Here is a 60,948-nt window from a genome sequence, read left to right as displayed (position 1 = left end):
TAACTCGCGCTAAAACCTTTTACGTAGGAGTAATTTCTTAAAAGTGATTCACAACGGCTCTGAGACCTACTCATACTAAGGATAATACCAACTCCTAAGCTTAAGATAAAACCACCGTTGCTATGGATGACGTCGACTCTCATGCACGAGTTTAGAAAGGGTGAGGACGGTGATTGGTTGTTGACAGGCTCTCTCATTAAAAACTCATTTGTGACGTCCCTCTAACAATCCCACTATATCAACTGAAAATAAGAGAATAACCTAGGCTTCACATTAAGTCATATTAAATAGTTATGAACAGTGCAGTTACCAGAATGCACACGCATGATGACAAGTTTGTGCATCCAACGGGAATGACACTTTGCACGTTAAGAGAAATAAAAAACGATCAATATAAAATATGGCAATTGCATGTAATCAAGGCAGTAATAATTAAAGCACCCAGCAAACTGTTAGGCTATTATATTTACAGCCCTTGACCACTTCAAATATCAGCACATACGGCCCTTCAAGCGAAACGAACGTGAAACAGCGAAAGCCTACTGGTCCCAGGACCAATAGCCACTGTCACCCCAGCGGCATCCAGCTGGTAAGTTCTTAAAAAACTGCTGCAGACCGCTCTCCGTTGAAATGCACAAGTCGAAAACGTCCTCATCTTTTGATGGGGCAATTATTGTAATGTGTGGACATTCACTGGACATTCCTGCGATCGCCATGGAATTTACTTTGATCTTGTGTAATTGGCGATTGTCCAAAGGGCAAAGGCAACTGGATACACTGTTGGATGATGTGGGGTCTACAGTGCGTTGATAGTTTGATGAATTAAACGGCTGACTGATTCCCAGTGTCGTCATTTGCGTTTTCCGCGAAGCCAAATAGGCTATATTTATGTTTCCAAACATTTCACTTCGGGACACATCGTTGTTTAAAGGCGTCATTGCATCCCGCGCTAATTCTACGACAATATTAATACCTTCACGGTTTAAGCAATGTCTTTTATCAATTCCAAGTCGGCTGCAGCCATCTTACGATTTTTTGTGAATAGGTCTTAGTGACTTAGGAGTCCTCATGAGGAGTTTTAAGCTGTCCTAGACTTTTAGGGATAAAATATTTTGTGAATTGCTCTTAGTAAAAAAAATTAGGAGTCCTACATTTAAGACTGACACGCCCATTATTTTTAGGAGTTTCTCCTAAATTCGCCACTTATGACCTACTTTTAGCCCTAAGATTCTTTGTGAATACGGCCCCATAACTATTTAATATGACTTAATTTGAAGCCTAGCTTATTCTCTTATTTTCAGTTGATATAGTGGGATTGTTAGAGGGACGTCACGAATGAGTTTTTAATGAGAGAGCCTGTCAACAACCAATCACCGTCCTCACCCCTTCTAAACTCGTGCATGAGAATCGACGTCATCCATAGCAACGGTGCTTTTATCTTAAGCTTAGGAGTTTGTATTATCCTTAGTATGAGTAGGTCTCAGAGGCGTTGTGAATCACTTTTAAGAAATTACTCCTACGTAAAATGTTTTAGCGCGAGTTAGGAGCACTCTTAGTGGTAAGATAAAAAGCTTTGTGAATACGGCCCCTGGTTGGCAGGGTTCAAACAAACACAAATCAGTCTAAAAACAAATGTATGCGAATGTGTTAAGACTGAGCATGGATTATGTAGGGAACCTAAGGTCTCCCATCTGGAATTCAGTGTTATGAGGAAAAATTAAAATTAGATGCCTGGCGAAGGTGAAGACCAGGGGCCGTATTCACAAAGAATCTTAGGGCTAAAAGTAGCTCATAAGTGGCGAATTTAGGAGAAACTCCTAAAAATAATGGGCGTGTCAGTCTTAAATTTAGGACTCCTATTTTTTTTTTACTAAGAGCAATTCACAAAGTATTTTATCACTTAAAGTAGCACCTAAGTCTAAGACAGCTTAAAACTCCTCATGAGGACTCCTAAGTCACTAAGACTTATTCACAAAAAATCGTAAGATGGCTGCAGCCGACTTGGAATTGATAAAAGACATTGCTTAAACCGTGAAGGTATTAATATTGTCGTAGAATTAGCGCGGGATGCAATAACGCCTGTAAACAACGATGTGTCCCGAAGTGAAATGTTTGGAAACATAAAGATAGCCTATTTGGCTTAGCGGAAAACGCAAATGACGACACTGGGAATCATCAGTCAGCCGTTTAATTCATCAAACTATCAACGCACTGTAGACCCCACATCATCCAACAGTTTATCCAGTTGCCTTTGGACAATCGCCTATTACACAAGATCAAAGTAAATTCCATGGCGATCGCAGGAATGTCCAGTGACGGGACACACATTACAATAATTGCCCCATCAAAAGATGAGGACGTTTTCGTCCACCGTGGCCTGGATGTAGCCTACCGATGACTCGTGCATTTCAACGGAGAGCGGTCTGCAGCAGGTTTTTGTCCTCATGAGGAGTTTTAAGCTGTCTTAGACTTAGGTGCTACTTTTAGGGATAAAATACTTTGTGAATTGCTCTTAGTAAAAAAAAAATAGGAGTCCTAAATTTAAGACTGACACGCCCATTATTTTTAGGAGTTTCTCCTAAATTCGCCACTTATGAGCTACTTTTAGCCCTAAGATTCTTTGTGAATACGGCCCCAGGTCTCTAGATAATTTGGCTAAGATGACCTTCTCTGTCCCTGTCTCTTACTCATTCAAGTCAGTCCACTGATAGGAACTAATCACATGAACTATTGGCTAATAGCCGCAGCTAGCTATTCAGTTCAGTCACATGATGGGAAGCAAATGCTTGCTTGAACAAGGTTGTGTCAATGTGTGGCACCACTGTACAGAATGACCCACATTGAAACCAAAGAATTGTTTGTTATGACAGAGGCAGTCATGGAGCCTCAGACTTCCCCCAGTTGAGTAGGTTAAAGAAGACACTGTGTGCTGGACACCCTTAAGGGTATTCTCCTCAACCACACTTGAACTCAAGCCCTGATACTAGAGCTCTGTCTGCCTGAGGCACCAATACATTACTGTGTCCTTTTACCCATGCTCAGCTGCACAAACAGAACACTGTTTCCACAGATGAGATGTCAGTGTTACTGACAGACAAAGGAAGTATGACAAACCAATTTATATGCAGATAAAGTAGGGGATTCATTATGGCATTCTGTTGCAGTTTCATCTATTATTTGAAGGCCTAGTAGTGCATATTTAGATGTTTTACAGAAATAAATGCTATTCATACACATGCCTATAATTCTCCTGACAATTTAAGTAGGCTATAATAGTGTTAATGACAGGACATCTTGCAAGTTTTCTTCATTTTATGTATTGTTACGTTACGTAGCTGTTTGAAAGGCCTAATTAGAAAAGTGTCAGTATAAACTAGGATACCCACCTTTGCATGAATTTCCCAGTGGTAAGCTGACAATGAACAAACGATCTCTTCACTGTTTTCTTCACAGTTCCTCAAATCTGTATGTCCTGTGAGTGTGTTGTTTTCTTGGTTGCTATGCTCTGGTTTCTGAAATGGATGCCACTGGGTAATAGGCTACAATAACTTAACATATCAGTAATACAATGCTGTGGAAAAGAGATAGCCTATGTTTGTTACCAAATAAAAACTAGCAAAATATAAAAGCGGAGTAGGCTACCGCCAAATAGGCTAACGGTATTTAATATTTTTGGGGAACTATTGACTTTAGAGGAACAGTCGAAACTAGGCTTCTTAATCAGAAATGTTCAACCCCATTGTGTTATTTAAAGGCACCCAGTGCAACTTTATATAAACATTCAATGAAAAATAAACATTCAATTTCTAGTCTTTTTTACACGTAGTAAGTTTCAATAACTCCATACCATTACATATCAACATTCAAGGAGCAAAGATGAGACGTCGTTGTGTGGTGAGAACTGATAGAAAATCGTAAACAACATCAATCGCAGGTGGGAAGAGGCCATTTTTCCATTGACTGGAATCCTGCTTTATTTATTGTGGGCACCAATAAATAAAGAAAATGGCGGCGAATGTTGTTGTTATCGATTTTCTATCAGTTCTCACCACACAACGACGTCTCATCTTTGCTCCTTGAATGTCGATATGTAATGGTATGGAGTTATTCAAACTTACTAAGTGTAAAAAAGACTAGAAATTGAATGTTTATTTTTAAGCCTCGAAAGTTGCACTGGGTGCCTTTGACCATAATTTATAAAACTAAGAGTTGCTCCTTTTCTTTGAGTCTACTTCAGGTCTTCCTTATTGGTCACATTGGTGCTTCGTCTGACAGCTGGTAGGTGCAGCGCATGCGTCGCATTCTGGGGAGGAAAGGAGGGGAGAGAGAGCATCAAACAACGGAAGAGGCTGCTGCACATCTCTGTATTCAAAGTATGTTTCTCGCCGCTTTCTCTGGCATCTAAGAGTCGCGTTCCTGGACCCTGAATGGCGCTGGTCACAGTACAGCGGTCGCCAACTCCCAGCACTACCTCTAGCCCCTGTGTGTCGGTGAGATTTCTTCCTATCTTCTGATTTAGATGGTGTTGCTGATGTATCGTCGGTTGTAGCCAGCTGACTAGCTTGCCTGCTTGCTATCTTGAACAAATTCGAAGCCGCTTGTCAGAACTTAGCCTGTGCTGTATGTACATGCGCATGCGTGCACTACCAAGGGCTAAGGTTAATTAATTAAATCATATTGTTTCTTAAAGATACACGTTGTTATACTGACTTATTTGGAGCATACTAGAAATGTAAAGCTATTTCGGCCCCAACTTTTGTTTGCATATTTTTCAAAACATTCATATCATATGGCTAGCTTGCCTCAACTGTTAGCAATGCCTAACTAGCTATAGTGCACTTGGATAGCATAAATGTTCACGATAGAAATCTAGTAAGCTAACGTTAGCGTTACTTTCATTTTGTGGGGGGCTAACGTAACCAGCTGGCAGCAAAAGTTTCTGATGTATGGGTATTGCAGTCAGAAATGAAAGTATGCCTAAGTGCCTAATACTTGGATGACAATTTGTAACTATTATGTATGTAGCCATACAGTGACACCTTGCTAGCTAGCTAGCTTGGAAACATTAGCTAACCTCAGGGTTGATGCACCGTTACTTGGTAAGTGTCATCAAGCTTAGTCAAAACCAGTTCAAGGGTTCGTTAGATGGTATCCAGAAACAACAATAAATTAGTGCCTTTACTGTCGTCATCGCTTGTATCATCATCGCTCAAACATGCCCTAGGTTCTGTCCATATGTCACACTGATGAATCTCGTTATCCTGCTAGCTGAAAAGCCTGAAGAAGCATAGCAAGCCCTGGCTGTGTCAGTATGGTTACTTTGCAACCGTCAAATCCTAGCAGATGTTGTATTCAACCACCAGTTTAGGATTAGTGTAAAACAAATCTGACCTGAATAAATAGCTTGTATAGTTTGATGTGATGGCTCAAATGTGTTCGTTAACTGCATTCGGGTGTTAGTATCAGGGATTGAGTAAGGTTAGTAATTAACGGAATTCCCATTCCGATTAGTGATTCCAATTCCCTTTATCACCATTAGTAAAATTACATTACATTACATCACATGCAACATTACAGGAGCATGGTACATTCCGTACCATGCTCCTGTAATGTTGCATGTTTGACTTCCCATTGTGTAGCCTGTTTGAAGCATGAATTACCACGTTATTTTGGTTATCGATAACATGTGTAAGTCTAACCCATTCATACGGAATTTAACACGAAATCTTAGATACGAATGTGTGAACGTTTGTGATGTGGCAGAATGGTGTACATACCATGTGAATTGAAATATAACCTGTATGGCTCGAAAAAGGACTACTCTGAAGTTAAATGCAATTGGCCTATTATTGTACAAATTAGACCACATACAAGTTGAATGATCTTATCCTATTAAAATTTTGCCATGCACTTTTAACCGAAGCCATGCCTAATGGACGAAAATGTGTAACGATGTCAGGATATCATGTCATGTCAGTGGTAGTTTGTGTTGAGGCCAGTTTTGAAGACGGATAGGCTATATGTCACAGTACTTCATGGCCTTGCGTTGTGTAATGCTATCAGTGAATATACAATAGTATGTCTTGAGATCTGCCTTTTATTTGTGATATTCCCTGTGGCGCCATGCAGAGAAATCAGGTTATGTGTAATGGGCTGATTTGGCCCTGTGGTGTCAATGGTACCAGCTGCCCATCATGTGACCCCAGTGAGGCACCCATGTGAGTCATCTTGTGAGATGCCAGGAGCTTTTCCCCTGAGAAACCCCACATCCTCAGTCCTGTTGGCCTGATTTCTCCAGAATATGCACGCTCTCTGTGTATCCCCTTGACTGTATGTCCTGGAATGGGCTGACATTTCATGAGGCTGTGTTTGTGTGTACAGGAGCATCTCACATCACTGTCAGTAGACTGGAAGGACAGTTGCTAATTGCTGTCAAAGGCTGTTGAACATGGGTGTGATTGACTGCATCACTGTGAGAACACTACACTACTCTACTGGAGTGAACTGAATAAACCTATTCCACAAATCAGCCTTAGCCTATTGCTCTTTAAAAGGTTTCTGTTAGATAAGATCAAGATTGTTGGCTAATATTCAAATTCTTTGATGTGAAAATGTGCCACACTTATTGGTTTCTCCTGACCATGGCTAGTAGAGAAATCTGCCTGGTAGCACTGTGAATCCTCCCTTCTCATTGGTGCATGGAGCAATCTATATGACTCTCCCCTCCTCCCCTGTCATAGTATGGTGGTAGCCATGGCAACTAAGTCCACATAGGTATTGCATGCATTGACTGCAGGCTTTTTTCCAAATTGGACCCTCCCCACTCCATCACGAAGTGAAGTCTGATTTGTAGTCACACTGGCGGCTGCAGAAGGCAGGGGTTCCGGGGTGATGTACTGATATACTCAGAGTGAAGGGGTAGGGTAGGCCATGGCAGTAAACTTATGGATGCCCTTAACGGGAAAAAGAGGTTGATGCCCGAGTCGTTTTCATTTAAATAATTAACAATAAATATTTAAACACCATAAAATATACCTTTTGGATACCCTGAAAGACAGGATTCTCTTTAATGTCTTCATTATGTGTGTGGAGCTGAATTGCATGTGTTATATAGATAGATAGATAGACAGACAGACTTTTATTAAACCCCTTAGGGAAATTCAGGTGTAGTAGCAGCAAGGCAATAGGAATACAAATACAAATTTGAGTACAAAATTCAAATAAATGAAACAATATAAAATAAATAAGATAAATACAACTCTGCTGGCGTAAATTAGATAACCGCTATGTTTGGTTGTGGAGTCTGATGGCTACCGGCACAAAGGACTGAACATAAACTTTTCCATATGCTGTGATATGTAGAGTACAACAACCAAATGTTGTATTAAGTTTATAAGGTCTTTTTCCATCTTCCTCCTCTCGCTGAAATCATATGTTGTAAAATTATGTTCTTTATAACAAATATGGTTATGTGAAAAACACCTGGTGGGTAGAGTTATGGTGCTCCCAAAACCAACTTCCCTCTAACTGGCCTTTATCACGGTGGAATTTATTGGGATGGCACTTAATGTGGCGGATCCTCCACGTCTACGGTCAGAACTGAGTGAGTAGGTAGAGGGTGTTGGGTCTAGTTAAGGGCAGGGAGGATTCTCATTCTCCTCACTGTGGTTTGATGGGGTTGTATGTTATTTGCTACCGGCTTGTCTGCAAGAAACATGTTTTGAAGAGTGACTCATTCTAACCATGTGCCTAACTGCATTTCTCAAATTGCATTAGTCTCGCAGAGGAATGTCATCATCTAATTGTGAGCAGAATCTCTGTCCTGTGGTCCAGTCCGCACAACTTGAGGCTAGCTACGGATATACGCAACCATCATTGACACAGGTCTGAGTTGCATATCTCTATGTTGGTAAACTCTCCAAGTAATTAGGCATAGTCTTACACTTGTAAACTGAGATGCCTGTACATTGTCCGTTTTGGGATCCTGATACCCCTCTGTCTTTTGTAAAATACAAGAGAGATTTTGTGGGCGAGAGAGAGAGTGGGATCACTGACTTAATTAGAATTGGAAGGACGATTCCAATTCTATAGACTGGTGATGGTTGACCCAATAGAATATGAAATCCATATTTTTGGTTAACCCAATTCAGTGTTGGTGCAGAGGGGTGCTGCTTTAGTTTGAGTGCTGTGGACCACAGCTGGATAGCCATAGGCGGGCTGATCTCTGGGAGAGTGCTCTGATTTGGGGATTAGTTAGCGCAGGCTGGGATTAAGCTGTCTATGCTCTATTGTGTGTGGGGGCTGCGGACCGCTAGAGTTGGTGATGAGGGTAGGGAAGGGCATACAGACACTCCCAAACATAGGCATCTTCATCTCTGATGCTTTCATTTAGGATGAGTCCAGTGACGACGTGTTCGGATTTAAGCTTTTGGCCACAACGTAATATGGTTGGAAATGTTTAGATGAATCAGCTAAGCACACAAGTCCTTGAAGCTAATTCTAGATGAACTGGATTTGGTGTGTTATTGTCTGGATCATGTTAGGCTATAGTGCATACTGTTAAAATGACCAATTAAAGGTACACTCCAACCATGCGTAGTTTACCAGGGGAAATCTGCCTCATGAAGATATGTTTTATTATTTGCCTGGATGTAGTGAGATGTGCTTGTGAAGCAGTACACACAGACAGCAAAAGGTAGGCTGGTGTCAGTGAGTGAAAGTAAGGGGTGAGGGGTTAACTTGTACATACCTGTGCAACAACTGTGTGGTTTTAAAATTTTAAATAATTGTGCTGTACCATCAGCAGGTTTGGGCAACACCAAAAAGGTCATAAAAAGATTTTGGCTGCAGTGTATTTATTGGATGTGTGTAAAGATATTTTAGTTACATCTGTTTAAAAGTATTTGACACTGTACAAGTGCATCATCACATTGCTGTCCAGTATAATGTTTATTTCCCCCCCCAGCATATTTTTTCCTGTTCTGTTCACACTCAGTATGATGGCGTATGTTGTGTCAGTGCTTGTGTGTCGGTAGCTATGGTGTGTGTGTGTGTGTGTGTGTGTGTGTGTGTGTGTGTGTGTGTGTGTGTGTGTGTGTGTGTGTGTGTGTGTGTGTGTGTGTGTGTGTGTGTGTGTGTGTGTGTGTGTGTGTGTGTGTGTGTGTGTGTGTGTGTGTGTGTGTGTGTTAGGGGTGTAAAAAAGAATCGTTTTGCATCGATCCAACAGCCGACGATATGATGCATCGACACGTCCGCAAGAGTATTGGTTAAAAAAAAAAAAAATAAAAATTTGATGAGTATTTTTATTTTATAGTGAATGAAGTAGGCCTACAGGGGTATTTTTTGTTACCATTTGCTGCTACTAGTGCACATTTGCACTCATTGCACTGATTTTGTGGAGCATTGTGATTTTAAATTGAATAACTACAGGCCTATTTTTTGTTACCGTTTGCTGCTAGTGCACTTTTGCACTGATTTTGTTGAGTATTGTTATTCTATAGTGAATGTGGTATAGGCCTATTTTTGTTACTTAACACTTTGTACTTTGTACAGTACTTTTTGATGCAAGGCCTTTCAGAATCTATAACAGGGGAATTATTATTTTTCAGTGAATGAGGTTGTCATAGGCCTAGGTGGAGTACAACTTTTCTACTTCTGTTATTGGCTGTTGTTTCTCAAATAAAATGCATAACGATATAACAGCTTTAATTGATTTATTTCAAATCTGAAACATTGTCTAGCCTGTAAGGTAAAAAAAAGAACAAATTAATCGAATCGAATCGATTCGAATCGTATCGTGGTGTATTCATGAGTATCGAAAATAATCGAATCGTTGGCTCAGGAAATCGATACTGAATCGAATCGCCATGTTGGGTGTGATTTACACCCCTAGTGTGTGTGTGTGTGTGTGTGTGTGTGTGAGACAGACAGACAGAGATTCCTCTGTGTATGGGTGGGTCTGATTGGCTGTCTGTCTTCTCTCTGTGCAGGAAGCAGGCAGTGGAGAGGATGACCGGCGTGCTCAGCCTAGAAGGTAAGCCAACAGGAGCTGTGACCTAATAGTCCACCAGTCTAAGGCACATTCAGTCACACTGCCACGTCCAATGGTCAACCATCTCCCTGGGGAAAACTGTGTGTCTGTGGCTCTTCACCTCTCATATCCTTCACACTTAATAGCCTGTAGTCGGAAAAATGCACTGACTGAGAGATTCTTAGTGCTTTGGCCAGAGTCTGGGTCAATTCTAGGCCTGTCTGCTATAGAGTGTGTCAGTCAGTGATGGAAGATAGGGTGCTGTGCCGTCAGTGACCACTAAGGGGAGTCTGCCACTGCTGAGAGAAGGGCTGCCATGCTTTTGTATGGGAATCATGGATTTCTTTCTTTCTTTCTTTCTCAAGACTAAGTCAGCTCACAACTTAATTGTTTTCTGATGACGGCAGAAATTGCACTGTGTACTTTTTAAATGTGGCATGTCCAATTGGTTATTGCTAAAGCAACACTGCAGGAACTTCTCACTTTTAGTTGTATTTTTATTAGTGCTGTCAAACGATTTAAATATTTAATCGTGATTAATCGCATTTTTGTCATAGTTAACTCAAAATAAATCGCGATTAATCGCACATTTTTATCTATTCTAAATGTCCCTTCAATCATTTTTTTTTTTTTTAATGCTCTTATTAACATGGAAAAGTGGATTGGCTTGCATTGCAAAACAGGGCGGTACAGAATAAAATTATAAAAAAAATGCACATTTCAGATAAACAAGCCTATAGTGTAGTTAAACCATGGCTTAATATTTTCTTTTTTTCAAGTTTGCTGTGAACATAGAAGTCAGGCCTCTTATTTCAAAAACAATGAACCGTAACAGTTAGGTTACCAATAAAAGGTAAGCCTACTACTTCTGTGCTTTCAGCCAGCTGCCTGTTGACATTTTCAGACAACAGTGAAGCTCGCTTTTTTTGCACAACACAACTTTTAAAGGTAAACTTTCTATTCAGAAGATTTTTATCATCCATTTCGCCGTAACGCTCTCACCATTCACTCAAACGTAACGTTAGTCTACTACACAGTTTGGGAGAGCAAAAAGAACGTTAATGTAATAAAAAGTTTTTGCGTTAATCGCGCGAAAAAAAAATTAACGCCGTTAAAATGGGCTTGCGTTAACGTCGTTAATAACGCGTTAAACTGACAGCACTCATTTTTATAGTTAATTAGTTATGGTATCATTTCCATATTGATTTTGATGGTATGTGGCGATGTGAAGTACTGATAAAGACAACGGTCATTCCACCAGCAGCCCAGGCTATGCATTATGTATTTCTGTGGTCTCGGCGAGCCACCTTGCGGAAAATATTAAAACCGCTTTCACAGCAGGAAAACACATCAGTAAACATGCTATAGCGAGGTTTTGCAGTCAACTGTAGTAATACATGATTATGTTTTGGGGGACACACTGTACCGCTATTTTAAATATTAATTCTATTTATGTAAATTGAAAAGAAACTCATTTGCAACCTGAACAGGAGGTACAGTTGTGTACAGGACCCTGTTTGCGTCACGTTGCCTGCTTAGTTTGCCACAGGGTATTTGCATGATTCTCCTGATAGCTACTGTGTTTGATGTGGGCAGGCTTGTTTGTGTGTCTGTTCAAGTGACGTGCACTCCTCTAGACACAGTCTTTGTTGTTGTTGTTGCTGTTTTGGCAAACGCCTCTTTGCATCTTAGCTAAATCTCATTACAATGTCCCTACAGTCACACAGTATGGTTCTTGTCAGAACAGCATTGAATGAAGTAGAACAGTACTCTCCACAAAGTGTGTCAATGTAAGTAACTTGTAACAGTGTTTACCTTTAGCAGCATGTTGCTGAATGTTTATCAAGGCGTGTGTCTATAGGCACAAGTCAGGGAAGCATATGGGAGTTTTTCTCAAGGCAGAGAAGCTTATACACTCGCTCACTCACTCACCTACCTATTCACTCGCTCGCTCACTCACCTACCTATTCGCTCACTCGCTTGCTTGCTCGCTCACTCACTAACTCACTTGCTCGCTTACTCACTCGCTCACTTGCTCGCTCGCTCGCTTGCTCACTCACTCACTCACTCACTCGCTCGCTCACACACTCACTCACTCAGTCACCAGTTGAACCATTATGCAACACTACCCTTTGGCTGGCCTGAGAATGACTTGCATGACATGAGTGTTTGCAGTGTGCGACACATTACATTACAGCCTCCCCAAGTCCCATTACACTCCCCTCAGAACTTAAACTTCAATGGCTGCCACACATGTGGGCTCAATTATGGATTAGGTCATTCTCTGGTGAGCATGGTGTCATGTTGTATTGACCCCCATGCTATCGGAGTACACTCACATCCTTATTCTCATCTGGCGTGCCCACGCCAGGACCCCACCCCATACAACCACCTGACCTTATTTGACTCTGTTACATAACATTTGGCCATAATTAACTCTGTATTAAATCGTGTTACATTCCACATATGGTTTCAAGTAAAAAACAAGCTTTTGGAAAACGTCATGCAACTTGACATGCTCTGGTAAATCACTCTAGCGAGCCCCTTTTGTGGAGGGTGCAGCCAGCCAAGCCCTGCGCCTCACAGCATAATGTACAGAGCAGGTGAAGGCTGCAGCTTAGCTGTTTTCTCTCACAGACAGGGGTGAAGGGATCAGCCCTCAAGTGTAAACCTAGAACTCTGACTGTTCCCATGCAAACAGGGGCTTAAAGTGTGTGTGTGTGTGTGTGTGTGTGTGTGTGTGTGTGTGTGTGTGTGTGTGTGTGTGTGTGTGTGTGTGTGTGTGTGTGCATGTGTATTCATAGGCCCTTGGTCTGTGCGGATGAGCCTCAGCACGCAGAATACTCAAGGCTCTCATCTTGCGTCTGAAACTCAGTGCAGATGTGTGAAGTGTCACGGTTAAACCTGTGCGACCCTTATGATGCCTCAAGTAGCTGAGCTCCATGCAGATGGGGTCCAAATAGAGCAAGCATACTGTGGACCTCATTAAAAGTAGTGCTGGAATTGGCACGGATGCCCCAGTTTGATTCAACTACTATTTACAAGCTAAAGATTTAAATAAATACAATTTGATTCCAATTTGATAACAATAGGAATGAGGTATTAAATACTATATAGCAGCTTTCAATATTTAGAGAGTTGTTTAAAAACATCTGAAGTAGGATGACCAGTTCCAGATCATCTCATGGGGAGGACTGGTATTATTCGATTTTCTTAAATATGACCGGCTATGTTTAACCATTGTGTAAATTAACCTTGAAAACCCCCAGAAATGCATAGCAGCCAAAAGTTTGATCCAGAAATTCTACAGATCAATGTGAAATCGGAGGAATTTTGAGAAGCAATTTAAACAATACTCTTTGCATACCCATAATTATCATGTGGGTTACTGTATTGGGTAACCCAGACCTAGTAGGCTGAATCCTAAACCACCACTCCCTTTCTCTCGCACACCACTTCCAGTTCTGTCGAGGGTTTCTGGCTTCTTCCTTCTCTTTGCTTTGGTCTTTCAGGCTTCTCCTGTTACATTGGACATGAAGTCTATTAATGAGTTCCTTTCTTGAGTTTGAGTTGTGTACAGAACCAGCCAGCATATTAGACATGTTACAGCACTTGGTGTACATCTGAATAGAAAGGCCAAATTGGAAGCCAAATAGCCTGTTCATCCACGCAGGAGCATTTTCCCTTGGTCCTGTTTTAGAAATGCCGGTGTATTTGTGCTTGGTCCCTGCGTGTAAGTGACTTCTGGAGCTCTGTCATTGCTGTACTCCTCAGCTGCTAACACATGGGGGTTCGGCTCAGAAGCATAGGGAGCAGCTGGCCTGCCTCTCTAGTAGAGCTATAAAAGGGCTAGGGGTAACCAAAGGGGTTCTCAGAATCTGGAGCAAGCACCCATGAGTGACCTTTCCCAGAGAATAGCATGCAATAGGGTGACCATTGCACAACTATACTTTGATGAAGTTGTAAACACAACATGACAAACATTCAGTGTTCATCACAGCCTGCCAACACACTCGTGTACCAGTTTCCATGTGTTTGGAGGTAGTAGTGTCTGTCTCATTTTTTATGTCACTGTAAGTTGATCTGTGTTTATTTACGTGGCTTGGAGATGGTGACTGAGTACACAGCAGCATGTGACGAGCTGTAACTAAAGCAGTCAGGTGTGTTGACACCTCTTGTTATTGTGATGTTATCTAAAGTCCAGCCCGAGTAGCAGTCTCTAGTAACCCCATTGGTCAAGATAGGCCAGCCCAAAGTGTCGTTTGATCTGCCTTTCCGTAGATTTAAGGGTTTGTTTATGTCTGGTTGCTTGTTTTCATGATGGGCCATCCAGTGAAGAGGCAGTTGTTTATTATGCCGGTCGGGGGGATGATTTGGATCAAAACAAATCATCTGACCTGCTGAGTAAGAACCATCTTATTGATCCCCCACTTTCAGGTTGTAGTGACCTTTTAACATGTTAATACCTACATCAGCCATCACCAGCCCTGGCTCATCACCATGTAGGACCGACGACAGCCCTGTCAATACAAGCAAGGGCTAAACTAGCCGAACACTCTATGAACAATCCGTCATTAATTGCTTGGCTTGACTGGACCCGAATGGCAGGCAGACTGTGACTGTGACTTCTGTGAATGAAAGGCTACAGAAGACAAACCTGTGAAGTTCATCTGAAATGGCTAAGCCAACATGTATCCCATTTCAAAATCTTAACAGGCATTTTGCAATTGTGTAGCGTAAGTTACCAGAAAACAGGGGGAAGTACAGTGCCTTGCATAAGTATTCACCCCCTTGGATGTTTTACCTTTTTATTGCTTTTATAAATCAGTCATGGTCAATATAAGTTGGCTTTATGGACAAGAAAAATCACAAAAAAGCCCCCTTTAATTTCAAAGTGAAAACTGATTTCTACACAGTTATGTAAATTAAATAAAAATATGTAATGGAAATAAGTGATTGCATAAGTATTCACCCCCTTTAAATAGACTGACCTAATTCAACAGAGGTCCAGCCCATTGGTGATAGAAGTCTCACAATTAGTGAAATGGGGATCAGTGTGCAGTGAATGTGTCTCAAGTGATTGTAGTATAACGACACCTGTGTCTGTAAGGTCCATTCACTGGCAGTATTCAATAATCAGTATTCCTGGCTATTGTTACACCATGAAGACCCAAGATCACTCTAAGCAACTCAGAGAAAAGGTTGTGAGGACGGCCTGATCTAGGCAGATTAACACATGTGCCATAATCCATCCATTTCTTGATGATGGATTGAACAGAATTTCAGGGGATGTTAAGTGCCATACATTTTTTTGTATCCTTCCCCTGACCTATATTTTCCAATAACCTTTTCTCTGAGTTTCCTAGAGTGATCTTTGATCTTCATGGTGTAACAGTAGCCAGGAATACTGATTACTGAATACTGACCAATGAATGGACTCTCTCTTGAACCTTATTTCCTTTGAACACTTGAAGGTTAACGTTTTTTTTTTATTTCCTCAAGGTGTAAAATGTCGCAAGTCATACATTAATGTTTAGTTTTTTTACTTAAAAGTTATGAAGGAAATTATCCTGGATATTGTATCTTATGGATGTGTAGTATTGCCATCACATTATTACCCAAGCGGAGAGCAGAGCCCGATGGCTTTATTCTGCTAGCAAAACAGAACCATAGAGCTCTTCTCTTAGCAGTTTTCCACTTACTCTGAGTTAACTGACAGAAGCTGTTGCTAAACCAGTACTTGGAATACTCCCCTGAGGACAGGTGTTACCTCCTAATTTACATATGATTCTCCAACAGCAATGCCACCTACCAACCACGTCTTTCTAATGTGATTATCTGTACCAACATGACCTGGAGATTAGGGAGTGCATCTCACCAACTCAGACGCAACATACTGCCGATTGAATGTGTTGCCAGCCAGGCCACAGTTCGGGATGGAATTATGTCTTTGTGAAGGGGCCACCGATTGAAGATGAGCACCTTCGTGGACGGCCAACACGCTGGGGGACTAGTTTGATTGCGCTCTTTTTATCTGCTGTTGTCTTGACGTTTTAAAAAAAGCTATTTATAGAATTTGAATACGATGACCGCGAGCCATCCATACAAAAACAACCATTGGTCCAAAATTGTGTGTAAAGAACGGTGATTGTTTTCCTCTTCACTCCCCGTCGTTGCTTTAGGAACAGCCTCGTGTCGTATGTCTCGGGGGCCCTCCCCTTCGTCGTTTACCCCTACCAAAGCACATGTCAGCAACTCCTCCCTCATCAGATTTACCGCTGCAGTCCAAGTTTACAAAAGCTCTTGGTTATTTCAGAATGGGAATGAACGCAGGAGGTACAACCGGCTGTATCAGCACCCGGTGTCTCGTTTGGAGATAATCAGCATATGTCGATTAGGACTACCTTGTCAGATTAAACCGAAAATATGCCAGCCTCGTTCTCTCTACTACACTGCTACCTCGATGGACACTCTATATGAACTTTAGAAGTACAGATAACAACAATACGTGAGCGTTTGGAGCTAGCGTTTGCTAACTCGTGATAGCACAAGTGCTCTCGTCACTCCTTTTTGATAACGGTTATCTCGGTTTTAGTTTTACCTCGTTTTGATTTATGTCGGTAACGTGGAAGCGACAATGAGGTCTTGACATTAACAGTACATGATAACTGCTGGCAAAATGACTGCTGCTTTCCTATGGAGTAAGGAGAGATTCGAATAAAAGGATATCCTGCACCCGGTCCTAAATCACCCCTGCTGTGGCTGCGTCGTACAGCCATGACCCTGGGCACTGTAGCTTCCACAAGGAGCTCAGCTCCAGGCTGCTTCTGCTCGTGTTGTGGGGCAAAAATGGTGCCATACTTCTCGGACAACGCTGTTGTGTCTCAGAACCAGATCAACCAAATGTGAGTTTTGTTTTTAGAGGGATGACATTATTAACATGTTGGTGGTTAACAACCTGATAATTTGGTGTTAATAATTTGAGGTTTACATAGTATTATTTTAATTTGGTTACTGGTTGGGTTAGGCGGCCTGATTTGGGTACATTTTTAGAACCCGTTGACAGGCGTTACAGTGTTGCCATAGTGGGTAGGCTAACATTTGCTAGCCTACGTGAGATTACACAAAGTAATTGCGAAAGTTTTTCTACTCAGTGTTCCATCAATTTCCTTAAAGTGATGTAACCGGATGTATCAGGGTTCCTTTCTTTGTTGTGAAATACGTTAAACTACAGCTCTGATTCATCCACCTGTCTTATCTGATGAGTCCATGCTCTGTCCCTTGGTGGATCTTGTCTGATGTCCTTATAAAGTTAACACAGGACGCCATCACTGCAGTGTCACTGGGAAACATTTTTAAAATCCAAACTGGTCAACCTATACCATCCCAAGAAGGTGTTTTTAGTTTCACCGTTGTTTCTTCAACATCTTCTTTTGCTTTAGAGTCTAGTCAAGTCATTTCCCTTGACATTGACTCAAGTACAGGACCTGTATTTCACAACAATGTGGCTTTTGTTAAGAGAAACCTGGCTAGCTCAGAAAAACCTTGCTATTCATCAGTAAGCACAGGCTTTGTACCGCCAAATCCCAACATCTAATCCCAGTCAGCCCAACTCGAATGGGTGATTTGAGACACTGCTTTTTAGAGTGGAATGCAGATATGATTCTTTTTCAACCATGACAATTATGTACAGAATTCAGCATTCCATACTCTGTCTCTGTGTGTGTGTGTGTGTGTGTGTGTGTGTGTGTGTGTGTGTGCATTCAGCAGCTCTCGCATCCCACAGTTATGATGAGCATTCATCCACTTAAATGAATGCCCCAGTGTACTCCGTTGGACCCTTGTGTGAGTGAGTGGAGGGATGGATTGTACATGACAAGACTACAGGGATTGAGAACACACTGGGTTTATTTATGCTGAGAGACAGAGAGCACTTGACTGAAACGTCTTTGAATATTCTGCGTGAAATAGTTTTGCCCTCATCAGCAGATTTGATGAGATAAGGAGCCACAAGAGGGTTCTGTGAGAAGCAGTGCTTCTGCATGATCTGACAGTGATGCAGTTTGCCTCAGCGGTCAGTAGAGTGACTCATACCTTTTAACTTTACCATTCAATCCTGCGTTAGCTTAATGGATTGCACTGCTGCAGTGTGTGTTTATGGTGTGTGTGTGGGGGGGGGGGGGGGGGGAATTAGCATTGAGAAAAGGCCTTAGCTACGCTGTAATCAATGTCCTCCTGTGCCCTTGCGCTGCTGCAACATCATGGGAATTTAGCAGAAAGTGTATATGAGTGCACTCACCTGCCAGGACCTAGCGCAGTAACGTGACACCTGTTTGCCTTTTGAGGAAATAAATATCAATGTTGGTTTAGTTATCAGCCACCCATCATTCTCAGTGGATGGTGTGAATGTTCTTTTTTTATTATTTTGATTTGTCTTATTTATATAATTTTCCACCACGTTGTTGGTGGTGTTATCTTGTGATTTGATAAGTAGTTTGGTCTGGTCAGATTGTATGAAGGCATAATGATGCCCCTTATAATTTTATGGCCCAGACAAATAACCCACCCACACTCTGTCTCCATTATAACGCTTGCTGTCAGGAGGAAAACACACACAAGGGCACGTGTATCGCTGTAACCAGCACCAGATGCAAGAAACACTGATTGCGCTCTCTCCCTCTCTCTCTCTCCCTTGCTCTTTTGCAGTAAACTTTCCTTAGGTGCTCTGGTTCGGTTCCAAGACCTGTCCGACAGTATAAACAATGAGTCATGAGGAATCCCAATATTAAATCCCCATGTATTTATTTAACAATGTGTTTGACCAGCATCTAATACACTATCGTCCGGGTCTGATATGTTTTATTTTTTTTATTTTTTTTTAATCAAGCTAAACATAGCCCAGCGGGATGTTTGTGCGTCAGACTGTAATGTTTAACCGCAGCTGGGGCGTAATTGCAGGTTTTTTATGGTTCCTACAAGGAAGTGTGATTGGGAAGCCTAGGAGGCGGCGCACACTGCTATTGTTCTCCAGACCTGGGACCTCACTTAATGATACTCTGACCCAAACACACGTGCAGCCTGCTGTTATTCCAGTAAAACGTGGCTAGATAAGAGTGTAAATGTGGCACAAGCTTAAAAGGGGGTGTTGGTGCTTTCATTCCCCCAAAAAAGACGGGAGATTTAGGTCAGTCAGTACTGTATGGTGCAACATGGGGAACGAGTAACTGTGTGTGTGAGGGGGATGTTGATTCACTGTGCAGTATTCAGCAGCAGCACAAACACACACACACTTGGGACTGATTGAAAGGCAGTTGGTTCACAGCTGAGATGCTGCTGGTCTGGTTTATCTAGGCTACTGGCACCATTGATTATGTTCCACCCATCATTTAACCCACATAAGTGCAAGACATACCGGTTTAGAGTAAAATAACAACGGCTAGCTCGCTCAAAGGTGTTTTCCATGTGTTAAGTCATCGGTGAGCTGTCCGGACATCCAGACTGCAGGTCCATTGAAGTCCTCAGGCCTCCACCATCCTGACTTCCTGCTCTTGTTTGACTCTGCTGCAGGCCCATGGGAAATTCCCACCCCTATTCCAAGAATAGTCAGGATGTCTTTATATGCACTGGGGGGTTGGCCAATCGCCACACAGGGGAATTTTTTTTATCAACACCAGGCCTGGCCTTGATTTGAAATCCAATGGTCTGTTGGCTCCTTGTCCAGTCAAATGTGTTGTGATCAAGTTGTTTTTGCTTGGTGGCTTCCTTTAAAGTTACCTCCCTGCTCCTTTTAATCTGTCCGCGTGACTCTGCACTGGTCTATATTTACCCACGGCTCTTAATTCGTGTGTGTGTGTGTGTGTGTGTGTGTGTGTGTGTGTGTGTGTGTGTGTGTGTGTGTGTGTGTGTGTGTGTGTGTGTGTGTGTGTGTGTGTGTGTGTCTTAATCTGTATCTCAGGAGGTGACGGAATGCAGTGTTCAACACTACCACCCGCCCGGAGCGCCTCTGCCGCTCCTGAACTCATAAGGCCTTCAGCCTGGGCCTATATTTATCTTGTCCCCGCCAGAGACTGACTTAAATGGGCAGGGACAGTTGGGGGGTCAAGCGGCTCTCCGCTGGTTGGAGGGCGAGCAGGCCTTCTCCGTCATTCTCGAGAATCGAGAATATCAGAAGGACCCCCTTACATAGTGATGATTATGTCTGTGTCCTAACAAGTATCGCCTGGCACTGGATGCCAAAAGATGACCCTGCCTCTATCTTTCTCTCGTCCCATGCCTCCCTCCCTCCCTCCCTCCCTTCTGTGTGTGTGTGTCTCTCTCTCTCTCTCTCTCTCTCTCTCTCTCTCTCTCTCTCCCTTTTGAACCGACTGTGTTGAGGCGTTCAGCAACAGGCCGTATTACCTGTCCAAGATGCCACATTCCTCAGGGCCTGGCTGTGCCAGAGAGTATGCCCTTACAAATCCAATCCTGCGGGGTGGGGATGCCTGAGTGTGGCCTCAGTGCCCCCGGAGCTCACAGCCAGCTGGCCGCACACAAAGCAGCTTTGAGCCGCCATGCTGTGGTGTCACGGCGCAGTCCCCCTGTCCAGCAGTAGCCCAGAGGCAGAGGGAGAGTGCTGACTGTCAGACTTGTTCTGTGGAAGCAGTGAGTCTGCATCAGTATGGAAAACTGGGACGTTTGTTCTCCTCTAAGTGTGCTGGAAGTCCATGCCAGTTTGGTGACCTGTTTAAATTTCAGCAGTGCCCGTCATCAGAGTGCTGTCCTTATTCTGTTGAACAGGAACTGAAAATACAGTCTGGAGACGCACTGCCTGGCACCTTCACATTCTCATCCCTCTCTCGCTCACCCTCTTGCTCTCTCACCCTCTTGCTCTCTCACCCTCTTGCTCTCTCACCCTCTTGCTCTCTCACCCTCTCGCTCTCTCACCCTCTCGCTCTCTCACCCTCTCGCTCTCTCACCCTCTCGCTCTCTCACCCTCTCGCTCTCTCATCCTCTCTCCCTCACCCTCTCTTTCTCCCTCCCTCTCTCTGTCTCTCTCTCCACTCCACGCCCTTCCTGTGTGATGTGCTGACATTCCTGCCTCAGTGATCATGCTGGTGCGGGTCTCATTGAAGCCAGCTGTTGAGCAAGAGAGAGAGAGAATGAGGACACAACAGACAGAGGAAATGACAGAGAATCGGAGTGAGGCAAGAGCCGGCACGAGAGCGAGGGAGGAAACAGCTGGGTCAGGGGTGAGCGGGTTGTGGGAAATGAGCTCAAAGTAGTCGGCCCAGGCTCTTTTTTTAAAAGAAATGTTTTCCTCCTCATTTCTTTTTTCTGTGGTGCCGGAGCTTCAAATTGCACTGCCTCTCCCTCCCAGCCGCCATGTTCTACCGGCGTCTGCACAATCCTCCCCCTCACTGTTCCTGCACATGGGGCCGCACGCTGGAACCCTCAACCCTCCAGGGCGGAGGGATTATAGCAATGCTCTCTGCCTAGTTGTGTTCAGGTGACCGAGCCAGAGATGATTTCCATGCTCCTAGACAGCACTCTTCCAGCACTGGTGTATTTTGAGAGCCGGTGGCCCTGACAGAGAGCAGGCAAGCGAGAGTATCTTTTAACACAAATGTCACTGGACACAGCTTCTGGGGAAGGTCTACTGCTGTCCTTTTTTGTGATTGGTGTGCAAAACTGCTATCTTTAAAACATGGAACAAAGTGTCTCTCTCTCTCTCTCTCTCTCTCTCCCTCTTTTTTATATTCCCTTTCTTTTTTTGTGTTGATGTGGTTTCCAGGAGAATGGGAGCAAGCATGCTTTCTCTCCCCAGCGTCCCATGATCTCAGCACTGGCCTGATCGTTAATTAGATTTAGATCAGATTAACTTGATGTTTGTTCATTCCTCACACATTCACACACACACACACACACACACACACACACACACACACACACACACACACACACACACGCTTAAACATCCTAGTTTGTGGTCTGGCCTACGGAGAGACCAGACTCACACCTCCAGCTGCAGGAGAGCAGAACACCATGTCCTGTTCTTGTGTGTGTGTGTGTCTAGGCAGGAGTGTGGTACTGTGTACTTGAGGTCTTTAACACAGGCCCTGCGCTTAGGGAGAGATTAGACTGATAAACATGAGGTCTGATCTGGTTGTAGTCTTGGCTGGCTAACTCTCCCCTCCCTCTCTCCCTCCCTCCCTCCTTTCCTGTCTTCTCTCTCCTGTCCAGCATCAGTGAAAACTTCCTGACTGTGAAAGGTGCTGCCCTCTTCCTGCCCCGGGGAAATGGCTCCTCACCATCATCAGTGCCCCGCATTGCTCAGCGGCAGAACAAACACACAGGTAAGTGCTCTCTCACTCAACTCTCTCTCTCACACACACACACACACACACACTAGTGCTGTGGCGATGCGTCGATGATAATAATAATAAATAATAATTCATTTTATTTGTAGTGCACTCTTCATTCCAGCAGAATCTCAGAGTGCTAAAAACAGCTCTCAGCAAAAGCACAGTTTAATACAATTAAAACTTTAAATAAAAAGTTTTTTTAAAAAGTAGGAAATACCTTTCTAAATAAAAACGTTTTTAGGCCAGTCTTAAAACAGCCCAGTGTCTGTGTTGCCCTTAAGTGGTCCGGGAGGCTGTTCCACAGTCGCGGGGCTGCAGCGGAGAAGGCCCGGTCGCCCATGGTGCGTAGCCTGGTGTTTGGGACCTGCAGGAACAAACTGTTATTGGATCTGAGGGGGCGATTTGATGTTTGGGGAGTGATGAGTTCTTGCAGGTAAGGGGGGGCACGATGATGTCGACGCGTCGATTTCAAAATGGCGATTTCAAAATGGCGTCGACGCTTCGCCACATACACGTGGTTGACCCAAACAGAAACAAACATTGCGCAAGGACTGAGAGAGCAGAAACCCAGGGAATTGCTTGGCGCCATTAGTTGATATTGGCGATCTAACGTAGTGAATCACATACTATAAGCTGGCCAACACCATGACTTAGCTCTCTGTGCCGTTTGTTCATGCTTAGTTGCCGTGTTCTGCAGCCGTAAGTTAACGTTACCTAAACTGACACACTAGTAGCTAGCTAACGTTAACTACTAGTAACCAAGCACGAACAAACTGCACGGAGAGCTAAGAAGATAGTTTGCTAGCACCACCGAAGTGCGCAGAGCTCAAGCTACACAACACACTGAACAAACGTAAAATTAATGTAACCAACGTCACTTATTGTCCCCTTCACGAGAGACAATGGGGCTGTTCTATCTCCATTCTCAAACGCACCCCATTGTCTCTCGTATTTAACGTTTGTTCAGTGTGTTGTGTAGCTTGAGCTCTGCGCACTTTGGTGGTGCTAGCTAACTATCTTCTTAGCTCTCCGTGCAGTTCGTTCATGCTTGGTTGCTAGTAGTTACGTTAGCTAGCTACTATAGCGGCTAGACAGCTGTGTCAGTTTAGTTAACGTTAACTTACGGCTGCAGAACATGGCAACCAAGCACGAACAAACGGCACAGAGAGCTAACTCATGCTGTGGTCATTTACGAGTCAAACACATAACATTAGACTAACGTTGGCCAGCTTATAGTATGTATCATGATTCACTACCACGTTAGATCGCCAATGTCAACTAATGCAGCCAAGCAATGTCCAGGGCTGCACATAAGGTGGTGTGCAGTGCTCATCAATGAATGAATGCTTTTATAAGCACTGAAAACATTTAAATTAATGAGCACCACATCCAAAAAAATGTGATGGGGCTCATTTGAGTACCAAACATTTTTACTGTGCCTCTAGATAAACATGAAATGCATTGTTGGACTTTTGCTGTGCAAAACGGTGCTCATTAAAGTATAATATTAAGATTTTTTGGGGTATTTATTTGAGATACATTATGGTTTTAATCGAGCAACAGAAAATGAATCGTTAGACTAATCGTCCAATTAGTCGTTAGATTAGTCGACTATTCGATAAAATAATCCCAGATTAATCGTTTTGAAAATAATCGTTTACCCCCAGCCCTAACACACACACACACACAAATAAATAAGTGCTCTCTCACTCAACTCACACTCACACACACACAAACAGGTTAATGCTCGCTCACTCACACACACACACACACACACACACATACAGTCATGCAGATACAAGCTGACAGAGCCAGACATGCCACAGATTCACTGTTCACTATGGACACACACGCACACACAGAGTGATCCTGTCACAGTTATGCAGTTCCAGACTCTTAACAGAGCCAGACATCTAACAGATTCAGACAGCGCAAGCATATGTTCAGCATACCAAGAGACATGCGCTGTCATGACGTTTAAAAATCATGTTGATAGAATCAGCCCCGGCGCTCTCGTTGCGTAACAGTGCCTTCAGTAGACTGGAGCCTGGCTTGTCCAGCGTGCTGCAGCTGGTCAGTCCTCTATTTATACCGCTGCTATTCAGGTGGCTTTTTCCATCCACTTGCCCTGCGGCTCAAGGGCTTTGGTATGGTTTCGAGTATGGAGGAGGTGGGATGGCCTGGTTCACAGATGGGCCCCCAGCGCTGAGGCCTGCCCTCATGTGACTGCACCCTGATCAGGTCGGGTGGGTGCAGCGTAAGCGTTAGCATTAGCGTGTGTATGAATGTGTCGGCGCTCAAGTACACTGCCTGCTTTTTTGGTTGTTGAAAGAACCTGCAGGTTGGGTTCCAACTGGTGTGCTGGTGACCCATAGAGGCTGAGATAGGGGACGGGAAAGGGTGTGGCAGGAGGTTCCCATGTGAAGAGCTGCCTCTGTCTAGCTCTCATGCCAGCCCACTTGGTTGGCCTTAACTGTGCGGGCGAGGGGGCAGTGTGGGAGTGGAGCACACAAGCGTCTGAGTTGTTATTCTGTGTCTCTCAAGGTGACCTCCAGCAGCACCTCCAGACAATGTTCACCCTGCTGCGGCCAGAGGACACCATCCGGCTGGTGAGTCTCCCACTCCTCCCCCCCCATCTTCCTTCAGCAGAACTGTGAAGCACTGACCTAATAACCTCCTTAACACCTATTCCCCTCTACAGGCGGTGCGACTGGAGAGTGCCTACCCCCAGTGCACGCGCTACATGGTGGTGGTGTCCACCAACGGCCGGCAGGACACGGAGGAGAGTCTGGTGCTGGGCATGGACTTCAGCTCCTCCGACCGGTCAGTCTCACCTCCCTTCACCTCCCCCTCATCCCTACACTGCACAGAGCTGTCCAGATAGACCTACCTCTGAGGCATGAGGCTCTGGGTGTAACACTGCTGTCTTTATGTGTGTGTTTCTCTAGTGTATGCACGGTTGGGCTGGTGCTGCCCCTATGGAGTGACACTCTGATACACTTGGATGGCGATGGGTAAGATCACACTCACACCCAGCCACACACACACACACACCCACACACACCCACACACACACGGACTCACCCACACCCAGAGATACGCACGTTCGCACGCACCTGCTGCATTTCCTCCTCATTTTGTTTTGATTTTTTCCCCCTGAAACTCTGAGCTAAGCTACTCTCTTTCTGCGTTTGTCTTTTCACAGTGGTTTCAGTGTGTCCACCGTCAACAGGGTCCATGTCTTCAAACCAGTCTCTGTCCAGGCCATGTGGTGAGTGTCCTCAGTCCTCTCTCTCGCTCTCTCTCTCTCTTTCTCTCTCTTCCATTCCTCCTCTGAATGGCCTCTTCCTCCTTGCCTTCCTCCCCAGGGCAGCGCTGCAGTCCTTACACAAGGCCTGTGACGTGGCTCGCTGCCACAACTACTACCCCGGCAGCCTCTTCCTGACCTGGTTGAGCTACTACCAGAGCCGCGTGGCCTCAGACCAGACCTGCATCAACGAGTGGAACGCCATGCAGGACGTGCAGTCGCACCGCGCCGACTCCCCCGTGCTCTTCACCGACGTGTGAGTGACGCAGGCAGTAACACACACACACACACACACACACACCAAGCGATCGCGTGCACACAGACTGAAGCGGTGTGCTGAAACATTGTGACTGGTTCCGCTGCAGTGCCTGTGCATGGGGGCTGAGGAAAGGGAAGGTTCAGTAAAAGTGCCCAAACTGCTGGCACTGTAAATAGGGGTGTGCTGGTCCTTTGCGTGATGGAAATCTCTGCCTTATCCTGCCACACCCTCCCCTTTCTGACCTAAAGTAAGTCAATCAGTGCGGTTACATGATGGCATAACCCCGATTTTGACCAAAGCCCGACTTCTCTATTCATGGGGGGGTTAACTGCGTTATCTCACGGTACATGGTAGTGACAAATCCAGATCTTTCAAAGTGAATGAGAGCACAAGAACAACGAGCGTCTAGTAGGGGTGGGAATCTCTTGGCACCTCACGATTTGATTCGATTCCGAATCAGAGGTCAACGATTGATTTTAAATCGATTATCGATTTTAAATACATTTTGTAATTAAAAAAAAAACACATCCATTTTATGTTGAAATGCAAGCTGCATCGATTATTGCATTGATCATAGAAAGTCAAAATTGTGACAAGAAAAAGCTTTTTCTCTTATAAAGCAAATAGAGAAGGTAATTCATCTGTTGATTTTCTTTAATTATCGATAATCGTTTTATCGGTTTCGAATTGATAATCGATAATCAATCAATAATTGCATTTCAACATAAAATGGATGTGAAAAAAAAAAAAAAAACGATTATCGATTATCAATTCTAAACCGATAAAACTATTATCAATCCATTTCGACTTTTAAAACATTCGAGTTTGCTACTCAGAGTCTTTGCTTCACTTCCTACTTTGTGTTTGATAATTCAAGAAAATCAACAGATGAATTACCTTCTCTAAGCTTTTCCTTGTCACAATTTTGACTTTCTATGAACAATCCAATAATCGATGCAGCTTGCATTTCAACATAAAATGGATGAGTAAAAAAAAAAAAAAAAACGATTATGAACTTATCTGAATCGAGAGAGAATCGTTTTAGAGAGAATCGAGAAAGATCGAATAATCGATTTTTTTCCCCCACCCCTAGCGTCTAGCAGCGATTATCATATCATAGACATATATGATGCATTTATATATGTCTATGGGCAGGATCTCAAGCATGCGCAAAAGTTGTTGTTGTTGTCCAGTTGTAATCTAGTTTCGAGAGTTACATGCGCGCTTTGTCCGATTTCCAGCGTAATCCGATAATTTATCTGGGGGTGTAAATCGGATTTCAGTCGGACACAGGAAATCTAGATTTGGGGAGTTACATGAAGTGGATCTTCGATTGAACCCCGATTACGCTCACACATGTAACCGCACTGAATGAGCTTCTACCCATCAAACACACACACACACACACACACACACACTGTGTGCAGAGAGCAGGACCAGAGGATTTCACACAACTGTACATTTGTACATTGGGTCAAGCCATGTACTGCCTCCCCCTCCTCCACTGACCCGGTACGCGCCACTCGTCACACGTTCAGACATTTATCTGGTATTTATTTACATTCCTTTTCTCGGGTGAGGGTTGGAAGGGGGAATTCCCACCCGGGATAGGTGGACCACGAGCCTCTGGACTCTGGAAGGGTAGGCCTATCTTTAACCTCCCCCAAGAGGGGGTCTGTCTATATTAAACTCCTGAGAATAGCGCGTGCTCTGAGGCATCTTGATTTACAGATGGAAAAAGTGTGAGACAGAGAGGTAGACAAACACACAGACTGACAGAGGCAGGTGGAGAGATGGATAGACAGACTGAATGGGCATGGAGGATAAGGGGGCAATTTGACAGATCTACAGCTTGGTGACACTGGAGAGAGGGATGGACAAGTGACCCCTGAGGGACAGGAAGGGGGTCAACCAGAGGGAGAGAAGAGGGAGAGAAGAGAGGGAGCACGAGTGTGTGTTGTTTCACAGAGATGAAATCAGGAACAGAGAACAAGCTGTGCACTCATTAAGCTGTCTCATGCAAGGAGAAATGGGAAAACACACACACACACACACACACACACTGCTGTCGTGAGCTCTGCAAACAACTCTTAAGTGCAGCTGACTCTCTCTCTCTGTGTGTGTGTGTGTGTGTGTGTGTGTGTGTGTGTGTGTGTGTGTGTGTTTAGTCCTGCTGGGGACCTGCCAGAAATTGCTTTTTAAAAAGCTTGTTGGCCTGTTGCCCTATCCCTTCTCCAACTGTTTTGACCCATTTAGTAGATCAGGGGGCTATACATGTCCTCTGTCTGTCTGTCTAGTCTGGATTGAGAGCGTGTCAGTATACACACACACACACACACACACACACATACCAGTGCCTTAGCTTGTATGGACATCCACTGATGGTGTAGAACCTTGATGGCCAGCAACATTGTAACCCAAGGCCAGCAACCTCGGCCTCCTTTTTGGGAAAGGTTCAACTCCTTTCACATGCCAGGGTCCCTTTTCCACAGAAGGTCGCCGAGTTCAGCCCGGGCATAAACTAGCTCTCGCTCGCTCACTCTTCCAGCGAAGCGCCCGCCTGATAATAATGTCAGCCTTTCAGATGGACTGGGTCATTTGTTCCCGCTCACGCAGCCAAAGCAAAGGGCAGGCAGGCACCTGGCTTAACAATATTTGCCATCCTGGGATCTGACCTAGATTTGGCGGCGTGCTTTTGTGTGAAGCGGCAGGCGTAGCGTTGAGGGGTGGCTTGGTTCTCTTGGGAGCTTATCGGGGCATGTGTTGCTATCAGCAGAGAGGCACATGGCTCTCCCTCCCCCCCCCCCCTCACTCACATGTAAGCTGGAGACTGAGTCGGGCCTACTGATACACTATCAACTCATACAAAGTGATGTTGAACTGGTTCCATGAACGTAGGCTTTTTCCCCCCCATTGCATCGAGTGCTGGGGCCCTGTTTCTCCTGACACACAAATGACCGCAGCCAGAGGAAGAGATTTGGGGGATTGAAGTTGTCCTTGTGTAAACACGCCCAGTGTGCTAATGTGTGCTTGGTGTTCTCTGTGTGTGTGCAGGCCCACAGAGAGGGAGCGCACCGAGCGCCTGATCAAGATGCGCCTCAGAGAGATCATGATGCAGATGGACCTGGAGAATGTCACCTCCAAACAGGTACAGGATTATTCTCTTAACTCCTTTTTCACAAGCTGGGTTCTTGGAGAACTCTAGCAGTTATTGCAGTAAAAATTCCTTCATGCATTTGAATATTAACTTTGTTTCCACAGTTTAAATTCAATTAAACAACCACTGTGGCGTGGGCACAAATGTGATTGGCCCATTTCTATTTTTGGATTGTGGTTTAGTTTAGTTTCGAGTTTAGTTGTGCTTTCACTGTCTGTCAGTGCTGACTGTCTAGACGAGGTGTCTGAGTGTGTTGGTTTGGCTGTCTGTCAGTGCTGTCTGTCTAGACGAGGTGTCTGAGTGTGTTGGTTTGGCTGTCTGTCAGTGCTGGCTGTCTAGACGAGGTGTCTGAGTGTGTTGGTTTGGCTGTCTGTCAGTGCTGGCTGTCTAGACGAGGTGTCTGAGTGTTGGTTTGACTGTCTGTCAGTGCTGTCTGTCTAGACGAGGTGTCTGAGTGTGTTGGTTTGGCTGTCTGTCAGTGCTGTCTGTCTAGACGAGGTGTCTGAGTGTGTTGGTTTGGCTGTCTGTCAGTGCTGGCTGTCTAGACGAGGTGTCTGAGTGTGTTGCTGTTCCTCTCCTCAGATCCGCACAGAGCTGGAGATGCAGATGACCTGTAACCTCCGAGAGTTCAAGGAGTTCATCGACAACGAGATGATCGTCATCCTGGGCCAGATGGACAGCCCCACTGAGATCTTTGACCACGTCTTCCTGGTGAGCGACCACACAGCGACCTCTGACCTTCCGTTGCTCTCCTATCTGCCTTCTCTTCCTGGAGATATTCAGTGGCTCTGCTGAGTTAAGCTGTTATTAATTTTTATTTGTCCACAGGGCTCCGAGTGGAACGCCTCTAACCTGGAGGAACTGCAGAACAGTGGGTAAGTTAGGACCGAGGACAAGAATAGGAGTTTCTGTGTATGTCTGGCAGACTGTTTGCTTCTGTTCTGAAGTAGCTTGAGTCATCTAATCCGTCTCTGTGCCTTTGGCAGGGTCGGCTACATCCTGAATGTGACACGGGAGATTGATAACTTCTTTCCTGGACTGTTCGAGTACCACAACATCCGCGTGTACGATGAGGAGGCCACCAACCTTCTAGAATACTGGAACGAAACCTACAAGTTCATCTCCAAGGCCAGGTGAGCATGCCTGTTCAGGTTGAACATCTTTACCATATAGTGCTATTGTGGGGATTTTGCAGTACTGTTGCATACATTTTTGTCCTAGACCGTTCAATTGCAAAACCGTCCTACACAGCTGGTATTCAACTGAATGCCTCTTGTGTTTCTAATGATTGTTTAATGAACTAGGAATACAAATGACAAATATATTAGATTTGCAAGCCAGTTTCTCTCCCCCAGTTTCTAGAGTTTCTGGAACATTCTTGTAACCCTCTCCCCCTGTCTTCCCTTCTCAGGAAAGCTGGAGCCAAGTGCCTGGTCCACTGCAAGATGGGCGTGAGCCGCTCAGCCTCCACGGTCATCGCCTACGCCATGAAGGAGTACGGCTGGGACCTGGAGCGCGCCTTCGACTACGTGAAGGAGCGACGCGCCGTCACCAAGCCCAACCCCGCCTTCATGAAGCAGCTGGAGGAATACCAGGGCATCCTCCTGGCCAGGTACCTACCTACCTATCAGCACACACACAAACACACAAGCCCTCACCCCTTCACCCTTGAGCTGGAGGATTAGCAGAGCCATCTACAGCAGGAGCGGTCTGACACAAATGCTTGTTTGCTTTAAGGAAGGTCAACATGAGCTGGAATTAGAATTCCTTTCCAGCAGTCAAGCAGGGTTTATACAGTGGAAAAAAACCAGAGACAATAGGCTCTCGAGTCACGCATCTATTCTTCGTGGTGAATCTATGCTGTGGGAGTTGCTGCTCTCCCACGGTCTAACATTTGTTTTGGCTTTTATTGCTTAGCTTGCGTTTGTTTGCAGTGGTGATGCATGCTTGTCTAATACATCTCTCAGATGTCAGCTCTCACCGGAGTGTTTAGTTTAGGTGTAGGTGTGCTGCTCTGTTTGAAGGATGATGTCCATTAGTAACATGTTTAGTAATGTCCATTAGTAACATGTTTAGTAATGTCCATTAGTAACATTTTTGCCATTCCTTCTTTCTTCAGCAAACAGCGACACAACAAGCTGTGGCGTTCCCACTCGGATGGCGACCTGTCCGAACCCCTGTCCAGAGCCCCCCACCACGCGCTGGACCGCTCTGACCCCCTCAACAACAACAACAACGGCCCCGCGTCTCTGCAGCACTTCCTGGGCATGGCCATGCTGCAGGCTCTTGGCGCCCAGCCCCAGCGCCATGGCGACAGCGACACGCAGCTCCCGCACAGCCCTTCCCCTCCCACCTCCAACGGCCTGTGCGATTCGGAGGAGCTCCTGCCCACCTCCTCCTCCACCTCCATCTCTGTGTCCATCACCTCCTCCTCCTCCCACCTGGTCTCCTCCGAGGACCCCTTCCTCCCGCCCCTCCCCCGGCCGCGGGCGGCCACCGTGGTGCCTAAGGGCCGACTGGATGTCTCCACCCTCACCGTGGCCGAAACGGTCCCGACGGCCAGGCACCACCCCCCTCCTTGCCTCCACATCCTCCCCCCATCGCCCTCCTCTGAGCCCAGGCCCGACGACTCAAGCTCCCCCTCACCCAGCACCCCCACCCCTGACCCTGCGGAGCTGTCGCTGGACGAGGCCGATGGGAGTAGAAGCGGGATGGCCACTCTGTTATCTTATCAGCAGCAGCAGCAGGCCCAGGAGGCCAGCATCACTGACAGCCTGCAGCTGTCTCTGGACACTCTTAGCGAGGGAGGGGGTCCCGCCCTGCCCTCCCCCTCCACAGACACCCCCATGGCCCTCTCCCCCCTCAGCCCCTCGGACTCGGCCCTCTCGCTCCCACTGGAGCCCAAGGACGACGATAACAACAACAACAACAACAGCAGTGACCCGGGCGCTGGCCGTCCCTCTGAAGAGGCTCCGGGGGGCAGCCTGCCTGACATGAGCACCCACAGCACCCACAGCACCCACAGCGGCTCGTCCAGCCTCAGCACTGACAGCATCGACTTCTTCAGCGCCCGCGAGAAGTTCCTGGGGCTGTCTCAGGACGGCACCATAACCCGCCCTGAGCCCTCGTGCCTGCCCAAGGCCGGCCAGTCCCGCTGCCCCAGCCAGGAGGTGCCTCAGGAGCAGGAGCAGGAGCAGGAGCAGGAGCAGGAGCAAGACCCAGCTCCCTCTGAAGACAGCCAGAGAAAGGTGAAGCTTCATTATAATAATGAATTATCTCATGCATTAGTATGGTAAAAATGATGATTTTTAAAATGATGATTTTTAAGAAAACTCAAATCTAGTTTAAGAAGGTACCTTGGCTTGATTTAAATGGTGCTGATTTGCTGAAGAGTGACCAAGTGCGATGACGCCCCCTACTGGAAGTAACCAACAAAAGATGGGGTTGAATGGGAGTAATGCAGTGGACGGTTCCTGTGTGGATGGCACCTTTAACATGTTGTGTTTTTTTTGTGTAGGGTTCTCTTCAGCCCGAATATGACTGCAGCGCTGAGGGTGAACCCCCCCCTGATAACGGCGTGTCTGTACGGCACATGGTCACCGAGCTGGAGTCCATCTCCCACATCCAGCTCCCCCTGCAGCAGACGGCACCACACAGCCCCCGGCATCCCCCCGAGGGTACACCCCAGCTCCCCTCCACGCCCTCTCCTCCTCCTCCTCTTCTCCAACCACCCTCCCCCACCACTCCCATCCGCACCTGCACGTCGGGGTCGGTGCGGCGCGTCCGCAAGCAGCTGGAGCAGAGACTCAGGCAGGAGCTGGAGAGCCCCACTTCAGCCTCCACCCCGACGCCCACCCCCACCCCCTCTCCCCCGGCATCCTGCCCTCCGCAGCCCTCACTCAGCCTGGCCTGCACCGAGCACCGCACCCCCTCCCCCCAGCCAGGAGCCGCCGCCCTGGATGAAGCCTGCACAGAGCCAGAGGAGGCCCGCTGTGAGGCTCCCTCTCTGGAGGCACAGGACCAGAGACTCCCTGCCTCTGACTCTGGAGCTCCCCCTGAGCCTCCCTCACCTCCATCCCCGCGGTCCTCCTCCCCCGTGTGCCCAGAGGGTGGAGCTCAGTCCCCTCTCCCCGCTCTGGAGCGGGGCGCCCGGCCTGGCCTACTGTGGCTGGAGGGCGTGACTGACATGGAGACGGACACGGACACCCCGAGCCCGACCCAGGCCCATGCCCCGGCCCCGCAGCCTTCCAGCCGGCTGGCACGCAGCAGCGAGGACCTGGAGAAGATCCAGGAGACGCTGCGGGAGCTGCAGGCCTTCCTGTACGAGGCTGGAGGGGCACGGGGGCCCCAGGGGGAGAGGGGCGAGGAGGGCCAGGGGCCCAGGATGGAGATATCACGCTCAGAGCCCAGAGGCCCCGCCGTGTGGCAGAGGGCCATGGAGATCGAAGCGCGCATCCGCCAGGCCGGCCTCACCACGCCCTCCCTAATGAAGCGTTCGGCCTCTCTGGCCAAGCTGGACTGCCTGGAGCTGTCCACTCACGACCTCAGCAGCTGGGACTTCCACACTGGCCCCACCTTCACGTTCTTCTCTCCCAGCAGCCCTGCTCCCTCCTGGGACTCTCAGATGCAGCAGCCCCCCCTGGCTCCCCCCCTCTCCCCGTTGCTGGCCCACTCTGTCCCTGACGACGCCTACAAGAAGCAGCGCGTGCTGCACCAAAGCCCCCCCAGCCCCCAGCCTGGACTCTGCCTGGAGGAGGAGGAGGACAGGACTGCTAGCCCCACCCCTCAGGCCCCTCCCTCACCACCTACCTGCTCTCAGCACAGGCCCAAGGGCCGCCCGTCAGGCCCAGACCACTCCCACCAGCAGCCCTCCCAGCATGGGAAGCCACACCCAATGCGGCGCATGCGCAAGGCGGCGGATAAAAAGCGGACAGTGACTGTGCTTTACAACACCATGTGACCCTTAGCTGGGGCCCCAGGGACTGCACTAGGGGCCTAGCTCTGTGTGTGTGTGTGTGTGTGTGTGTGGATGGATGTGTTTGTGTGTGTGCGTGCGTGAACGTGTGTGTGTGTACACTGATGGATGTATGTTGGTGTGTGAGGGTCTGGTGTCAGACTGTTTCAAATTCAATCTCTGGGTCAGTGTGGACTTTAGCTGTTTTTTTATCAATTTTTTATCTGGTTGATCTATTTGTTTTCACTGTGTGTGTGCGTCGAACAGAAGGTGGTGTCTCAGTGAAATGAAAATGAACATGTTTTTATCATGCACTTTATTCTTTCCTTTTTAGTTTTTTTTCTGTCTTTTTGTTGTACATAGAGGATATGAATAAAGTTTTAGTTATTGCCTAAGTTGAAATGCATCATCTCAGTTTTGTATGGTACCTGCCTTGGCTTGAAAGTGTCTTTTGACTTTATGTGGCATTTTGGCAGAAAATGATGCCTATTCAGTTCAGTTCAGTTTATCAAGAGGGACAGTGTACATTATAAACAATAAAATGTAAATGCACCCAATTATAGCCAAAAGGCTAGTTTCCATTGGCAGCCCCCCTGCAAGAGTGAAAAGGCTAAACAATCTTAAAAAAGGCATTAACGTATATATCAAACATAACATTGACAAAAAAAATCTAAAATCAAATCAAATCAAATCCCAATATAAAAGTTCTACTGCTTACCCAATAATGATCATGATACTTATTCAGTATCGCATATGACACTCTGGGGCCTTAAAGGACATTGTTGGTGCATGTACCCAATTTATCACGTCAGGCATTGCACAGGTTGTGGTCTAGAGAAGTTATTTTAGATGTGATTTTAGGGATGATTTCCCTGGAAAGGATTTGTATGTAGGAAATGCTGCTAATACTGAGGTCTCATGTATGTCAATACATGTACAGAACACAATATAGATTGGGAATGAAGCATACTGAAGATCACACCATGAGAGTGAAGTCTTGTTGATGTGGATGTAACTGCAGTATTTCTGTCAGCGTGTTGGCCATCCATATTACACAAATTACTTTCATATCACACAAATATGGCCCTGCACCATTTCAGAGTACGAAGGTATCAGGTTTCTAGTCATCTAAATTAGATACATAATGTTGTGGAGACTATGTTTCTCTGGCAAGAAATGTTTAGAAGCCGCTGTGGTGCATCTGATCAAAATGCCTTAGACGATGTTTAATCCAACCTGATGTTTATTATGGCATTGACATGAATGGAATTAATATAGGGTGTGTCTGTGTGTATATGTGTGTGTGTATATGTGTGTGTGTGTGTGGTTCTGCAAAGAAAGAATACAAACATACTTAATACTATATAATAATAATATAGCAATAATACTATATGAATCTCTCAATATACAGCTAGTCACAACCTAACATTCACAATAGCATTAATCAACAAGTTTGTAATATAACTAAATTCACACTACTACCTACATTAATCACTTACAATTACATTCGATCATCAGTTCGATCATCAGTCCTTTGTAACACATAATGTGGGAAAGATGACTTAAGTCAGGTAGCCCCACCTTATTTGTTGTGTGGTGCTTGTGCGTTCTCTGGTGGAGAGAAGTGGAACTGTAAGGAGTGTTCTTGGTCCCACCCGAGGGGTTGACTGATGTTGTTCATTCATTTAAGAGCCTCACGAGAGGCTGGCATTGCAGTGTTCCCTTCCAAAAATGCATCGCCTCATTTCTAAGCTCATGTATTTAACGTTTGGCATTTTAACTGGCCTTTCTCATCTAGTTAATTAACATTACCCCAGAGCTGGGTCCCTTGCGGTCTTGAATAATTAGTAGGCTACGTTATATATGTTACAAGCTACATTTAGAATTGCTTTCAAATTGATTAACCTATTTGGGGAATTACTGTTATAGATTGAATGCTTCGTAGTCTGACAAGTTTAAAAAGAACACAAGCTCTTGGTGCTAATACAATACGGTTCCCTTAAAAGTAGGCTATAGGCAACGCTGCAAACCAGTTTACCAGCCTGATTACCACTCCTCACTCAAAACACGGCCCCCAATCTGTATATTCTGTGCGACAGCTGCGTAATTAATGTAATGAGTAATCGGTGAGAGCTTTAATGTGTGTTCGGGAAAAAAAGATTACAGGTTTGGTATTGAGCGTTCACCCCCTCTCATCAACTGTATGAACAGAGCCAGGGGTGGGCGTGAAGCTAAGGCCGTGTTGATGGATAATGCTGACATAATATGCTGTGGCGCTGGAACAGGGCGGGCGGGAGTCAGCGGTGCTGCTGCATACTGATGTTCTCTAACGGCTATTTGCGTCTCGGGTTTCTTTAAAGATTCACTTCAGCGGCTCTGCGCCGAGCTCTCTTTTAAAGTCGTAATATTATTCATTGCCGTTGACTCATCCGGTGTGCCAAAGCGACTTCCAAAGACTGCTGATTCATGGTCGGAGAGCCGGGCCGCGGTTCGTTTGAACATTGCAGCACTTTTTCCTCTGTCCATATTCCTCTCAAATAACAGGAGCCAACAGGCAGTTTAGCTCACTAACGGTTGCTGCTGTGCTTCTTAAGGTGACAGACTACTCTATTTTGTAACTAAATGGGGTGTGTGTGCGTGGGGGGGGGGGGGGGGGGGGGGGGAGAGAGAGAGAGGATTAATGCACCGAATCCTATGAATTTTACACACAAAAAACAAGAGGGAAAAGGACATAAGGAATTAAGCACAAAATGTTTAAAATGCTTTATTGACCAGCAGAACTCTACAAAATATGTTATGGTTACATCCCATGATCTTTATCCAACTGCAACAGGTGCTCTCTGGACTTAATGGGCCAAACAAGCGTCCAACCATTATTTCCTATTCATTCCATCGAATACTTTTATAAACATTATTCGAATAAGCTATGCTATAATTATATCAATTCCATTAAGATCGGTTCACGACAGCTTGTGGGGAAAAATATGACCTCAACATTTTCTTACTACGTTACCTTCGGTAAACACTAGTCCAGTAGCCTACATAAATGACACAAAACTGCGCAATGCTGCAAAGTCTCTGATATCCATACCAAATTTGAGAAAGCCCTTTTCTTAGCCAGTGAGCTTAAAATACAGCATTGTATCGCTCCTTTCGGTTTGAGTATGTTGTGCTTAGTTACACTGTCATCTAGTGCTCTCCTTCTTTGCAGGCTAATGCAAACCAATGGGAGGTTCTATGGAAGATACATTAATTAAAGTGTGTGTAAGTGTGGGAGAACACATACCATTCATTTATTTGAGGTCTCATTAACCCCTAAAAATATAACATAAAGAATATAACAACCAGAGAGACCAACATAGCACCATTTGTAGGATACAAGTAGGAACATGTATGAAGTCAGGATACGGTCTGTTTTGAATTTCAGGGGTGAGGAGATGTTTGGACTATGAGCCGACTGTCATTCTAAATATGTTGATATTCTAGATACAAGAAAGGTTCAACTTCCAATTGTCTTTGCTTAGCGGCAAGGAACATCTGCGTCAGATATACAAGGGCCAAAAGAAACTGTCAAAAAGTCATGCTGCCGCCATCTTGAAGATTAGCTGCCAACAGACCAACAAGGTTAATCACCTATCCATTTATTCCTTCAAATGAACAGTCATTACAGTATGCTCATCCATGTACAAGCTAAATACAGTACAATTATAATTTGTGCAAATAATGACAAACAGGATATTACCCATTTATTTAAAAAAAAGGGTGATACATTTACGTCAATATTGTACTTTCGCCACCCTTGCCCATTACTATGTCCTTTAAGTGTCCAATTGTGTCTGTACAGAGTACACCACTGTACACTGGAGGATGGCTTCCAGAGTGATGCTAGACCTAGACCTGATCTAGACCTGAGGCTTCAAACAGAGGCGTGCTATCCGTGTACCAGGTCTGTAAAGAGATTGCTCAGGAGGTTATTCTTCTTCTCTGGTCTTTTCTTTTTTTTCTCTTTTCTCTTTTTTTCCTTCTTCTGGACTCTGCTGAAGAGGCAGACGCCATGAAGAGGTTGTGTGCACCAGATAGCCACTGAGCATGAGCAGCTTCTTCCTCTGAAGGAGGAGGAGGAGGGTGAGGAGATGGGGAAAGGGGGACGGGGTAGGGGCCTGAACACAGGTGATGATGGAGCCGAGGTGGACTCACCTGTAAGCCCAGCCCCCACTCTCTCATTTCCCCGTCGGCGTCCGCCGCTGGCCCAAGCCACGCCCCTCTCACTTCTCCATGAGTGACAGCTGGATGATGCGCTGAAGCTCCTCCTCTTCCTGCCGCTGGCGGAGCCGGGCCTCCTGCTGCTCGTGGGCCGACAGCTCCATGGCCAGCTGCAGCTGCTCGTCATGAGACATGCTGTGGGAGGACGGCTTACAGGGCGTGGTGCAGCGAGGGCTGGCCTGGGCACAGGGATGGTGCTGGGGCGTCCTGCGGACCAGAGAGATACAGACAGAGAGCGAGAGAGAGAGAGAGAGAGAGAGAGAGAGAGAGAGAGAGAGAGAGAGAGAGAGACACACACACACACACACAAATTGAGATGGAAGAAAGAGAGAGTGGGCCAGGGGAAAGGGAGGATAGAGTATGAAGGGACAGAGAGGAAGATATGCAGAGAGGGAAGAGAGAGACAACGAGACATTTCCAACCCAGATCTCACAGCAGAAAGCTGAGATGCGCAGCAGGATTTGAAAGTGACTGCAAAATCATGGACAGGTTTTTGAAGACCAACATCAGGGAATTCCATCCCTCTCTAGAGGCTGAGGCTGAGGGCTAACCGTACTGAAGCTACTGAGAGTGTGTGTGCAGGTTGCAGGAAGAGCACACAGAGAGCGCACAGTGGAAGAGAGAGAGAGACAGAGAGAGCGAGAGAGAGAGAGAGAGAGAGAGAGAGAGAGAGAGCTGGACTGGAGTGCCAGTACAGTGGAAGAGAGAGAGAGACAGTGAGAGCGAGAGAGAGAGAGAGAGAGAGACAGAGAGAGAGAGAGAGACAGTGAGAGCGAGAGAGAGAGAGAGAGAGACAGAGAGAGAGAGAGAGAGAGAGAGACAGAGAGAGCGAGAGAGAGAGAGCTGGACTGGAGTGCCAGTACAGTGGAAGAGAGAGAGAGAGACAGTGAGAGCGAGAGAGAGAGAGAGAGAGAGAGAGAGAGAGAGAGAGAGAGAGAGAGAGAGAGAGAGACAGAGAGAGAGAGAGACAGTGAGAGCGAGAGAGAGAGAGAGAGAGAGAGCTGGACTGGAGTGCCAGTACAGTGGTAAATGTGGAGTTTGCGGTACGGGGAGTGGGCAGAACCAGTACTGGTCCAGGGGGCCCGTCAGTGTCAATAGTTACATCGTGTGGAGTGCATGCAGGATGTGCCCTTCCTGCCGTGTGTGCGGGGGAGTCGGGACCGCAGAGTCAATTCAGGGAGAGAGGTACTGACTGCGGACCTTTCCACACGGCCGGGGTCGCAGGAGAGCTGGTGCGTGCCGGGCTTGCTGTTTGTCAAAGCCTCCCAGATGGTCACCTGAGAGAGGGGAGGGAGGGAGCGAGGGAGAGGCAGAGGGAGGGAGAGGCAGAGGAAGGGCGAGAGGGAGAGAAACGGAGAGATTCATCACTTCACTCTGAGCAGATTTATGGAGCTTTGCCTGAGGCACTCAGATTACACATCGACTGCCATTGATTTTTGTTTGAATAGAACAGAGGCGATCCACTCCGAGCTGCGGACTACTAAACCACACAGCACAACCCTCCAAGGAGTGCTTGCCACAGCACTGCTGGCCATGGTTATCAGGCTTCTCAGTAGGAGCACTTGCCTCTCATCACAGACTGAAGATGGGAGCAACCCAAGGACCATATGCTATAGACCCAGATTGGAGCAATCCGCCCTTACCATATGCTATAGACCCAGATTTGAACCGTACAAGACTGGCAGGCTACTGTGGGTTGTGCACTGGAAGACAACACTCCTAACCCTCCAACCATATGAGCAGGTCACAGTGATGAGTAGAACCCTCACTATGTAAACACATGTACAAACTGAACATAATGTAAAAAACATAATGCATGTGCTGAGGCGGCCTGCTGTGTGCAGAGAGGTGCTGACCTGCTCATATGGTTAGGGTAAGGAGTGTGCTGCTGTGTGCAGAGAGGTGCTGACCTGCTCATATGGTTAGGGTTAGGAGTGTGCTGCTGTGTGCAGAGAGGTGCTGACCTGCTCATATGGTTAGGGTTAGGAGTGTGCTGCTGTGTGCAGAGAGGTGCTGACCTGCTCATATGGTTAGGGTTAGGAGTGTGCTGCTGTGTGCAGAGAGGTGCTGACCTGCTCATATGGTTAGGGTTAGGAGTGTGCTGCTGTGTGCAGAGAGGTGCTGACCTGCTCATATGGTTAGGGTTAGGAGTGTGCTGCTGTGTGCAGAGAGGTGCTGACCTGCTCATATGGTTAGGGTTAGGAGTGTGCTGCTGTGTGCAGAGAGGTGCTGACCTGCTCATATGGTTAGGGTTAGGAGTGTGCTGCTGTGTGCAGAGAGGTGCTGACCTGCTCATATGGTTAGGGTTAGGAGTGTGCTGCTGTGTGCAGAGAGGTGCTGACCTGCTCATATGGTTAGGGTTAGGAGTGTGCTGCTGTGTGCAGAGAGGTGCTGACCTGCTCATATGGTTAGGGTTAGGAGTGTGCTGCTGTGTGAGTGGTGCTGACCTGGTCGAACTCGGATCCGGCCTCGAGCAGGCTCTGCTGGATGGCAAACTGGAGCAGGTCCTCCTCCTCCTCGCGCATGTTCTCCCTCAGGTTCCCTCCCAGCACCGTGTAGCCTGGGGGGGCCTCAAACACACACGGGGAAATCTCTCCGCCACGACACGAGGCTGAGATAAAACACACACATAAACACATACATTCATTACAATGAGGGGCAGCATTGTCAGCTTGTTGTCTTGCCTTCCAGTGATGTGTGACATGAATCATTTGACCACAGGGATGACGGATAGGAAGTTACTGCTGAGCACAGTTTAATGCACTCCACTTTAGTTGTTTTAGTTTCTTGATAACTGGTATTTAACAGATGCACTTTGCCTTTCTTAACAACACAAGAACCAACTGAGGCCATCAGATGGGAGGTCAACACGCTCATTCAGACGATGACATCTGAGAGCATCCGGATTAAGTCTTAAGTATTAAGCACAGCGGTGTTGTTGGTGATAAGTTGTAGTTCTATAGCTCTATGCTCTTGCTAAAGAACTACAACTAATCACCAAAAGCCAGTGATGAGCATGGAGGAGGGCGCTCACTGCTGGAGCTGGAGCTGGAGACGCTGGAGCAGTCACTCCCGGGGGACGGCGTCTCTGTCCTGAGGCCGTCCTTCGGGCTCTCGGCCTCCCCCTCGGCCCCGCCCAACACCGCCGCCTCCTCACAGCCGTTCAGGTTCCCGAAGGTGATGCGCGCGTTCAGGATGTGGTAGATGGGGATCTCTGGAAAGAGGAGATGGAGAGAGAAAGACGTTTCTTTGCAACATCCTCTAAAACACACACACACACCCACGTTCACACAACACACTCGAAAAACATCAGTAGACGCAATCAAGGGCCATGGTGTGAACACACAGACACAAATACAGAAAGAACACACACACACACACACACACAGAAGTTCACACTTCTCATACTCTGACTAGATTCTCACCAATCTTTACGGGGAAGCCAGGAGGCAGGCGGAGGGTGATGAAGTCCCTCAGCTTGGCGAAGAGGGTGTTAGAGATGGCCATCAGGTCGATGATGGGCGCCACCTGGTCATCCAGGGACAGAGGATGGGACTCACAGAGCCACAGCTTGGCTTTAAACCTGGAGGCAAATGTACAGATCACACACACACACACACAAACACACACACACACACACACACACACAAACACCGACACCGACACCGACACCGACAAACACAAACAGTTGCTGTTGTCTCCTTGCAAAGCACAGTTCATGGATGCCCGTGAAGTAGTAATGGACGGATGTGGTGACGGCTGCCACATGTCCAGCCTCTCACCTCTGTGTCTTAGTGGTGAGATGGCAGGGGTGTCCGATGTCCCTCTGGCCCAGGGGCAGGCTGGGACTGAAGTACTCCTCCGCCGTCAGCGCCGTGGGGTTGGTCATGGAGCAGGACATCTGGGTCACCAGCGTCTGCTGCGGGGACAGTACAAACAATTCACATAAAAGCACCCATCAATACTTTAAATGGACGCCGGCCAAAGAGAGTGGTGGTGACGGGGGCGGCTGGGGTATTTGTTTGTTCTGTCTAGTCTGAATCACATAAGTATTGACAGTGGGGAGAACGAGCGGTGATTCACTGGCTTTAACGAGCACATTAAGCAGCGGTGAAACGAGGCTGGAGGCAAAATGGGACGAGACGGGTCGGGACGGGTCCGCTCACCCCGTTGTTGGGACCCACGTGCTGCTCCGCGATGCCCAGGAACGACTGCAGAGGCGTCTTACTGCCTGGGGGGCGGAGAGAAGACGTCACTGGAGGGGAAACACACACACACACACACCCACACACACGGTTCAGTTTTGACCAGACCCGCAGGCACTAGGCTGTTCCCTCAGCCTCTAATAATCCTCTGCCTCTAGACAGGGAGGGACTGGCTTTATGTGGATCTAACAAAAAGCAAACAGGGCTTTGAGGGGACAATCCATGAGGGACTGACTACAACAGAAAGAAAACTGCCTGGCAAGCCAAGACAGAGAGAGAGATGGAAACTGAGAGAGTGACACTAGAAGAGACAGAGAGAGAGAGAGAGAGAGAGAGAGAGAGAGAGAGAGAGTTAGTGACTGAGAGAAATGGAAATAGAGAGAGAGAGACTTCACAAATGACTGCAATGTTTGCCTGGGGCCATTGGTTGGTGCTGCTGGGAAGCTATCCGACAGAGTCGGAGAGAAAGCATTTGGCTCGCCAGCTAAGGCAGAGCCTTCAAGGGGGCAGCCATTTATGCGCATATGGTCCCACCGTTCTTTTACCACTGCTGAAACAGCCTCAGCAAACGAGGGCACACTGAGAAGGCAGTCCAGCCTGTTCCTAATTGCCCATAAACTGGACATAGAGCAGCAAATGCTCACAAAACAATCATATCATTACATCAGGCAGTGTACAGTGAGAGGGGAGCAGGAGGGAAATTAGACTTAATTTTGTTTTTGTGTTTAGAATGGAAATGTGTGTGTGTGTGTTTGTAGGAGGACTGCAGTGTGTACCTTTGGGTTTGGCTTTGTGCTGTTCGCTGAGGTGGTCTGTTCGGGTCCGGGTGATCAGCTCCACATTGGAAGCTGCATAGACCTGACACACACACGCACACACACACACACACACACACACACACACACACACACACACACGCGAAAGGCCAGCATCTCCTCTGAGTAAATGAGATGAGATCATGGCACTGCTGTGTCTGAATAATGCAGCAGTCTCTCATGACAGCGCACTACTTCTTTAAGAGTAGGTGATGTCACCATGCAGGAGAGAAAAGCTATTATTCCACCTGTCAGTCACTCCTCCCCCTCTCCTCCTGTGTGAGTGATGGGTGTTAGGAGCGATGGCACTGGGAGCCAAAGCTAAGGTTCCCTTCAGGGTTCTGGCCAGCTGCTCAGGTCAGGCTACAGAGCTATTAAAGTGAAATGTAGAACCATACTATGACAGCTCAAATCTCTTATATTTCTACCTGTCTCACTTAAAGAACAAGGATGTCACAAATTGCATATGTATCAGCCACTGACTGAGTTGTTTGTTGTTTTTTAGTCCTACTTAACAATATTTGATTTATTTCACGTATATAGGAGATCCTTTGATCTACAGAACTGGTATTTGATCACGACTACACGTTGTGCTGCTTTTATCACTTGCACTGCACCATCCACTCCCTGCTCATGGCAGTCACATCAAAGGGAGAGTGTGAGAGCACACACACACACACACACACACACACACACACACACACACACACACACACACACACACACACACACACACACACACACACACACACACACACACACACACACACACACACACATCTGGGTGGATGTCCCATACCTTCGACTCGTACCCGCTCACCAACTCAGTCTTGTCTGTGCGCCAGCCCAGGATGCCCGCCTTGTTCCTGAGGAGGGTGCCACACACACAGGGGAAGGTGTTGGCACAGCAGGGTTTGAGATTGGCACTACCTACACCTCAGCCAAGAGGGAGATGTCTATTACTGGCACCTAACCCTGGCACCGCTTGGATGTATGCAAATAATACAATCATTTGCAAGGGATGTTTGGCGTCGGCTAAAACGATTTAATATCCGTAGCCGGCATCTCTCCTCATCAGTGCCCCTCCCTCTCACGACCGGCTCACGACCCTCATCAGATCTCTACCCTCTCACATCCCTCATCAGATCTCTACCCTCTCACGCCCCTCATCAGATCTATACCCTCTCACATCCCTCATCAGATCTCTACCCTCTCACGACCCTCATCAGATCTCTACCCTCTCACATCCCTCATCAGATCTATACCCTCTCACATCCCTCATCAGATCTCTACCCTCTCACATCCCTCATCAGATCTCTACCCTCTCACGACCCTCATCAGATCTATACCCTCTCACATCCCTCATCAGATCTATACCCTCTCACATCCCTCATCAGATCTATACCCTCTCACATCCCTCATCAGATCTATACCCTCTCACATCCCTCATCAGATCTATACCCTCTCACATCCCTCATCAGATCTATACCCTCTCACATCCCTCATCAGATCTATACCCTCTCACATCCCTCATCAGATCTATACCCTCTCACATCCCTCATCAGATCTATACCCTCTCACATCCCTCATCAGATCTATACCCTCTCACATCCCTCATCAGATCTATACCCTCTCACATCCCTCATCAGATCTATACCCTCTCACATCCCTCATCAGTTCTATACCCTCTCACATCCCTCATCAGTTCTATACCCTCTCACATCCCTCATCAGATCTATACCCTCTCACGACCCTCATCAGATCTATACCCTCTCACATCCCTCATCAGATCTATACCCTCTCACATCCCTCATCAGATCTATACCCTCTCACATCCCTCATCAGATCTATACCCTCTCACATCCCTCATCAGATCTATACCCTCTCACATCCCTCATCAGATCTCTACCCTCTCACATCCCTCATCAGTTCTATACCCTCTCACATCCCTCATCAGATCTATACCCTCTCACATCCCTCATCAGATCTATACCCTCTCACATCCCTCATCAGATCTATACCCTCTCACATCCCTCATCAGTTCTATACCCTCTCACATCCCTCATCAGTTCTATACCCTCTCACATCCCTCATCAGATCTATACCCTCTCACGACCCTCATCAGATCTATACCCTCTCACATCCCTCATCAGATCTCTACCCTCTCACATCCCTCATCAGTTCTATACCCTCTCACATCCCTCATCAGATCTATACCCTCTCACATCCCTCATCAGATCTATACCCTCTCACATCCCTCATCAGATCTATACCCTCTCACATCCCTCATCAGTTCTATACCCTCTCACATCCCTCATCAGATCTATACCCTCTCACGCCCCTCATCAGATCTCTACCCTCTCACGACCCTCATCAGATCTCTACCCTCTCACATCCCTCATCAGATCTATACCCTCTCACATCCCTCATCAGATCTATACCCTCTCACATCCCTCATCAGATCTCTACCCTCTCACATCCCTCATCAGATCTATACCCTCTCACATCCCTCATCAGATCTCTACCCTCTCACAGCCCTCATCAGATCTATACCCTCTCACATCCCTCATCAGATCTATACCCTCTCACGACCGGCTCTTGCCCTCATCAGTTCTCAGATGCTGAATCTCAGACAGCTCCAAACTGACTGTGATTACAAAAATAAATCAAAAGCATTTGACTGAAATTCAAAACAGAATAAAAACAGCACCCACACTAACACCCAGTGGAATTGCTCTGCTCATCTTCACAGAACTAAAGGTTCTACTTAAAACCCCTTAATGGAAGGATCTTTTTTTGTTTACAATTTTATGTAATTTTATGTACCCAGCTTCCATCTGTGAGAGACCCTTCAGAGCTACAAATAATCTTTTGTCAATACTTTTTGACCATCTTTCTCTCTTTAAAGAACAATCGCTGTTCCCTCTCTTTACCAGGAGACTACATTTGACATAAATAAGCACATGAATATCCTCCAGATGCTTCTGACCTCTCGAAGGAGACGTTGCGTGCGTCCAGCTGGGTGGTGACCACGGGGGCGGAGAGGCGGGCGGCCACTTGCTCCTCGGTGGGCTGGAGCGGGCCCAGTCCCATCAGCCCCAGGGCTCCGCTGGCCCGCCGTGAGGACGGCGACGCCAGCGACTCCATGGACAGCGTCTCGCAGAACACCAGCTGCCGGTCGTGGTCCACTTCCATCACCATGGCACTGGAGTCTGAGGGATGACAGCAGAGATAAGGAGGGAGGAAGGGAAAGAGTAGAGGAGGAGGAGGAGGAGGAGGAGGAGGAGGCATCTCAAGGGCGTTCATCAATCACAGCAAGTTTGTCGGTGTTTAATCAACTCGGACAGCGTCAAGTGCACTCAGTGTTAATCAAACTCCATCTCTAGTCTAGTTTTTCCCATCCCTGCGTGTGGCAAGCCACCCCAATTTTGTTTAGTTGGCAACTATCATCTTCTCCACAGCTACTGGCATTTTTCCCTTTCTATTTTCTCCACTCTCTTCTTGCTGTGTGTGCTATGTTTTTCCATAAATGCAGTATTTGAGTAAGCAGTGATGCTAGAGTCGAGGGTGTTAGGGGTTCGAGGATGAGGATGAGGACTACACCTTGGCCACGGAAGATGAAGCTGCGGTTTCCCCTTTGCCAGGTCATCTGCTCGAAGCCCATGAGGGTGGTGTCCACCCGCAGACACTGACCACTCTTCCACACACGGTATGTGTCGCTCGGGCAGATACGAGACACCAGAGGAACTGAGAGAGGAAAAGTGGGGAAAAGATGGGGAGAGAGGGAGGGAGAGAGAGAAAAATCACTCCTACCAATCTCATAAAGAGTTAGAAATGTCCCATGAAATTTAATACAGAGGAGGGTTCTCATTGTTTTTTACGTACCCCAGCTTGTAAACTCCCATTTCATTTCGACATAAAAATCCTGAGCCTGAGAGTATTCCAGAGAGAAAGACAGAGAGAGAGAAGAGGAAGAGGAAGAGGAGGAGGAGGAGAAGAGGGAGGGAAGAGGGAGGCCAGAAGATAAGGGCAAACAGGAAAGAGTGGGAGTTAATGGGGAATTATGGGGGCCGAGGCCATTTGAATGGGAGACGCAGAGGAACTGGTGGACAGTGATGGATGGACGGCAGGCCAGAGGGGACATTAATAATACAGCCACAGCGTGGCCAGAGAGGGAGACAGAGACAGAGTGAGAGAGAAAGAGAGAGAGAGAGGGTGTGAGAGAGAGGATGTGAGAGACAGAGTAAGAGGCTGAAAGAGCGAGAGAGAGAGAGAGGTGAGAGAGATGGAGAGAGAGGGGGGAGAGGGTGTGAGAGGCTAAAAGAGATAAAGAGAGAGGGAGAGAGAGAGTGAGAGAGATAGAAAGAGAGCGGGAGAGAGAGAGACACAGGTGGACACAGACAGCACAGGTGGAGACAGACAGCACAGGTGGAGACAGACAGCACAGGTGGAGACAGACAGCACAGGTGGACACAGACAGCACAGGTGGAGACAGACAGCACAGGTGGACACAGATAGCACAGGTGGAGACAGACAGCACAGGTGAAGACAGACAGCACAGGTGAAGACAGACAGCACAGGTGGACACAGACAGCACAGGTGGAGACAGACAGCACAGGTGGACACAGACAGCACAGGTGGAGACAGACAGCACAGGTGGACACAGACAGCACAGGTGGACACAGACAGCACAGGTGAAGACAGACAGCACAGGTGGACACAGACAGCACAGGTGGACACAGACAGCACAGGTGGAGACAGACAGCACAGGTGGACACAGATAGCACAGGTGGAGACAGACAGCACAGGTGAAGACAGACAGCACAGGTGAAGACAGACAGCACAGGTGGACACAGACAGCACAGGTGAAGACAGACAGCACAGGTGGACACAGACAGCACAGGTGGAGACAGACAGCACAGGTGGACACAGATAGCACAGGTGGACACAGACAGCACAGGTGAAGACAGACAGCACAGGTGGACACAGACAGCACAGGTGGACACAGACAGCACAGGGGGGGGACCAGGACCAAACTCAATCAGTTTGGCTCCAGCCATTATGGTAATATGGCTGAACATTTCTAAAGTCACACACTCCTAACGGGATATTCATTCAGGAGAGAGACACTTCATCACGAGTAGCTCCACACAGCAGCAGATATGTCGCCCCAGAGGGCCCTCCTTTCTCACAGGTACAGCACAACCTGCTCTTTTAACACAGTGCAATTTCTTTCATATTTCATGAGATGGCTCACTACCTGACGGAGTCTCTCTAGCAGGAGGGGGATCCCGGCCAGCCGCTTGGCCGTGCGCTGGAAGTCACGGTAACACAGGACCAAACGCACCAGCTCTTGGTCTCTCGTGCTGATAGCCTCCTGGAGCACTGCAGAGGAGAGGGGAAACGAGAGGAGAGGAGAGAGGGGAGGAGAGGGGAAGAGAGGAGAAGAGAGGATAGGAGAGGATAGGAGAGGAGAGGAGAGGAGAGGAGAGGAGAGGGGAGGAGAGGAGAGGTGAGGGGAAGAGAGGAGAGGTGAGGGGAAGAGAGGAGAGGTGAGGGGAAGAGAGGAGAGGAGAAGAGAGGAGAGGTCCTTCGTTTGCTCTTCTACCCTTTAAGCATCCAGCATCCAGCACTAGGGTGGCCACATGACCTTCATACATGGAGTAATGGGATTGGGTTTCAAGACTATACCACCAATTTGTTTTGCTGTTACAGTTTCCATATAGATTGCCATATAGACAGACGATTAATGTATGACTGTTTCTGCACAGTCCAAGTCTCCAATATCAACAGGCTCAGCTAACTACAACACAGCTAACTACAACACAGCACAATAACAAAACAAAACTGGGCCAATCAACACTAGAGCTGAATTCCACATAAACTCCTTTGCATTGTGTAACAGGTTGATGTTCCATTAAATAGCAGCTCATATAAACCCGTGGCTGTTTCTGGGCGTCTGTGTCTCAACACCATGGCCATGGTTACCTGTCCAGCCGTTTCTGTTCTCTTTGCTGACGTCGGCTCCGCGCAGCAGGAGGGCCCGGGCGCACTCCAGGTGTCCCAGCGTGACGGCCAGGTGCAGGGGAGTCCGCCCCCGAGGGTCCAGAGTTTCCACATCCACCTGGAGTCACACGAGGAGGACAGGAGAAACAATGGGAATATTTCACATTCACCGCACATGTAGAGCACAGCTGGCATTCGGAGCATGCGTGCTAGTTTGTGTGTCTGTGTCTGTGTCTGTGTCTGTGTCTGTGTCTGTGTCTGTGTCTGTGTCTGTGTCTGTGTCTGTGTCTGTGTCTGTGTCTGTGTCTGTGTCTGTGTCTGTGTCTGTGTCTGTGTCTGTGTCTGTGTCTGTGTCTGTGTCTGTGTGTGTGAGAGAGAGAGAGAGAGAAAGAGAAGAGAGAAATGATAGGCGCTAATTAAACCTTCACACTCACATGACTGACAGCCAGAGAATGCAGGCACAATAAGCAGCACACTCTGTATCTCTGCATACTGTGGGTGATACAGTGCAGTGTACCACACCATGGACCAACCCTCGTATGCCAGGGAGAAGCTGGTTGAGTTGTTGGAGTTATGGAGCAGAGTTTTTTATCCTCTCCATTCCATCCTCTCACACTCCCTCAACCTAGTTCTGCCTCAGAGTGACAGTTACAGTGGAAATAGATACCATATAGTTCAGATGTGCATCTAAAAATCCATCTGCTGCTTATAACTTCAGACACAGCAAGGGCTTTAATGTTTTTATTCAGGGCCTTGTGTTTTGGAGGTTTGCCAATAACCTATTTTTCAAACACCACTCAATTCTAATGCCAAAGAAACCATAACAAAAGGATTTGGTCTGCTTCTAAATAAAGACCTTTTCTCTCTTACCCAATTTAAATTATATTAGAATTTACACCCACATACACCTATATTTGTTTTCTAAGCTGACGCAGTTATGTAATGTAAAATTTGTACGAGGGATTATTAGTGATTGTAATCAGTCCAGTATCAAATTAGAAGGCTAAAACTAGCAAAAATGGCTATACAATGGAATCCTAAGGAGCAAGCATCCGAGTCAAAGTAAACTGCTTGTTTTTGCCACTAACAGGCTATTCAGGTTATTGAGGGTCTGGCAACATAGAAAGGATCCCTTCAGAGACACACCTGCTGTGTCTGTTTACTTCAATAACTGCAAAGAAACTGTAGAAAATGACTGTTTGTACAGTCTCTTTCTTCCTCTGGTCTCTGACATTGTACCCAATTGAGTGCCTGAGGTCAATCATCGAAAGGGCGGTGCTCTCCTTTGAGTGCCCACCCCAGCACCACACGGTATGCCAATTGACTACAGGCACTGAATTGGGTGCTACGTCAGAGAACTAACTCAATACTAGACCAATTTCAATCCTTACTTGTGCCTGGTCAAATCTGGACCAAAGAAAAGTTGTAAAATAATATAAAAAAATCCTGAAGTTTGAGTCAACAGAAGTGTGAGGGTCCTCTTGTATTTGCTAGCACAGACACTCAGGGATGTATGCTATAAATGAATTATTTCACTGAATGGGTGTGAATTTTAGTGAGTACCTGATTGCAGTCGACATTTGTTTTCCAGGTATATAAACAAATTATGGATTTTTGGATATTTTTAGATAATATTTCAGAAACCATTAACACGTAAAATGGAGCAAAACACATGACTGACAAGTGTATAAGCGGTAAGCTGTCACATAACATGCCGCATGTTGTTTTTCCCAGCACATACTTAGAAAGACATATTGTTTCATTGCATACTGTATCACTGTGAGGAACTGATTCAAAGACAAATTTAGTGTTCAAAAATCTTTCAAATCCCCCAATGACATCAATAACAACAGGTGATTTACATATGAAAAAATATCTAACTAAACAACTGCAAAAAATTGCATCCCAAGAAAACAGAAACATTTTGGGTCCGTGGCCTACCACACTCAACTCAGAGCCTGGAGCTGGCATGAGATGTGCCTCTGTAATAGCCACTGACCTGTATGTGGGCGGCTAATGGCTGATCTACAGTCAGTCTGCGAGGTCTGTGGTGCACTAAAAGCTGCCTGTGGCTGGCTTATTGTAAGATAACAATTCCTGTTCTCTTTGGACATCCTCAGATGGCATTAAAGTCTTTCTATTAATAACAAATCAAACACTAATTCTATTTTGTTTACTCTAGATGGCCAATGGCTCAATATACAGCTTACAGGGAAAAGCTTGCAATGTTCTTCATTAAGTTTGTCCCCTTGTGGTGACTGGTGACCTGGGTACGGAGAGACTATGCACTCATCAGCTGGCATCATATCTGCGGCTCTCAGGGTTTCACACATCTCTTTCAGGTGACTGTGATTCCAGGTCATTCACTTCCTCACAGGAGTCCCCACTGGCAGCAGTCCACTTGCTAGGCTTGGCTAGGTTGTTATAGCGAGTTATGGCAAGTTTTCCCTGTGACAAGCCTACTGTTTTGTGTGGTATCCCTAACTCATGACATGGGGTGAACATAGAGAGTTATAAAGTTGGTTTGTTTTGTTCCCTACCCACTTCTAAGGTGGCGGCTGTTGTGTGTTTATTCTCCTGACATCATTCTAATTTGGCACATCTCTGACTAGCATGCTATTTACTCTAGCCGACACCTCTATAGTGCCAAGCATCCTTTTGCCAAGCTTTTCACATTAATGGTTTGCAAAGCTATAAAACAGGTTCATTTACATTTATAATGCCCTACCTGAATAAATGAGTACCACTGTGTAATGCTTTGTACATACTTTGATTCAGTCAGTGAATTTTCCCAGCAGTCACTCTAAAAACTAAAACGGTCCAAACCAACCTACGAACATGACTGATACCTGTTGTCAAGGGTCGTAACATATACATCATTTTTACATCTCACACTAATGCTTACACAACTCACTTTGTGACTGTACTGCATAGAGTAGAAAGATAATCATTCATGGTCCACACACATACACACTCATCCCCCCTCCCTCTCCCTCCCTCTCTCCCTCATATCAGTAAATATATTACATTGTACAGAGAGGGCCTTCTGTCATTGACTGATCTCCCTGTTTATAATATCTGACAGGAACCAAGGTCATTATTGTTAATAAGGCCACGGCGTCCATTATAATGACAACGCGTAGCTGAGAGAACAGCAGCAGACTTAATCAGCATGGGAACAGCAGATGTTTATTTACAGAGAGCAACTCGAAGGGACAAAGTTGACAGTGGAATGTTTTTTTAGAGGAAAGAAGCGGCTCTTTGAAAACATTTCGGAGTGAATCTACTAGTCACTGTAGACTGAATTTAACCTTTTTCAGAAAGCCTTTTTTGCCCAACTTTCCAATGGTTGATAAGTCTTCGTCGGAGGCCAAAGCTAGCCTTCAGGGCTGTTGTAAGTGACTTTAGCAATTTTGCCAACCTCCATTCCCTCCTGTCTGTGTGCTTTGCATATACAGAATTACTGCCATTCAATGGCACCCACCCTTTCACTAGTTTCCTCATTAGTTAAAACAACAGCACCTTATTAAAACGTTCCATGCTCGCAACAGACCAAAGGACAGTCCCAGAGGCATGTCTCTCCTAGGAGTCTTTCCTTTTTCCAGCTTTGTAAAACTTAGATGAAATACTCCATTAAGTAATGCTTTGAGCAGCATTCAAAAAGAAATTGAGTCTTGTGGAGTGTTCTGGACAAATTCATTGTCAGTTATTATTATTGAATAAAAGGAAACAGAATTAAGTTCTAAACATCTAAACTTCTAAACATCCAACTGCTAGTGTTCTCATAGCAACCGCTATAATTGTAACAATAGGTACAATGAAATGTGTCAAACGTACCAGTTTACATTCCTGACTATGGCTCTGATGATAACTTGATGCACATCTGATCTAAGCAACAGTAAACCAAAATTGCTCTCTGTAATAAACAGACCACTAGCAGCTGTGTGATCTTTCCTGCCACTGCATGTAGGACAGTGCTCTACTGACCCTGTAAAAAGTGATGTGGCAATTGTACTTAGTCACCCACAGCGACTTGTAGTTGAGAGGTGTGACAGCTTCTGCTACTGAAGTTGGCAAGGCCTCAGCCACAGGCTTCAAGTCTGACATCCTCTCAGACAAGAACTCAATAGGAGTCAGTCACAATTTTCAAGCTGGTTAATCTGATAAAAAAAACGAAAACAAATATTGCTTCTTGTTTGGTTTGTTGTGGTTGTTTGATTTTTACATATCGGCAATGATACCAGTGATGCATATACGCATGTCCGACACACATGAACATAATGTACCATGAACAGAATTGCATTACTGGTGTTCTTACCTACTACCACCATCCCCAGATAGCAACACACAACACAGATACAAACACACAAATGCACACGGACACTCACATGCACACACTCACACGGCAAACAAACAAACGCACACACACACACACACACACACACACACACACACACACACACACACACGCACACAATTTAAAACAGGGCATCTCAAACACAGTGCAAATGCAGGCTAAGTTCTAACAGCAGCTGGAGTGTTGTTGTGCACTGGAACAAGCCACCCTCCCACGTGGAGCCTCTGCTCTCCTCCCCGCTCTCCCCCCCCACCTCCTGGCCCCAGCCACGCTAATGAAGCAGCCTCGTTAGCCACGCCAGCAGCCTGGAGCCCGCCCGGCCGCCCGCAACTGGGGCTCTCGCTCCCAGCGGCCAAACAGCGCCAGAAAAACATCGCAATTCTCAGAGGGAGGTAAGAGGAGGTGAGGAAAAGGTGAGGGTGGGAGGGGTGGGGGGTGTGGAGCTGGTGGGTGTGAGTGGAGGAAGATTACTATAGCAACGGACGAGGAAGAGAGAGGAGGAGGAGGGCTGGGCGCCTGCCGTGGTTGAGGGGGCAGAGCGACAGCTTCAGCCTGAACAGCAGCAGCAGAAGTAGTCTGCCCTGAGTGATGGCCCTCGTGGCTGCCCTGTGGGGCTCTCAGCCTGGCTGCGGGCTGACTCTGGAGAAAGAAAACAGTCTGGCACACACGCACAGCCAAAGAGGAGGCTGGGGGCGGACTGGAACATCCAGAAAGCAAGCAGGGCACGAGTGGAGTGTCAAAAGAGAGATGAGAGCTGAGGGACGCTGACAGGGTACAGGACGGCTAAACATGCCACCCAGTAAGCCCCACAGGTACTGAGAAACTGGACAGTTGTCATGAGTTAGGGGGGTGGCATGATGAGTGGGAAGAGCTGCTCAGGGGATTGGGGAGACAGAAGCCTGAGACGGGAGGAGGACCAGTAGTCCAGGAAGCATCAAACTGACACAAGCTGCCCTTCCAGTGACCCAAATAACTCCTATTCATATACCAGTGACAAACTCAGACAGGGTCCCTTGTCCCTGGGTCTCATGAACAGACAGCGACGCATCTATGTACTATACTCCAGCATGAGGTTTGCTGGATAAAAGGTCCAAAATGCAGACATGGACAAAAGCCACAGGCAAATCAATACACTGTATGCACATTAGGCAAAATATAATACCATCCCCAAAATGAAATGCTGAAAATGCGCAGAGACCGTGCCCAATGTCAAGGAAGGCATTTTAAGGATGTTACTGAAATATGAGGGGCTTGCTGCAACCATAAATAATAAGGGCTGGTTACAAGACTGTCAAAACAAGTGACATACATGTACAGTCATGTGAAAAAGGCTATTCTTACCAACACGTGCCATGACCAATGTACACAACCCATAAGCATGTTCCAGCCCACTAGGGGTCTCTCCTCTTCAGACACCTTGGGGGTCTTTATGTCGCCCCTCTTCCCGCCTCCACAGTCCTTCCCCGCCTTGGTTTCCAGTCTCAGTGGCTTTCTTAGTTGGAAGCTGCATTATTGATAGTCATCCCTGTCTGTAGCATCTGGGCAGGCCTGCACTCTCTGTGCCTCAGCTAATGTGCTTTGGCAGCTACTTAAGCCAGCATCAATCTTTCATTGAGAGCCAAAACTGTGCGTGTGTGGGGGCGAAGGAAGATTATCCGTGCACATATGTGTATGTATGTGTGTGTGTGTGTGGTGTGTGAGCAACCTCTTAGGACAAAGCATGGCGTTAAATAACAGGTATATACTGCCTTCTGAGCTAAAAACATGTTCATAAGAGTGTCTTTTATAGTGCGGCAAGAATAAATAACAAACACTTCGTCCAAAGCCTTGCAGAAAATGATTTCGACACACCCATAAATAATTCTCAGACTCAGATTGACTTGGAATATATATATATTCTTACGGACTAACAGAGTCTTGGGATTGGAGCGGCTTGCCATGTTCTGAGTGGTGGCATGACAAGGTGTGAGCTCAGGGGAGCCACAGGAGAGAGGACACCTTTCTAAAAGTTTCAATGTGCAAGGCCTGCTAACCAAGCTAGCTCTACCCAAAAACACCAGTGCTCCATCATCCCCGCCCTCCTCGAGCTCTACCAGCCCATTGGTTGTGCTGTGGTGACTGACTGGTGTCCAGAAAGCCCAGTTCCAAACGTTTAGGGGAACACTTCTGTAAGGCTGTCCAGGTTGTTTCATAAGCATGGCTATCTAAAGCCTCTGGGCCCGCATTTATATACAGCCGCGGAAAAAATTAAGAGACCACTTCAAAATGATCAGTTTCTCTGGTTTTACTATTTATTGTTATGTGTTAAAGTAAAATGTACATTTTTGTTTTATTCTATAACCTACTGGCAACATTCCTACCAAATTTCAAATAAAAATATTGTCATTTAGATCATTTATTTGCAGAAAAATGACAATTGGTCAAAATAGCAAAAAAGATGCAGTGTCTTCAGATCTCGAATAATGCAAAGAAAACAAGCTCATATTAATTTTTAAACTACACAATACTACTGCTTTAACTTAGGAAGAGTTCAGAAATCAATATTTGGTGGAATAACCTTGATTTAAAATCACAACTTTCATGTGTCTTGGCATGCTCTCCACCAGTCTTTCACATTGCCGTTGGGTGACTTTATGCTACTCCTGGCGCGGGAATTCAAGCAGCTCGGCTTCTTTTCATGGCTTGTGACCATCCATCTTCCTCTTGATCACATTTCAGAGGTTTTTTATGGGATTCAGGTCTCGAAATTGGGCTGGCCATGACAGGGTCCTGATCTGGTGGTACTCCATCCACACCTTTACTGGCCTGGCTGTGTGGCATGGAGCATTGCCCTGCTGGAAAAAACACTTCTACCCTAGTACCCTAAAAAATCCACACAAAAAATAGTAATAAAAAGCTATGAAAATTCTGTTCTGCAGCAATCAAGACGTTGAGGGGCTCATTATGACAATATGGTTTAATACAGCAACATACATCCTTTGAAAACTAGACTGCATCACTATCCATCTGACTTGCTGTCCATGCTGTTGATACAGTATTCTATGACAGTATCAGTGTTCTAAGTCTCTGACCAATAACATTCCATTACAGCTGCTGCGAGAAGATAAGACAGTTCCTACGGAAGTTACCCTACGAATGAGCCAACAACGAATTCCATCAAACCACACGACATGGGTCAACCCAGAGCATTGTCCAGACTTCTTAGCTCCATACATGAGGCCAGAGAGGGTTTGCATAAACAAATTTAAATGGGGGAACCTAGTGAGACCTATGAAACAGATACTCATGCAAAGTACAGGAACTGAAGCTCTGAGGAAGTTGTACTCCTCAGCTGCCTATTCCCGATTATTGTTAATGCATGATGCTTTTGTGCCGTGTGTTCCATGAAGCATTAAACAGAACCCATTTCCCACAGTTGGCCTCTTCATATGGTCATCTATTGATAAATTCTTGCTATAATGAGATTGTATGGTCTTGAGATATCTTCTGCTTCCCACATTCTAATGCAGTATTTGGTAAGAGATGTTTTTTCCAGTCTTGGAAACACTTACTGTGTATTATAGCCACTCACACACAGATAAAAGCTTCCTCATGTAAACTACATCCCTACCCACATCACCACCACCCGCCCCTCATCCCCAGCCCTAGTGAAGCAGCTCAGCTAGAATTAGTATTGAGTTTCACTGGCAATGGAAGTGAAGAGATGAGTTCTGGGAGCAGTTTTGCAGGGTGGGTGGGGGCACGTAGCACACAAACTTACACCAGAGTGGATGGTGAACGAAAGAGTTGAAAACTCGGAGAACAGCAACAACAATCAAGTGTGGAAAAAAAGCGGTAGGGGTCTGCGAGAGATGCCTGGTGAAATATGGAGGAGAGGAAGCCTCCCCTCGCACTCTTCCACCCCCCACAGAGATGATGTCACATGACTCAGTAGTGCTGACTTCACATTAAAACACCACTCTCTGTGCCTAACCATTTCTCTCACGTTGGAGCAGCATTCCCAGGCATCCTGCACAATCATTTCTGGGACTGGCTCAGGCTTGGCTGTTGATCATGGGTGTATGCCTATGCCTGGGGGGTAGGAAAGATACACTTTCATCACTCATTCTTTCCATTCCCTTCTGTTTTTTCCCCACCTCGCTGCTTCCTCTTTTACCTTCCATGTTTTCAGCTGTCCTGAGTACCTGTACTGTTGTTTTATGACACTTTCAGAGCAAACGGCAAAAACAAGCTCCATTCCACTCTTGTACACCCCCCCCCCCCCCCCCCCCCCGCACATTCTGTTCTGTCGTTTTTTGCTGCTGATGCTCTTCCTCTCCTCTTGGTTTCATTATTTGTGCTTGTCTGTCCCTTTATTGTCACCCTATCCCGAGAACACATGCTGTCATGCTGGTGCAGCATCTTTGTTTTCCTTAGCTGGATGGCACTGTGCCCCGTCTCTCTCTCTCTTTCTCTTTATTCATCATATTCCCCTCTTTCATTCTCTTCTTGAGTCTTTGCCTCTCTCCTGACTCCTGAGGAGAGTATCATGACAGTATCGACCCCCCACACCCCCAAAAAAAGCCCCCAAAATGTCTTTCGCCATATACCACCACAGACAGACACGGGTCTGCAGCATTCCCACTATGAATCTCAGGCCAAAACATGTATCATGGGAGGGTATGATATCTGTGCCAACAGAAGGGGAAGATTACCCTGTCAGCAGCCTTTAAATCAGGAAGGCAGAGGGAGCTCGATAATCAACAAGGTTGGGGTGGAAATTATCACCCAGATCACAGTGCTTAAAACAGCACACAGGAGTCAATGTGATAGATATGAGAGGGAATGTTTCACTTTTTTGGTCAGGGTGCAACAAAAGTGTGTGAAGAAGAACTGTACTGCCGGATATAGAGCTCAACAATGACATTCAGATGTACAAGATCCAATCACACAAGCTCACCTGAAGTTCTCAATTTCTTCCTTGGGTGTGTGTCACAGCCTGTCCTCATTTGGAACATTTGGAAATTATACTCTATTTATAGATTTGGTCTGTATGACCAGAGCAGACATATACTTACACTGTTGGACAGTCACAGACCATGTGTAAACACACATAAAAACACTGCATTGTACCAGGTTAGATAATTGCAGGGGTGTAAAACTGTTTCCGTGTAGTACATGCAAGAGATCCAAGTACCACCTGTCAATATTCACGTCTTGGCTACAGATGTGCTTAATACATTTGTCAGAACTACTTTATTCTATTGACTATTTTACTCCATTCTTATTACCTACAAGGGCACAGTTTACTGACACTGCAGATAATGAGAATAAATAATGTATGTTGTTGATAGTTAGTGATTTCTTATTACATTGCAACGCAGCAATGAAGAATAGTATTACTACCACAAAGCGATATTTCGCACAAACTAGATCGTCTGTGTCATAACTCCATTCTCGTAGAGTTTTTTTATTCGGTTATCTTCTCCGATGGGTTGCATGTGGCTTCTTTTAAGACATATCCAGGTGCATAGCTTTTGTCGTAGTGACTAAGAAGCCTACTGAGCATGACAGACTCCTTACAGAGTGGTTAAGTGATGTGATTTTGCATGGCTGCATCCCATTGTGTGCTCCTTTGTCACTGCGTAAGAGGAAAGTCTTTGTAATTTAACCTGTATGCCACTACATTGCACGACTTGTTAAAACTGTCACTAGGCTGATGACAGAGGTAGCCTACAGCCTACATGGCCTAACGTTATCACTCCGCAGCGAGGCACCCAACGTTTACCAAACAATGATTGAATGAGCAGGGTGTGGGTAAGCTACTGTTAAGAATAGATGCGCGAAATCAGAGGTAGCATAGCCTTCAGAATGAATAAACATCAAAGGCTATTCAAAGGACACATCGCAAGGAATTGTGTTTGCTGCTTTGCCACCACAATTGTCATAGGCCTATCACTCCTACATTGGTATAAAGTGATGTAAAAGAAATTAAAGAAGGGTCTCCACAAGCCTACTAATGAACGATGAGCGAATTCTGAACAGCCCCGCTGTAACTGTTGGGCAATAGGCAGAAACTTGTCGATATGTCTCCACACCTTAAGACAATTGCTTCGAACATCACTTGAGAATAATTTGGGGCATGTTTTCTCCATAGCACGGCAGCACATCACACCTTACCGTCTTTATCCTGTCAGACTTAACCAACCAACCCACCCAAAGCCAACTATTAGGCTATCGACTAGGCTACTCACCTGCTCGCCGGCTGATAGCTCTTTCTCCAGCTGTCGGTGTTTGTTGTGCCACACCAGGTAGTGCAGAGGGTAGCGACTATTGTCCGGACTTTGCTTAGTGGAGATCATCTTCGGTGCATAGTTTGTAGATTGTTCCGATCGGTTTCTCAGCTTAGTCGATTTAATAAATGTCTCACTTTTAAAACGGTCAAAATGCTATTTTATTGCTAAGATTGAACTGCGAGGTATTTCTGGTCCAGCCCCTAACCAAAATCCCTTCGGCATAGTAACGTTCATGGCTTTCTTATGACAAAAAGAATATACTATTTTTGTGACTCTATTATAGGATGTTACAGGGAGATGTATCAATCTGCATTGTTTAGGTTCGTTTATTTTCCCAAACCTCTTTCTGTAGTAACCTATCTTTTTCTCGCTCTCCGCCTTAGCTCACAACTGATGCTCGTGTCGCTCCCATCCCTTTTAAGAGCTCTGGTCTGATTGAGTATGATGCAGCTCGGTCGAGACTATCACGACTGCCTGGTGTTCTTGCCAACCACACAGCCAATAGCTTTATGACAGGTTCCATTAAGTCTAGCCCTGTGGTTTCACACATACATGGTGTGAAATGACACGGTTTTAAACGTTTTACCCATTTTGATGACAGCAGCCTAGAAACCTGTCACCCTAAAGAATAGCCTATAAATGAAAAATGACCTATCGCCTAATTTCAAAACTACTTTCATACATACATAAGTAGCCTACAACTAATCGGTTACTTATGAAGATGCATTTATATTTTGGTTATTCATATGTCATTACTTATATTTAATTGAATATATGCGATATTAATGCTGTCTTCCCTTACGCTCTCAGTTCTTCAGTCAATCACGCACTATCACGCCCATCGCAAAATAGCCCTCACTTGCATCGACAGATCATCTTCTCACCACAGCAGCACCGCGACACAGAGTAGGGATTGGTACTACCTACATGAAAGTGCCATGCATTTTAATATGCCGTGTGTCTGGTGCATCTATGAATA

General features: G+C 46.3%; 3 protein-coding genes across 4 annotated transcripts in view; 2 read left to right on the top strand and 1 right to left on the bottom strand.

Annotated features, from left to right (window-relative positions):
- Window positions 1-4,340: 4,340 nt before the first annotated feature.
- ssh2a (slingshot protein phosphatase 2a) lies at window positions 4,341-34,433 on the top strand. Of its 2 annotated transcripts, XM_080844190.1 has the most exons (15): window positions 4,341-4,490; window positions 9,990-10,033; window positions 22,250-22,362; window positions 24,916-24,980; window positions 25,073-25,194; window positions 25,320-25,385; window positions 25,577-25,642; window positions 25,740-25,934; window positions 28,992-29,085; window positions 29,677-29,805; window positions 29,923-29,969; window positions 30,081-30,227; window positions 30,506-30,706; window positions 31,214-32,342; window positions 32,612-34,433. In XM_080844190.1, the coding sequence occupies exons 1-15, from the start codon at window positions 4,428-4,430 to the stop codon at window positions 34,052-34,054; spliced, it is 3,924 nt and encodes a 1,307-aa protein (XP_080700316.1). In that variant the 5' UTR covers window positions 4,341-4,427; the 3' UTR covers window positions 34,055-34,433. The 2 variants fall into 2 exon arrangements, with proteins under 2 accessions (XP_080700316.1, XP_080700315.1); XM_080844189.1 differs by lacking the exons at window positions 4,341-4,490; window positions 9,990-10,033 and adding an exon at window positions 16,355-16,935.
- A 3,880-nt stretch (window positions 34,434-38,313) lies between these two features.
- On the bottom strand, window positions 38,314-60,035 carry ankrd13b (ankyrin repeat domain 13B; the record flags this gene model as incomplete). Its single annotated transcript, XM_080845166.1, has 15 exons — window positions 38,314-38,518; window positions 39,512-39,588; window positions 40,759-40,922; window positions 41,346-41,525; window positions 41,737-41,894; window positions 42,094-42,230; window positions 42,478-42,542; window positions 43,293-43,374; window positions 44,131-44,197; window positions 46,321-46,543; window positions 46,935-47,078; window positions 47,217-47,262; window positions 48,592-48,716; window positions 49,320-49,455; window positions 59,928-60,035. 15 exons carry the CDS (start codon window positions 60,033-60,035, stop codon window positions 38,314-38,316), a joined length of 1,917 nt encoding a protein of 638 aa, XP_080701292.1.
- An 816-nt stretch (window positions 60,036-60,851) lies between these two features.
- git1 (G protein-coupled receptor kinase interacting ArfGAP 1) overlaps window positions 60,852-60,948 on the top strand; it is a 41,081-nt gene continuing 40,984 nt past the window's right edge. The window contains exon 1 of the mRNA XM_080844692.1: window positions 60,852-60,948. This exon is cut by the window's right edge and continues 432 nt beyond it. The gene's annotated coding sequence lies outside the window, so the exon portion shown is untranslated.

Source organism: Sprattus sprattus (genome assembly GCF_963457725.1).
Source record: "Sprattus sprattus genome assembly, chromosome: 9".
NCBI lineage: Eukaryota > Metazoa > Chordata > Actinopteri > Clupeiformes > Clupeidae > Sprattus > Sprattus sprattus.
This window is presented reverse-complemented; position numbering and strand designations above follow the sequence as displayed.

What these genes read in the sequence shown, in the direction of transcription:
- ssh2a (XM_080844189.1), top strand. Translation starts at nt 16,808, where the DNA reads ATGACCCTGGGCACTGTAGCTTCCACAAGGAGCTCAGCTCCAGGCTGC. An exon ending in CAGAGGACACCATCCGGCTG is followed by an intron (nt 24,981 to 25,072) that starts GTGAGTCTCCCA and finishes TCCCCTCTACAG; the next exon opens with GCGGTGCGACTGGAGAGTGC. An exon ending in ATACACTTGGATGGCGATGG is followed by an intron (nt 25,386 to 25,576) that starts GTAAGATCACAC and finishes GTCTTTTCACAG; the next exon opens with TGGTTTCAGTGTGTCCACCG.